The sequence below is a fragment of the Centroberyx affinis genome, unplaced genomic scaffold (genome assembly GCF_046629955.1).
Source record: "Centroberyx affinis isolate AG114_WGS23_722 - 3 ecotype Tasmania unplaced genomic scaffold, CSIRO-AGI_Caff_v1 ptg001127l_1, whole genome shotgun sequence".
NCBI lineage: Eukaryota > Metazoa > Chordata > Actinopteri > Beryciformes > Berycidae > Centroberyx > Centroberyx affinis.
The window spans coordinates 47,128-109,130 of record NW_027279666.1 but is presented as its reverse complement, the minus strand read 5'-3'; the positions used below and the strand labels follow the sequence as shown (position 1 = coordinate 109,130).

At 42.3% G+C, this 62,003-nt stretch overlaps 2 protein-coding genes across 2 annotated transcripts; one reads left to right on the top strand and one right to left on the bottom strand.

Annotated features, from left to right (window-relative positions):
- Positions 1-2,088: 2,088 nt before the first annotated feature.
- Positions 2,089-23,243, top strand: edar (ectodysplasin A receptor). The gene is made up of 10 exons (XM_071523848.1): positions 2,089-2,206; positions 5,495-5,676; positions 9,226-9,311; positions 14,783-14,863; positions 15,038-15,163; positions 15,314-15,388; positions 17,803-17,875; positions 21,193-21,523; positions 21,670-21,733; positions 22,241-23,243. Exons 1-10 carry the CDS (start codon positions 2,204-2,206, stop codon positions 22,633-22,635), a joined length of 1,416 nt encoding a protein of 471 aa, XP_071379949.1. The 5' UTR covers positions 2,089-2,203; the 3' UTR covers positions 22,636-23,243.
- Positions 23,244-30,821: 7,578 nt separating this feature from the next.
- LOC139647860 (coiled-coil domain-containing protein 138-like) lies at positions 30,822-50,943 on the bottom strand. The gene is made up of 15 exons (XM_071523852.1): positions 50,828-50,943; positions 49,259-49,307; positions 48,870-48,984; positions 48,675-48,775; positions 47,443-47,606; positions 46,674-46,811; positions 46,093-46,212; positions 45,185-45,262; positions 44,388-44,507; positions 43,182-43,334; positions 42,881-42,997; positions 39,529-39,745; positions 36,906-37,079; positions 32,704-32,842; positions 30,822-31,515 (listed from the first exon to the last, which is right to left on the bottom strand). Exons 1-15 carry the CDS (start codon positions 50,900-50,902, stop codon positions 31,389-31,391), a joined length of 1,887 nt encoding a protein of 628 aa, XP_071379953.1. The 5' UTR covers positions 50,903-50,943; the 3' UTR covers positions 30,822-31,388.
- Between the last annotated feature and the right edge of the window lie 11,060 nt (positions 50,944-62,003).

Genomic DNA, 62,003 nt, shown 5'->3' with positions numbered 1-62,003 from the left:
AAGCTATGATAAAGTCATCATACTATAAAGCAAGGAATCTCTGTCTGTATGTGTGTCCTTCGCGTATCTCGAGAACCGTTCGTCCGATCTACTTCACACTTGGCGGGTGTATTGCTGGGGACCCAAGGAGGTGAAGTGTTAATAAACAATATTAACAATATTAATAAACATCGCAAGAAACAAGCGAACAGCGCTCTGTGCAGCAGCGGGGCTCAAAGCGAACAAGCTCTGCACTAGTTTGATATAAATTGCCACTAAATCTAAAACCACTTATATCAGTAGACTAAATTTGTGGATGACTGACAAGATATTATCATATGGTCAATGTGATAAATTATTAGACATGGGTCACCACATGGAAAAAAACCCCCCATGTAAATATGGGTTAAAGGTTACATGAGGAATGTTGCTTTTTCCTCAACAATGCTAACCCATGTGATTTGTTTAGACATGGCTTCCCAATGGATTTCTGGCATTTTTCTTGATGTTTACTCTTTTATTATAATAATAAAACTACAAGATCAAATTTGGACCTGCTATGACAAGTGGATACAATCAAGGTTCAGTTGTAATGGGGGTCAGTACATTTTTGGATCTGGTGTAAGCAAACAAACAGATTATCTGGCCTAACATGATTTGGCTGCATACAAACACTTATTATTTAGAGAGATGGTGAAAGGGAGGGAGGGCGAATTCATAGAGTTCTTACTGCATTGACGTTGAAGTGTGTGTATATGAATGTGTGTGTGTGTGTGTGTAATTGGCTGTGTGGTAAGCCAGTGGTCACAACCATTGACTAAATACTTCCCCACACAGCCTGCGGTCATAACCCCAACACACACACACACACACACACACACACACACACACACACACACACACACACACACACACACAAACCCATGCTGTGACAGAGCATTTCTTTAAAACAGAGACAGTGTGTGTAGCTGCACTGTGCATGCTCACATTTTATGTATTAGCAAGGGAGGACAGAGCGAGGGAGAGAGACGGATAGAGAAAAGATGGAGAGAGGGAGAAATAAACGAGTGCATGACTAACACATAGTCATGCACTCGTTTATTTCCCCGTCCCTCCATCATTTTCTAGTCTGCAGATGATTCTTTTGAAGCCAGTTGGTGTGTTAAGAACAGCACTCTACTGTGGGGGTAAGGCTAAGCACCAGCTGCTGTTTATTACCATGAGCCACAATGATATAGTGCCACACACACACACACACACACACACACACACACACACACACACACACACACAGATGCATATATGTAGACACACACACATGCAAATGCAAGTATTGTGCAAACGCACTCATACACACTCAAATGCACAGACATACTGTCTCTCTCTCTCTCTCTCTCTCTCAAACACACACACACACACACACACACACACACACACACACACACACACATTCATCCCACTCATCCATTTACACACTATAAATCAATAGACGCGCTAACAGTGATCTCCACTAATCTGAGTGTCAGAGAGGCTGAAGTCGGGATATGATGCAGTTTGTTTTCTCCGCTATTTAGTGGTTTGGTTTCTGCTAATTAAAATGATGACATTCATTCTTAGGCAAATTGATATTATTGAATAAAGGTGCAGCGGCTATTGCAGTCATTTATCATTGCAGACGATGAGATATGTTTAAACGTTTTTAAAACAAAAACAAGTAAAAGGAAAATATTCTGCAGTGTATTTCAACACTTTTTATTGGACTAGTAGGATTAAAACAGATTTTGTAAAATAATGATGCAATCCGCACTTGGGACCAATATAACAGTTTAGCGATCTTGTTCTTTTATTAAAATTCATATGGGCTAGTCATGATGTCTACCTCTGATCTGATAGATATGATGCAGTTTGTTTGATTACATATTTATTGTAGAATTGATCGATTCAGACCCAGGAATTACTCATTTTCTGTTTTCACGCATACAGTATATGTTATGCTAAAGTCAAATTTGAAGCATTGCTCACACCTTCTTCCTGTCTGTCCCCCCCCCCCCCCCCTCTCTCTCCCTCCCCCTCTCTCTCTCCCTCCCTCTCTCCCTCCCTCCAGGTGTGCTGTGTGTTGTCTGCTGGCGCTGAGTATTCTAGCTGTGGAGAGTTTGAGTTCTTCAACCAGACCAGTAACACCTGCCAGGCCTGCCCTCAGTGCCAGCCAGGACAGGAACCGCATATGGTGAGACACACACACACACACATACACACACACACACACACACACACACACACACACACATACACACACACACACACACACACACACGCACACACACCATGCAAACCAGTGTCTTCCTGCAAGCACCTGCAACAACAACATCAGTAGCACTACGTAGATACTTCCACTAACTTGATAACTTCCAAGTTGTTGTCAAACTTTATGTTGCATAGCAACGAGAATGATGTAACGCTCCTCGCTCTCTTTGAGCTCCCGATTTCTCTGGTACTAGTGAGTCTCACAGCTGCACTTTGTTCTATGTGATCACGACTTTACTCATTACTTGTCATTCTTTTACTTATTACTGGAAGCAGTCATTTGTCACTCAACTTCATATAAAACAGTGATGATGTTCTTTGTGGGAATACTTCCACCAGAGAAAATCTACTTTTTTCCTCTCAGTTATGACCAAAATGAATCAGGGGATGGAGGTGGGATATCATTTTTGGATAATTTAACTTCAATCTAATATTTAGAGGGGATGAGAAGGTAAGAATGTATCTTTTTAATGGGTAACTGTGACATCATGAGAAACATGATAGCATGAGAAACATGTGAAACAACCTTATGAACTTCTCTGTACTGTACCTTTCTGCTCAGACCACCCACTGTCTCAGTCCACACACACACACACACACACACACACTGCTGCACATCGCAGGGTGTCCAAATTAGAATGAACAATTTCTGTCACTCCGATCGCCTGCCATGAGGAGGAATGAATCAGAGTGAATGACTTGCAGTAGTCACATAGTGATTTAGCCGCTGCCAGTCAGCCAAAGCAAACAGAGCAGAGGTGAGCGCTTCAATGGGCACCTCAGGGCGCCACTCCCTCCTCAGACAGACACACTCAAGGGTGAAAGCGGCAAATTACTATACAATTGCTCTCTCAATCACTGCAATGGAGTAGCTTGTTTGTGTACTTGTACTTTTTGAGTATTTTTTGGAATTCAGTAGTTTTACTTCTGTGTAAGTATGTTTTGACTGAAGTATGCTGCACTACACACTACATCCATCACTGAGTACAGATTTTGTTGGCTCTCCATAATGCATTACATCCAAAACAAGTCAATGATCAATTACATTGAACCTGCACAAACATGTGGAGGAAACATGAAGTTAACTAACAGAACATTCAAATGCTTTATTGAACTTATCCATGATAGTAGCTTAGTTAACATAAATCCAGCTACATTATTATTGGTTTGCATTAGCCTAGCAACAAACATGAATTGTACAATTTAATTTTAAGAAAGCTCAACATATCAGTATCTTTATCATAAATATCAATGTGCAATATCATATATTGTTTAGTTTGCATGGAAATGATATAGCCTTCCTTCCTTTATTCTTTCCTTCCTTCCTTCCCATAGCTCCATCAGCTACCATGTGTCTAAACCTTGTTACGTTCTTTCTTTCTTTCTTTCTTTCTTCCTTCCTTCTTTTCTCCCTTCCCTCCATCCTTCATTCCTTCCTTTCTTCCCTCCTCTTTCCCTTCCTTTCCCTTCCACAAGCCAGCATGTGTCTAAAGCTGCGGTGAGTATTCCCTATCGCGGCCGCGTGTTGTGTTCAAACTTGTAAAACCACCAAATGATCCGCTCCTCTCTTCCCCCTCAGACGGAGCAGACAGCGATCAGCTCGGCCTGATAAGTAGCGCGCTCCGTAAAGAGTAATTTGGCCATTTGTGAGCGATAGAGACATGACAGAGGAGAGAAGAAAGGAGTTCAATCAGAGCTCCCTTTGCACTTTCCCCTGGCTGTCTGATCTCTGGCGGCTACAGCCTGTAATTCACATTACTCTACTCCCCTGTGCTTTCCCTGGGAGTGTGTGTGTGTGTGTGTGTGTGTCTTGATGCCCTTTTAATCATAGGATAACCATAGGGTTCCTCCTCACAATAGAGACTTCAATGCAACTTCAACACACACACACACACACACACACACACAGCATGTTACTTTGACACATCAAACAGCAATCAAGACATCTAAGACCCCTTTAACATACGTCTTGAATCCATATTGCGTCTATATGATTTAGCTGGATTACATTTAAACTTGACATTAAAATGCATTTCTCGAATGCACTAAAACTGGATTTCTCTTTCCCTCCTCCTTTACTTTTTTTGAGTAAAGAGCTGAAGGTGGAAGACATTTTTAAATGAAGGTGAGGAGACATTTTTAAGCCTCGAGACAGCTGACATCAATGTGTGTTTATGCTTAGCGTCCATGCCAGGTTTCGTCCGTGTCCTAACCTATTAAACGGACTGTACCCTGGGTTACCGGCAAGATACGGAGACGCAAAAAAAAAAAAAAAAAAAAAAACACTTTGAAAAGGAAGGAGATTTCAGCCGGTCTGGAAAAGCTTTGTGTGAACGAACAGAAGTGGAGCCAGGGTAATCTCTACCCCGAAAGATCCAAAGCCAGCTCTAATCCAAAGGGACAGGATTCCGCCAATAGCTCAATGCTTTTTTATATCAAACAAATCACACCGGGATGTATGGAAGTAAAATAGGAGGGCAGGAATATTAGATTTCTCTAAGACTCAATCTACTGTAGCCCAAAGCGAAGGGGGGATAGGATTGTTTTAATAGACAGATGAAAGTGAGAGACAAATGAAAGATGAAAGAGAGAGAGAAAAAATGGGTGAGTGAGAGAGAGAGAGAGAGAGAGAGAGAGAAAGAGAGAGAGAGAGAGAGTGAGTATGCATTTATGTGTGTGTGTGTGTGTGTGTGTGTGTGTGTGTGTGTGTGTGTGTGTGTGTGTGTGTGTGGCCTGTTGTTCTGGCCTCCCCACTGTGCGGTATTAACATGAGGAGATGAGAGGAAATTGATGCTAGAAGACAGAATGATGAGTTGGTCATCTTAAACACTACCAGGCATGGAAAACTGCGCACACACACACACACACACACACACACACACACACACACACACACACAGGGACCTCTGTGACCAATCAAATTTCTCTTTTTGTCTAAGAACATGAATGTCAGATTTGCTAAGGATGTGGACAAAAACAGATGTGTATGCATGTTCGTGTGTGGTGTGTGTGTGTGTGTGTGTGTGTGTCCACAATGCAGTTGCCCCGAAAAGCATCTTATTAATCATTAAGAGTGTTTAGGCCTATTAAAAAACATGAGATCACATTTATGCACACGAATTGACCAGGAGAGAAAAGTTGGCACCCTTAACAAAATGTGTGTGTGTGTGTGTGTGTGTGTGTGTGTGTGTGTGTGTGTGTGTGTTTGCAGACCTGCGGCTACGGTGTGAAGGATGAGGACTTCGCCTGTGTGCCGTGCCCGCAGGGGAAATATTCCAAAGGGAAGTACGAGATCTGCAGACGCCATAAAGACTGCGACGCCCTCTACCGGGCCACCGTGCTCATGCCGGGGACCCCCGACAGTGACGCCGAGTGTGGGACCTGTTTACCGGGGTAAATCACACACACACACACACACACACACATCCAAGACCCAAAACCCACTCAACACAAAAACAACGTTAAAGGCACAAAAAGCAGCAGGCTTCTGCCACACGATACCGTACATCCTCAAAATGTTTTTTATTTTGAATCCAGGGAAAGTCCGCACTCATAGTTACACACATTCATACTGGGAGCTGTCCAGTACGACCACAGTCTTCTACTGGTGGCTCTATTGGAGCAGCTGGGGGTTCAGTGCCTTGCTCAAGGGCAGAGGAGAGTGTTACTTCCCCCACCCACATTTTCCCAGCCAGTCCAGGGATTCAAACCAACAACCTTCTGCTCACAAACCCACTTTACAGTCACATAAACGCATCTTTAAAAAAACACTCTGCTGTGATAGATTAGTATTGTCAGTTTTGCATTTGTTAACATGATGTCAGTTATGATTTCTTTTTCTTTTCTTTTTTTTTGGCTTTGATTTTATTTATTTTTATCTGTCACTGATATTTAAAGTAATTCTACTAAAGCAATGTATTTTGCATACCGGCATGAGATTCAAGAACCGTGAAAATAAACTGCGTCCATACACCCAGATGTATACACACACACACACACACACACACACACACACACACACACACACACACACATGCAGATGTATATGGCTGTACAATATACACATTCAGGCCCATGCATATGTACGCATACAGACTCATAGGCACACACTTTAAAGTAGCATGGCCCTGACATGACTGGACCACCCCGTTGCATTCTTTCACCACACCCCCTCACTCTACTGTGTATGCATACATACACACACACACACACCCACACACACACAAACACACACCACATCCTAACCCTCCATTCGCCATGGCACCCACAGCTGCCATGTGGAAATGCCATGTCTGTCATTGGAACATGGAGTCAATAAGGCACTTTTAAACGTTACCAGACCTTCTTCTCCTCCTCCTCCTCCTCCCCCCCCCCCCCCCCCCTTCCTATCCATCATCTCTCCCACATTCTCATCACCCCCCACCCCCTTCCACTCTCTCTATGTGGGGAGATTGACTCGCCATGTCAATATAGGAAACAGCCTCTTCCCCTAACCAGGATGTCAGATGGTTGTTGTCGATATACCCTCCTGCTGTGAGATGGATGTTTTACTCAAGAGTTGATTGCTAATGGAATTTAACAATCGTTTGGGCCGGATCGCATTTCACCCGCTGCCTCTTAAATGTGGGCAGTTCATAATTAAATATGTTTGGGTCTCGGTGGCTCTGGCACAAGTATGGGAGATGCATGATTTAGGGATATTGGACAAGTCAGCCACTGTGTTCTCTCAAACGGAGACGGAGGAGTGCAAAGCTAGCCCCCCACTTTATTGTTGAAAGTTCCTCTTCCTCTCTTTCATCTCTCATTCCTTTCCCTCCCTCCCTTCCTCCCTCCCTTCCTCTGGATGCTGTCCTCTTGCCTTGTAGCTGGCTTTCAGTCTCCATTTCGCAGGATGTTTTTACTTTTAATCAGTTTGATCTTTACGGGAATGAGGGTACGAATGTTGTGTTTTTGGTTACGTGTACGTGTGTGTGTGTGTGTGTGTGTGTGTGTGTGTGTGTGAGAGAGAGAGAGTTGAAGTTGGGAGCTTTGGGAGTCCATACATTCTCGACACAGAACAGAACACGCCTGAACCATTGCTATAATGCTCAGTTAAAGCCTGTGCGTGCTTCTCTGAGGTCCCAGTATAAGAAAATGCCTGGAAGAGAATGTGAATGAATTAATGAGAGCGGCGGTAGCTGCGCCTGCTGTGATAGACTGTGTTTATCTGCTGCTTGCCATGTACTTTCACACTCTATAAGCAGCTCCTGGAAAAATAGTCGCGTTCCGCTAACTCTGGAATTGCAATGGATTATTATGAGTGAAAAAAGTTGTGATTGGGCTCCGTGGGCCCTAAAAATCATGAATAAAAGAACAAAAAAGAGAAAGAAAATCAGAGGAAAGGATCTCCGGCAACGCTGAACAATTCCCTAACTTGCTGTCACACCCAAAAACATAATTCCTATCACATAAAGTTTAAGTTTAATTGATTTCCCAACATTGCAAACATATACTGATTATTGAATCAAGTCTCCATCTCCATTAGTTTCATAAGTATGGCAATAATCTTCTAATGGCAGAAATCCCAGATCCAGATCACCACCAAAATCGAATCCATTGTTTTTTGGACCAAGATCCATCTGTCTACCAAATTTCGCGGAAATCCATTCATACGTTTTTTGAGACATCCTGCTGACAGACAAACAAACTAGAAACGCATTGCTTTTACACACATCCGTCACATACAGTAGTGCAGTGCTTATTATCTGCACACTGCATGCGATTCGAGTACATAAGCGTAGAAATTCTGCTCACGCGTTCAAGCAGGAATTATTTACTGTCAGTTCAACGCATTCAGTCAGTCAGACTCGCCGCCTTCCCCTCGCAGACACGTCAAGGCTCAGGGCGATACCTGTACCGAACGCTGTTTAGTGTCTTTGGGGCATCAATTAAATGTATTCAGTGAGTCAAACTTTTCACCTCAGCTGCTTCCCATTGAGGTGAAATCCATATTTATGCTCCGTGGAGGTATGTCTAGAAGGTAGGGAGGGTACATGTGTCTGCAAAACACCCGGCAAGCTGGATGGCGGTGCTCGCTTTGAACTATTAACTCAGTTTTTAGTTTTTTTGAAAATGGCTTCTGTCCCTTTTATAGCTGGTTTCTCCCTTTTCTCCTTTCCTTCGTTGTCGTCTTCTCTTTGTGATGGGACTGTGAGGGTCAGACGTGGGTTAGAGGGGTTCAGGTGGGGTTTAATGGATCCCTGGTGGTGCAGGAAAACACCAGGGCCTCCATCAGGGAGGGTGGAGTTATATGAGATTCACTTAGTTGCTACGCTTCCCGTAGCAAGTAAGGACTCAAACATGTAAAAAATTATCATTTTTTTGTCTTTCTCTGTGAGTTTGTAATAATCACACACCACAGACATTTTCTAGGCTTTTGCGCAATTTCAACATACTCTCCACTTGGCTAGATAAAAAAACAACAACCCCTTGTTGGAAGTAATTGGCTCAGTGAAACAAGCAGAACCTCCACGCACGCATGCACACACACACACACACACACACACACACACTCACACACACACACACACACACACACACACACACACACACACAGTTGGTAATTAGTAGTCAATAATCAATAGTTAGTAGTCAGTAGTTGGTAGTCAACAGTTAGTGCTCAGTAAGTTAGTTAGTATAATAATATAAAATATATAATAATAAAGTTTTATTATATTATTAGTAGTAGTCAGTAGTTAGTACTTGTTAGTAGCTGTTACTAGTCAGTAGTTAATTGTTGGTAGTTAGCAGTCAGTAGTTAATAGTAATCAATTGGCAGTAGTTAGTAATCAGTAGTTGGTAGTTAGTAGTTCTGTGACTATAATCTATAGTGATTCCACACACAGCAAAGGAAATCCATATATTTCCCACCTCCATCTTCACCGTGTACTTTGTGTCTCCAAGGTATTACATTCTGGAGAACCGACCCAGGAACCTGTATGGGAAGGTCTGCCACTCCTGCCAGAACGCTCCGCGCAACACCAAAGAATGTAAGAGCAACTTTCAGAATATTTTCGAAATTTCCTTCCTTCCTTCTTTCTTTCCTTCCCATGCTCATCCCTGTTTCCAATCTTCCTCCCCATTTTTTTCAACATTCATCTTCACTGCTCTCTTTATCCTAAGAAGACCGGGTTTCTCCTGGGAAAAGATGCCAAAGTCTCAAGTGATTTTCTCTCTAAATGACAGGAAATTGAAGGGGATAAATTGTGCAAAAGCAGATGGATGGGGAAAACCTGGAGTTGGTTTCAGGGAACAGCTTAAGGTCAGAGGTAGCGCTGAGTTCTCCCAGGCCCTCTGGCCACCATCCTCCCCCTGTCAGCAGGCCTCGCTGATGGATACTGAGACCTCGTCCACACCCCTCCCCTCCCTGGATCTCTGGATCTCAGCTTTTCTGGCTCCAGAGGGTGTCTGGCAGCTCATCCATAACCAAACTGCCTTGCTGATTACCCTGCATACCTGTGTGTACAGTATATGCATGTGTGTGTGTGTGTGTGGATGGCGCCAACTGTTACTGCGACCACATCTCCCAACCATAACAATTATCAGAGTTTCCACTGCTCCCTCTCCTTTTTCCTTATCAGTCAGATGTCCATGTTCAGCACATTCCTTACAGACATTTGCTTTACAACGCATTGCTGTTGTCAGGTGAAAATGTTTTAATCTCAATTGAAGGAATACGTGGTTCTTCTGTGGGTGCATAGATTTACATGTATATGAACCCTGGGTTTAGTGGTCAAGCGAAAAACAAGATTGTTTTTCCTCGTTCCTGAAAAGTCAACAATTTGGGGATTTGAAGTCTGCAGTCCTACAACTTTCTCTGTTCAAAGTGTTTGAAAAGGGATGTTCAGTCATCTAAACTAGCACCTTCTTTCCCTTGTGACGTGTTGCTGATGTAAGGCAGCTGTTTTAACACATTGAGTTGCCAGGAATATTGTAACCTTACATTCAGACAGGAATACATGTGAAAAATTATTGAAAAATAAGCAGCAAAAACGGGTGTGACAGCATGATGACACCACTTGAACAGAAAGCAGCAGGGTGACAATCCAGTCATAATGATTAGTGGTTTTGATTGTCATCTTCCTATAGTCCAGTCATTCTTATTAGTGGTTTGGTTGACATCTTCCTATAGTCTCATTCTGATTAGTGGTTTTAGTTGACGTCTTTCTTGACTCTTTTTTTTAAAGGTGAAGAATAATAATGAGCCAATGTAGTTTCCTTGCAACTAAATTCGGCATTTTTGGTGATCTAGGAATTGAAGCTTAGTCTACTGTTACACTCTGGATAAGGGCATCAGCTAAATAGCTAAAATGTAAATGTAATGACTGCAATTGATTGGCATTTTATCTCCTTTTAAAGATAAGAGTTGGCAGTCCGACTCAGCTATTTTTTCTTGCCTCAGATACAGTAAAAATGCCATGATGGGTGAGTAGCGGGAGATTAGATTCAAATCAATTATGTGGTGGGTGGATTAGACAGACAGCGGCATTCACGGCAAAAATGCCCATGTTAACAAATCATTTAGTGTAGTAATGAGTCTTAAAATCTTATGTCCCTTAAAACAAGTGAAAAAAGATGTTAAGATGGATATTTGTTGTCAGAGTCATCCTGTCCCTCTGTGGGCTTGGCTCCATGTGATGGATCACACTGATCCAGCAGCGAGGGAATTACAGAATCTCCACAGTGTTTTGGGCCCTCGCTGATACATATCGCCATGGGAATGAGTTTTATGGGCCCATCATCTCTCAACCCTCCCACCGAGTGTTATTGGAGGGCCCGGAAATGAATGGTATTGTTATTGTGTCATATTTAATGAGCTGGTTTTGAAATATGACAAATCCCAAAAAGCAGCCCGGGCCTGCAGTGGAGGAGGGTGTGAAGGAGGAGGAGCAGGGAGGGAGAGAGAGAGGGAGGGAGAGAGAGAGAGAGAGAGAGAGAGTGTGTGTATACAAACAAAGCTTTTCAACAGCTGTCTAATTGTTTCTGCCAGGCATGGGAATGAGTGGTGGATGATAGTGGGAAAGGAGAGCGAGTGGGAGATAAAAAGACAGAAAAAAAAAAGAAAAGAACAGGTACAACACTGCAAAAAAAGACAAGCTTGGCAAACAATTTTGTCTTATATCCAGACTTAGCAAGTTTAGTTCAGGATATTTTTAGTCAAAGTGTGTTCCTGCTAATGTAACTTGTTTCAAGACATTTACTTGGCACAAGTGAGGTTGTCCTCTAACACGTTTCTTGTTTTAAGATTCTAATCATTGTTCTGTGATGATTTCTTGATAGAAGTCATATTGACTTATTGCATCAAGTGAACTTTTTTAAATTGGCAATCCTCAAAATCCTCGTCTTTTTCCTTGGATTTTCTGTTGATGTAGTTTTAGTTAATGTAGGTGGCACTCTTTTCTTTGTCTGTTCAGCCATGGTGGCTATTGTTGTTCATTACTTAAAAAAACTAGAAGGGCACTCGAGAGCGCAGACCTCCACCAAGGTTCGTGCTATTATTGCTTGTTTGTGAGTCGGATCCGGATCCGCTCCAAATTGAATGGGTTCTTCCTTGGCCCATGCTACACCCTTCCACCAAGTTTCATGAAAATCAGGCCAGTAGTTTTTCCGTAATCCTGCTAACAGACAAACAGACAGACAAACAAACAAACAAACAGCACCGAAAACATAACCTCCTTGGCGGAGGTAACAAAAACAAATAAACATAAAATGCATCACTTATACACCAGAGGGTTTTTCCCGGGAAAGACCTACTTAGAACAGCAAATGTAATAGCTTTCATGCACTGGCTATAGCTTGAATCACTACTGTGAACAGACATTTATGTATATGAAAATGTCACAGATTATTACTTTAAAACCAGAAAAGTTACTTTGACTGCACAAATCCTGAAATAAGCTTGACAAGTGTGGATACAAGCTGAAATCACTTGCCAAGCTTGTCATGTTTTGCAGCGAAAGAGTAAATGTGCACAAAAAGAAATACACACTTTCTCTCTGTGTGTTTCTTCCCAACTGTGCAGACAGGCAGTGGTACAGTCTAATTAAACTCCTTTAAATGAGAACTTGAAAACAGCATGCCCCCCCCGAAAAATAACAAAAGAAGTAGCTGAAAGCAGGGAGTTCTGCTCAGTCGGGGTGAAGGCAGGCTGACACTCGCCACGTAATCTGTAAATTACCCTGGCTCCTGCCTAGCTCTGTGTGTGTGTGTGTGTGTGTGTGTGTGTGTGTGTGTGTGTGTGTGTGTGATAATTAAAACTTCAGTGGGTATGAGAAAGAAAGATGATTAGCGTGTTAGTTCTTGTGCTGATGCTACTCTTTGGCAGGCAGACGTTTGGAGTCTGTAGGCATCGCTCAATTTCCTCTGTCCTCTTTTTAAAAATGTTTCTGACATCTGCTGCCAAAAGTGTCGATCCCTCTCCCCATCCGTTTCCCCCTTTTACCATCAGGCACCAATACTGGTAGATACACTCAAAGGGTTCTGTGTATTATAATGGTTTATTAGGCTTGTACCACAGCCGAACTCTTTTATTATATTGAATACAGAGTATTGCTGCTCTTGGGGCAGAAGCAGTGTTCTGTAGGCATTTGACATTCTACCTTTAGTAACGTTCTCTAGAGCACCATGATCAAATGGTTCTTCTACATAGAACCTGTATGATGCTGTAAAGAAACATTTAAGAGTAAAAGAAATGCCCCAAATGAGCATTAGCAGAACTTTTTTTGAAACGTTTTCGAACCAAGTAAAACACATTTAATCCAGGATTGCAAATGTCTCAGTTTAACTTGATATATATATATATATATGTATACTGAACAAAAATATAAACGCAACACTTTTGTTTTTGCTCCCATTTTTCATGAGTTGAAATAAAAGATCTAAGACTTTTTCTATGCACACAAAAGGCTTATTTCTCTCAAATTTTGTTCACAAATTTGTTTAAATCCGTGTTAGTGAGCACTTCTCCTGCCAAGATAATCCATCCACCTGACAGGTGTGGCATATCAAGATGCTGATTAAACAGCATGATTATTGCACAGGTGTGCTTTGGGCTGGTCACAAATGTGCAGTTTTATATTGAAAAAAGAAATTTATTAGGCACTGAACTATGGATCTCACATGACTAGGGCTACAGATATGCATATTTATTTATTTATTTTATCTTAATAGAGAATCGTCAAGGTGAATGTGTCTCTATGACCTGCAAACAAGGCAAAAATATGTCATGTTGTTTTATATAAACTGTACATATACTTACAACCAGTGATGTGGTGGACAAATAAATAGGAGGGTAAACTATAACCTCCATCTGATAATTCGGCCACCAATAGAACCACCAATATGAACAAAAAATCAATTATATTTGCATAAAAGCAATAACTTGTTTCCCTTAAAAGATCCTATCCTCATATAACTTACATCACTTTAATACAACATACCAACATTTATACTATGAATTTATGTCATGAGGATTTATGGCAGCCTAAAAAGGTGGTAAACTCATATAGAAAAGTGGGTTTACCCTCCATTACATCCCTGTTTACGGAGATATCATGATCCGGGAAATACTTTGGTGTTTTCAGCTACACTGCTTTGTAATTCACTTCCTCTCCGTCTGCTTGGGCCTGATGAAGCGGATCGGGTTGAGGAAGCATCGGCTGGATGCGTTCGGCAGTGTGAGTTTTCAGCCTGCGAGACGTGATTAAGACGCGCCGGAGCCGCAGTCGACTAAACAGAATTCCAGTTCAGGCTCATATCCTCGACCAGAGACCGTAAACACACACCCCGAGTAGTGATGTCTGCAACCACAGGGCGCTGGGATGTGTGTGTGTGTGTGTGTGTGTGTGTGATGACATGACGCACCGAGGCCAGGGGAAGCAGCAGCGCACATGCCAAAGAAGTCTACAGTGTATCAACTTGGTGAAATTAAAGACTGATTAAAGGAGCTGATTTATGAGCTGCCAGGGGTTTACAGCTCCATTAGGAAAGAGGAAAAACAGTTGATCAACAACCCCGCAAGAGAGAGAGAGAGAGAGAGAGAGACAGAGAGACAGAGAGAGGGAGGGATTGGAAGAGGTTGAAAGTGAAGAGAGAGGGAAAGAAGGAGATTTGGAGCGTTGCCTCTCCAAATCCACACTTCCCATAAACGCTGTTTGTTTACTGTGGTGGGAGGAAGGCTGAGAGAGACACAGTTCAGGGACCTCAGATAATTTACGCTTGGGAAACGTTACTCGTCGCAAACTATAGGAAATCTTGAATGTGCACTTGCCGTTTTGACCTGTAATTGTAATTTTGAAAATGTTGGAAGACAGCGGTGAGATGCATCATTCCCCCAAATTTCATCAAAATCTGATCAGTGGTGTTTGAGATATTGGACAGACAAACAATAGATTAAGACATTAACTGTTAATAAACTTGCATTGAATATGTATGTGTGTGTGTGTGTGTGTGTCTGTTGCAGGCATGCGGACCGCCGTAGTGGCACCAGGGAAAGCCCCAAGTGACACTTCCAGCACCACTGTATTCCCTCATCCACATAAAGGTACACACACACACACACACACACACACACACACACACACAGACCTCATCTGTCTCCCATCACCATCTACTCTCTCTCTATCTTTCTTCATCTTTATTCTTTCATGAAACCAGTCATTTACTTACACACACACACACATATCATTCATCCTTCATCACTGCCTCCATGCTTCAGATGCCACGGGGCAGGGTCACCTAGCAACAGCTCTCATCATCGCCATGTCAACCATCTTCATCATGGCCATCGCCATCGTCCTCATCATCATGTTCTACATCCTGAAGGCCAAGCCGAGCGGTCAGGGTGAGACACACTTATATACTGTATACACACACACACACACACACACACAAAAAGTAATGTTTTTAAGGTTTGTTGTTCATCTTGTCTTATGACGGTTTCCATGTGTGTGTGTGTGTGTGTGTGTGTGTGTGTGTGTGTGTGCGTCTACAGCATGTTGCTCTGGACAAGTGGTGAAGGCAGTGGAGGCTCAGACCAACAAACAGGAAGACAAGAAAGATGTCCCTGGTAAGATAGGACACACACACACACACACACACACACACACACACACACACACACACACACACACTCAGAAACCTTTTTAGTCCAATCACAATCTGTATTCTAGCTGCATATTTGGGAATCCATGGCAGTAAAAACATTGTTTTAGCTCTAGAACAAGTTTAGCATTGGACCTAGCAGCATAAACTTTTCATCAGCGTTTCATCAGCAAAGAAAACTGAAAATTGTTGGATGCAAACTATTTTTCTAACCTTAAAACCAGGGCTGGAAAGAGTACCAAAGTATCCCACTAAAATAGTACAAGTACAAAGTACAAGTACACAACAAAGCTACTCATTTGTTACCTTTTTCTTACCTTTAATGCCAGTGCCTTAACATGCAGTTGAGACATGAATAAATACCACCCAGTAGTAATTGCAGTACCACTCATGGAGTCTGACTAAATCCTGCAGCGATATGTTTTGCAACCTTGATTCAGGGCACGTTGAATGTACTATGATTGACTTGAGCTTAGACATATCATTTAGGATTATTTCTTGACAGTTCTAGTGAAGCTCACATCCTCCTGTGGAAGAGCCTACTGTATATCCATATGAGCAGCTCTGTCTGCATAGGGAACATACAGTACATGCACTCATGTGTATGTATTAGGGCTTGACATGATATGGGTTTTTGAAGGCTACATGTTCCCTCCAGTTATTTTGTGTAGGTATTCAATAGCCTTAAATTTGACCATTTTCATGCCAAAAACGTGTTTCCCCAGAATTGCATTCTTGAGCTTCTGAGACAGCATTTAGACCATGATGGGACACTAAAACTCTCCATTGATATCCAGGATAATACCACTGCTGCTACATACAAACATATTCATGCATACTTGTTTGGAATCTGATTAATGTTTCATTAGACTCAGTTCAGGTTAAGGGCTTCCGACAAACAACCAGTGTAGTATTGGTCAATTCTACAATAAATATGTAATCAGTCAAACTGCATCATATCCATCATATTAGAGGTGGATGACACTGACTGGCTGATACCTGATTTTTGACGAAAAAGACAATATTGGCCCCATGCATCAATCTAGTATGTATGTATGTGCACGTGTATTTATGCTTTGTAGCCAACTGTATGTAATGCATCTGTGTGCACACGTACTGTATGTGTGTGTGTGTGTGTGTGTGTGTGTGTGTGATGAGTACACCATGGTGGAATGTGAAGCTTCCAATGCTGCGGCCATGCGTTGCTTTAGGCACCATTTCTCCTGACAATGATGTTCTGTTCAATTTAACGCCTAGACTTACTGACTTACCGCCTATATGTGGTGTGGATGAGCGCGCGCACACACACACACACACACACACACACACACACACAGAGTTATCTGTAGCCACAGACACGCTATGTGGTAGAGCTAGGATTATAATTATATTTAATTCATTATTATATAGTTATAATATTATGATAAAGTAATTAGAATATATTTTTTAGATATTAATGATGTGATTTATTGGTGCCGCTTTTGCTGCTTTGTTATTCGATTGGGTTACCACGAATGTGTGTGTGTGTGTGTGAAATCAAGCATCTGTATCTTTCATCTCAGAGGCTTATTAACTCAGTGTCTAGGTGAATGACAGCTAGCTCCGGTAGAGCTTGGAGCAATGGGCTTCTCTCCCACAATTACACACCAGTCATCCAAAATGCCAGCACACACACACACACACACACACACAGACTTTGTTCCACTTAGGTGCTCACTCATTACTCTGTCTATCCCTATCAGTATCCATGATGTAAGTGCAATTGAACCTAATAGTCATTGTAATTATTTCACACCTCCTTCCAACTGCATTTCCTCCGCTCACAGCTCCTTCACTAAGATCCCTTCAGCCCCGATACTCAATGTTCTCTTTTGTACGGGTGGAAACTCACACCAAACTCCATTCAAAAATCGAGGTCTTTTGAACTCCATTCAAATTTTAACTTGGCCTTGCTCATCGGCAAAAGCACCAACCTCATAAAACACGATTCAAGACATTTAACAAAGCACTTTTTTCAGTCAAATGTGGACATTTAGAGTTGCTTCACACTGCGCGTTACCACCTCGTTGAAAATAAACTGCTGCTTGGTGGATTATAAGTATGATGGACTGAAGAGCGGCTGCTAGCCATTCATAAAAGTCTTAAATCATATTCTACAAGTGTACGTTTACTGTTTATTACAACTTTAATTTTTTAAATGGAGTCTGGCGAGTCGTTCTCATTACAAGAGAGAACGGCATGTATCGGGGCTGACCTCCTTTGAGATCGTTTTATAATTCATTTTTATGATCATTGTCTTATTTCCTCTCTCTGCGCTTTCTGTATTGTGGCTTCATGAGAAAAAAAAATTGTTGGAAACCTCTGTCTTCTCTCCCTCAGATAATGTGGTGATCTTCTCAGAGAAAGATGAGTTTGACAAGCTCAAAGCTCCTCCTCAGAAGACGGTGAAAAGGTGAGAGAAGATGTTTGATTCACTATGTGTGATTTACTCTGTTTCATGACAGTGATGTAGTGATAAAATGAAAAGGTGGGTAAACTGTGAGCTCCGGTAGGTGATCATCAAAAGGCAAACAACCACCAATAGAAACAAAAATCAACTATACTTTCAGAAAAGCATTCATTTATAAGGACGCATACCTTAAAAGATCCTCGTATAACACATCAGTTTGATACTACTTTCTGCAATAGATTCTGTGAATTCCGCCTTTAAAGGTGGGTAAACTGAGTTGAGGTGGGTTTACCCATGATTAAAACCATGTTCATAACCCAAGGAGCAAGCAAAACCATTGACATGGCACTTCAAAATGACCAAAAACTATATAGGTGTCTGTGGGAAAATGGGAAAAAATGAACTTTTTGGGGAAATGACAACTGACATCAAATATGTAATTATATGCACTGAGTGTACAAAACATCAGGGGAGATGTAGATAAAGGTGATGAGCGAGATTAAAGAAGAATTTCATATCTGCGCTGTCTGGTGAAAAGCTTGTATCTCCAAAATGTCAACATCTCAGGAGAAAAGCAGCCTTGTTTTGAGCTTCACCACCAGGCATTTTTCACTTTAGCCAACTGCGTTTGAAAGGCTTTCATAAACCCAAGGATGGTAGAATTTACTCAACCCTGAGAAGACCATGAAATCCTTCAAAAACAAAGTTTCCCACGTGACACCGGTTATGTGCTTAGTGCAGCGAGTTGAATTTCAAAAGCGGTTGCGAAGCTTCGTTCTGAAAAGGTTAAGTTATGTTCCCTCACAGAACTCCAGATTGCAGCATTAACCCTCTTTGTAGTTCAAACCAAAATGGAGGTAATTTGTCGCAGACAAGTACAGCGTCTCTTTTGTTTACCAGTCTGCCTCTGACAAGACAACAGGCTGTTAGGGTGAGTGCTGCGTATTACATGTGGGTTGTGCATGTGTGTGTGTGTGTGTGTGCGTCGACTACGGGCAACATGTGTGTACTGATCCTGTAGTGTGTGTGTATTATATGCAGGTTAAGTGTGTGTATGTATGCATTATGTATGCACCATTGTATGCTAATTCTTGAGTGTGTGCATGTGCATGTGCATGTGCGTGTGCATGTGCGTGTGCGTGGCGTCACAGAGGCCCCAGACGACAGAAAGAGGCTTTTATAATTTGTCTTTTTTTTTTTTTTTCTTTCGGCATCTGCCCGTAATTAAGCCACCACAGAACAAGTCACTGCAGTAGTAGGATCATTGCTGCTGGCCTTTTTATTGGTGTGTCTATGTATATGTATATGTATGTGTGTGTGTGTGTGTGTGTGTGTGTGTGTTTGTGTGTGTGTGTGTGTGTGTGTGTGTGTGTGTGTGCCCTCCTCTGCGTGGGCATGGGCTTCATGTAAAAAGCAAGTTCACTCGAGGGTTTTTTCTTTTTTTTTTTTTTTATGAAGCAGAGAGTCATTATGTGGCTTCGGGAAGAGGGAGGGAGGCGGAGTGATGAGGTAGCACAGATGAGCCCTGCAGCTTAGAAAACAGTGAGAGACAGACAGGGGGGGGCGGAGGGGGTGGGGGTGGGGGGTATTTATTCCCCCGGCTCCGCCAAAAACCGCCACCAGGTGAAAACACGTCCTGGCGGATAACAAAAGGACGACAGTTTCATCCACCTTCGTCTCTCTGCATACATCTCACCCCCGTGCGCACAGACAATGCTGCTTTATTGAGGCAAGTGGATAATGTACAGGGGAAGCATAAGAAATACATGATAGCCTACAGTATTGCACACACACACACACACACACACACACACACACAAACAAACACACACACACACACACACACACACAGAGCCATTGTGCTCAAATTTTACAGTGCCAGTAGCGTACATTGATACGCTGCTCCAATATATCGAGGGGGTGTAAATTAGAAAATACATGAGATACACACTTCCACACACACACACACACACACTGAGAGAAGCTCTTCAGCATCAATGGCAGTAAACAGTGCGGTACAGCAGCATGCCAAAGGATGTGCTAACTCACTGCATTAGCTGCCAGAGTGGGTGTTAGATGTCTGGGAAACAATGCTATTTTGTGTGTGTGTGTTTGAGAGTGTGTGTGTGTGTGTTAAGAGATAGAGCGTGGGACTGTGAAACAATGGCATTGTGTGAGCATCTCCGAGCGCCGCTGTCAACAAGGTGCTTTTGGGAGAAAATCCAGCGCAGGGAGAAAGTGAGGGAGAGAGCGGGTCATAAATGATATAACATGGTATCATGTTGTAAAACGCAGAGCCATTTCAGTCAATCACAGCAACAGGTTAGAAACGACACCGGCTGCAGCAACAACACAAGCTTTCTTTCCAATGCATCCTCATTGTAAAAGTCCCTGTATTTATGCTTTAAGTCATTCTATATGCATAAGATGTCATTCCCACTAATTATATAGTAGAGCTTGTACAGAGTGATTCTGCTGCATACTAGAATCAATATTGCTGCATATGATTTGATTTTAGTTTCAACTGGTATACTGGGATGTTGTTATTGCCTTATGATGATCAACAACTGGAGGTCACAGTTTCATGTAAAAGCCTTATTCACTGACACACTTTTGTCTTGTTTTGTTTTATTCGGTGCTCACACTAGCATATTCGCCTTGAAGATTCTCTTTTCTGCATTACAGTAGCGATAAAAACTAGGTAAAATCTATTAGTATCAAGTTTAACTGGGAAATTTGAAAGTGTGAAACTTACAGTAACATCCTTCTTAGGATCAAATGAGTTTTACTTGGCAAATGGTGACTACACCCAGAAAAAGGAGGGTTCTTCGAGGGTTCCTGGGATAGGATAGTGGCTTGACTCAAGGAAGCCTCTGATTTGTTACAAATAAAAAACTAGAAATCAGAAAAAAATAACCCAATGTGGCTGCTGATTTGAATCATTTATGTTCTTAAGTGGTTCTTTACAGCACCATAAAGTGTCTATGTAGAACCATTTGAGCCTGGTGCTATAGAAAACCTTACTAAAAGGCTTCTTTGTGGCACCATGAAGGGTTCTGCTATGGTACAAGCCTAGAGAACCGTTTTCTGGTACTATATAGAACCCTTTTTGTTCAGAGTGTGTGATGGCAGGTCTGGCTAGGAGTGAAGCCAAACTTTTGACAAGCTGCTGTTCAGTGTCAGCTCTTATTGGCAGCAGATCAGGAGGAGGCTTATAAAACATAAAACCATATACATCCTCTGTGTTTTTTTGTGATTTCTATGAATATGTGGACAAACGGAAATCATTAAAATGTCTGCGTGTGTGTGTGTGTGTGCAGTGAGAACGACGCGTCATCGGAGAACGAGCAGCTGTTGAGCCGCAGCATCGACAGCGACGAGGAGGCGGCGTCGGAGAAGCAGGGATCGGCCGACACCAACAACGCCAACCCCAACCTGTGCCTCCTCAACCTGGGCAACAAGCCCGACCTCTGCCTGCTCTCCCTGGGGCTCCTGGCCCGCGACCGCACCCCCAACGGGACCCCCACCATCGCAGCCGGCTCGGCCAATAACATCCATAATCCGAACCACATCGGCAATGGCAACCAGATCACCAGCGCCAACCACATCAGCAACGCGAATGCCATCAACAACAACAACAAAACCACAGGGGTGAGAAGAAAGAGCTTTTAAAGATTTTACTGCATGGTATAGAGGCCGACAGAGGGGGGATCTCGAGTGAAAAAGATGATTATGAACAGATTTTCAGTTGAATGTCATCTGGAAATCACATATTGCTGTTATGTTTGACCACACAGATTCTACAGAGTCGAAGGAAAAAGATCCTGGATCTGTACGCCAGAGCCTGCAGTGTGGCAGAGGGTAAGTCTCCCTCGCACTGAAAAAATATATCTTATGTCATTTAATCAACTACTGATTCTTAAATATATCTGCCAATAGGGTCGGATCGCTTCACTTGTTTCCAGTGCAAAAAAAATCTCTGTCATTTTCTTGATACTAGTGGAATGATCTGCTGTATTCTGCCTTGTTTCAAGATATTGACACTTGGGTTCAAGAACATTCCTGAAATAAGTGAAACTGCATTAGAAATAAGTGGAATCATCTCACCGCAATGGCAGAATTTTTCACAAGCTAAAAAAAGGACTCAATACATGACTGAATGACTTGTTAGGACAGTATGCACGCAGATTATGCATACCATATGTGCATACACTTTGCAAAATCATGTGTGTGCATGTATATGTGCTTCATACAAAAATTCCCTCCCAACAAGTCCAATGTTTCAAGAAGATTAGGATATACCGAGGTAGGAAAAAAAAATGAATGAAGAACATGTCTGATATCTCCCGTTCTGCTCCTCCTCTGCAGGCCTGAGCCCCACAGAGCTTCCCTTCGACTGCCTGGAGAAGGCCAGCCGCATGCTGAGCTCGTCCTACAGCAGCGAGGCGGCGGTGGTGAAGACGTGGAGGCACCTGGCCGAGAGCTTCGGCCTGAAGCGCGACGAGATCGGCGGCATGAGCGACGGCCTGCAGCTCTTCGAGCGCGTGAGCACGGCCGGCTACAGCATCCCCGACCTGCTGACGCGCCTGGTGCAGATCGAGAGGCTGGACGCCGTGGAGTCGCTGTGCTCGGACGTGCTGGGCGGCAGCGAGATGGCGGCGGCGGCGGTCGGCGTGGGCCGGCAGGGCATCGGCAGCATCCACAGCCAGCTGGCCTGCTCCTCCCCGCCCCCGACCCCGTCCCCACGCTGCGCCAGCGTCTGACTAGCGGGTGCAAGCAGAGACTTGGATGCAATATACGTAGGGACAGATGCTGCGCCGGAATAGGCGGACAGCACATATATACATACGCGTTACCCCCCATCACATGAAGAATGTCAGAGGACCTCCCCAGGCGTAGCCCCTTCTTTCCCTTTATGGGCTTCTTTCTCTGTCAAGAAGAAAATAATCAGAACTAGTTTCCAGGGTTTTCGTTTGCAGTCTTTTTCGATTGCAAAGGAGTTCGAGAAAGATTGAAATCTAAGATTATTCTCTCGCTCAGATTATTTTCTTACCTGTCAATTCGAAAATAATCTGAACTAGTTTCTACGATATTAGATTTCTGTCTTTCTCAATTGCTAAGGAGTTTGAGAGACAAATAGGTGGATAAACTATGCGCTGGACGCCACAATAGCAGCTCTTACAGTCTATACTTTCAGTAGCTTTGATACAAAATTTAGTATGCAGCGCTTAATTAAAAAAAACCTTTAAGAAAAAAAGGATGCGGTGGGCATGTAGGCAAATTGTCAGGGATCTTTCAACATAGTGTGGCCATGGAGACGACCACTGAGCAGCTCCACTGCAGCAGTGGCAGGTTCAGTGCCTTGCTTAAGGGCACAGGCATTATAGTGGGAGGGATGAGGGACGCTTTCTCACTTTTTCTCTCACCGAACTCTCTGCTTCACCACCACTGCTTAAGTAACTAGATGGCTGTGTCTGTAAAAACAAAGGGTCTTGCTTTGATGACAGCCTCAGTTAAATTTCAAGATTGTGCCTAATGCTCTATTCATGTCATATGGGAAAGACGGTAGATACAAACTTCCATAGACCGTTTACCTCAGCCTTCCACTGGTAAATTCTTAGAGAAAATACCATTCACCTCAGCTTTCAGTGGAAAATACTAGTTGGGAACTCGGGGTTTGGCAATGGACCCTAATTTCTCCAACATCCCAAATTCAGACGTCACCAACAAGTAAATGGCGGTAGTCAAGTCAGGGAATGATTCATTTCAAATAAAACAAACAAAATGAGCAATTTTCATCACATAAGTTTAAAACGGTAACTACTTGCTGGATTTTTAGTTTGTGGTTGGCTTTGCAATGTTTGGAGCAACCAAAGCCTACAGAAAACTTCATAGTGTCTTGACAGCTTCTAATTGGAACACGCGAACACGTCCAAGTCGTTGCTTGGAACTGCCAAGTCACTCTGTACGGCTGTTATTCCCATATGACATGAATGCAGCGTTACTCTCCTGCTAGTACTCCACCTAAACACGCATGTAAATCCACTTTCCACACGGGCCAACCTCCTCCCTTGCTGTGACTACTTTCCCAGCAGTGACCCAGTCTGCGACCCCGTCATAATTCTTCCCAACTCCCCCCCCCCCCTTTACTCCCCTTTTACCCCAATGCTGCGGTCTAGCGCTGCCGCCAGCCCTAATTATTTGGCGTGTGGCGGTCCAGGCCCCTAATAGGCTGAAGTGTTGTGGTTTACAGAGCGGGTGCAAAGTGCCTGTGATTTCCAGCACCCAATTAAGCATTTAGGGCCACTTAACCACTGAAAGCCCAGTGGAAAAGCTGTAAAACCCTGCATTAAAAAAGAGAGGAATGACTACAGCTGCCCTCGGGGGTTGCTACAGTGCAAACAGTGCAAGAATGCGGCCGGCCGTGGTGGAAGCAGCGCTACGGTCTTCATGTAACGTCTGATCTTACTCAGGCCCTGGATTTGTGGTCGTCTAAGTCACGCTCAGTCAGGATTTAAGCTCCCCTATGGGACCAATACTGCAAACGAGAACAATATACATTTTTTGTGGGTTGTCCACTTTTGAAAAGCAGCTGAAGCCAGTTTAGTATTCTATGTGCGGCGATGGAGAGCGGCTCTGATAAGCGCCGGGTAAAGATTCAAGGTCACGTTCCATTGTAAGCCAATGGATAAGGATGATTTTAAGAGATAAGAAGCTTTAGGTAACAGGGTCCTGGTTAGTGCTATAGCTGTTAAGCTTCAACACACCGCTTTAAGCTCCAAAGTTCACATTTGCGAAGCGATGCCAAGACTCGCTTTGATCTAATTTCTTGGGAAAGGGACTTGATTTATTTTTATCTGATGTCTGATGCTGTCAGCGTAACGTCCCATGACTGTTCTGCACAGAATCAAAACACATCTCCCTCTGCCAGGTTCTCCTCTCTAATGTTATTTTGTTCATATTTTGCATTGCTTGCATTGGGGCTGGACTCCGGTAGTGTAAATGAATTAATGTGCATGTTATTAAGCATGTATTCACCAAATTCTTTGTTTTAGATCTCTTTTCTGTGCAAATAAGAAGCTCCTGGTTTTTCCTTAGAGCAGGGTTGTCTTCGTCAAATCCAATTCAATTCAGGTGGCAATTCACTCCTTAAGAGAGTTTTAACTCAGTTATTTTCATGGTGTTTAATTTTAAATTGGTGAATTGACTGAATTGAAATTAAGTGGACTCCAACCTGTTTTCAAACAGGCAAAATCTTGCCTGACATATTATGCTGATAATAGGATGATATACAGTAGCCAGTCATGGATTACTTACCTCAGTAGCACATACAGTAGTACATGTAGAAACACAGAGTGGAAGCAAACTATTCATGGAACCAAAGTGTAAGTGTATATATAACTTATTATTGTACATAATGTATGCATTAATAAAGAAGTATGGAAAAAAAATGGTTTGGTATTCAACTTTGTTATTATATCAGAGTGATTAAAGGAAGTTTGTGAGAGATCCTCTGTCCAACTAAAACTGATTAGACTTGATCAATATGTATGTATGTATTTTACTTTTGTTTTCTTGGTCTTTCAGTAAAGCACTTGGTAAACACTGCCTTTAGGGTTTGACCCAAGTGGGATGTTGAAGGCCGATATAATATTTATTGATTGAAGCTGCCAATAGCTGATATTTTGTGCTGATAATCAGCATCTTTAACTTTGACTATTTTCATGCCAAAAAAATCACATATTCAGTATTTGCCCCAGAATATTATTCTTATCAGGGTGGAAACAGGAACATTAAAACTCTGCACACCAAATATTACTACTGCTGCATACAAACATATTCATGCATACTTATGTAGAATCTGATCAAAATGTCACATTAGAATAAATTCACGCTTTAGTAGAACATAACTTCATTCTGTCATGTGTGAGTGATCCCTTTCTATCCTGATGGAAGGGATCACTGAATGATTTAAGCATGAAAACAACAGGAACAGTATTCCATGGTTGTCAGTCACCAAATCTGTCATGACTTGAGTTTATAAAAGGCAAATGTAGTTTGGTAGTTTTCACCCTCATATCCACTTTCATGCAAGTCAAAGAGTTTGGAAAGCCAAATCTAATCAGTCTCTCAGTCAAATCAGTTCACTCATTACTATTCTTAAAGCAACCCAGACACACTGCGCTAACAGAGTATAAACTCTCATAGTGTCCCACATAGTGTGGAAGGGACTGGTATGAGACTTCTGGCAAGAAAGTAAAATCAGCACAATTTTGAAAATATATTCACAGAATCTCACTGTTTCCTAAAGATGAAGAATGAATAATACATGTTGTGAAATGTCTGCACCAGTGAGACAATGTGGCTCAAGTGAGTGCAGGGGGTGAACACCTTTGCAAACTTGATGTTTCTGTTACTGGAGAGATTAATGCATCCATTTTAAACCAATAATCCCAAACTGTGGGAAATGTGTGCAAAATGTGCAAAACTTAGTCAACACTTCTACGACTTTATAACCGCTGTAACTAAACAAAACAACAGAGCAGGATTTGGAGCAAAACACACAGTGCTGAAAAAATCCCTCTTCAAAGCCCAGGCTGCCGACACAGAAACAGTACACAGCAGATCTGACAAGATGCCACATAGCAATATTATGCAAACACCATTAGTCACTGTCTATTCGCCTTCCAAGGCAATGATGCAACTTGACCTGTGCTATCAGGAACCCATTCTCTCAACCTGGAGGAATCCTATTTTGGGCGACACTGAAAACCTCTCTGTGTTGCACCCAGTAGGTGTTTACAGACACCTTAACACTGCCGCTCTTTCTTCTCCGCTTTTTCACACTCATCTCTTTTTTCAACACCAAAGACTTTCTTTTACCCGCACCAGCATGACATCAGCCATCGCAGCGGTGGCTGTCACCTTCCGTATGCCGTACTGTCATCGGGCTTTCACTGTGTGTCTGTGTGTGTGTGTGTGTGTGTGTGCATGCCAAGATTCCCAAGGCTTGAGCTAAATGATTAGGTGTGAATGGGTGTGTGTGTATGTGCTGGCTGGGGATCTTAGGGCTGTTTAAGAAAAGGTCTGTCAGTCAGTGGAGATGCTGGGATGCTGCTGTGGGGCAGGGCAGCGCTGAGGTCTTTCTCTCATCAGGTTTCAAACAGTCAACCTTTAGCAAAGATAATCCTTCCTGCTTGGAGGGGACTCTGACGAATAGTCTGCTCTCTCTCACACACACACACACACACACACACACACACAGGTACACACATGTGCATGCAGAAATAGTGTGTGCATGCGTGTCTTTGTGACCTGAGGGTCCATTTTTGCGTCTTGAGCGCCTGGCTTGGCTTGCTGTTAAATGAGGAAGATGAAGAGATAGAGACAGACACCTCAGGGCAAGGAGTGCCAACCATGAGACTAATTAAACCTCTGCCAGTCACACACACACACACAACCACCACCCACCCACACACACACAACTTTCCAACTACTTGCACATACTCATCCCAGTCAATCACCGGCTAATACACCCATTAAGCAGCAGGAGTACATGCAGCACCCAGATCTGGGTCAGGTACTTTCTATGACTTGAGTCAATACTTAAGTCTGTCTGGAGTGCAGGTTTCAAACTGCACCGGTCACTGCCAGAAAATCAAGGGAAGTCCACACACTTCTGCAACTACTGTAAAAGGGAAAATCCACCCTAAAACACTTTAACACCATTTAGAAAACATCTATTGGTGATGTACCTTGCGTTTCTGCCTTTGATAGTAACGGCAGAGCAAGACAGGCAAGACTGTGAGGAAGAGTGGGGGATGACGTGACAAAAAGTGCCAGGCTGGATTCAGACCCTGCATGTCACTGTGACATGGAATGTGCTTTAACCAACTGAGCCATCAGTCTCCACAAAATGATTGCTACCATGAATGTAGAACATATAATGGAAAATTGCTCAAGTTATTAGCCATCTTAAGCCCTTTGCTTAGTAAAACAGTCACATTTGAAGATGCCATCATAAAGTCAATGCCAGAAAATCAACTCAGTCTGAATCCGGAACATCTGCTAAGTAAACATGAAACATATAATGGAATATTGCTAAGGTCATTAGCTATCTCAAGCCCTTTGCTTACAAAACAGTAACGTTTTTGAGGATGCAGTTATGTTGCGTAATATAATCAGTGGGAAATTGGCCCGTTGGTCAACAGTTAGCATGTGCACATGACAGAGATATCTACCAGAGACACAATAGGTGATTTTCAGTGTCACTCCTGTCATAACATGTAAAAGGTAAGTTGACCAGTGAGACAATTTCTCAAAAAGTCGGTGTAGTCCTTTTGAGTTTGTCTCTCAAAAGAGAATGCTTTCCAGAACTGAAAGGAAAGTGCTTTGGAGTGAAACCTTTTACATCTAAGTGCACACATCACCATCTGTATGTTTTGACAGATATTTTTCTGCTTTATTGGACAAAACCTATATACTACAAGAGGACAACAAATAGAAAGTTGGAGACACAGGCACACACACCAAGCTGTGAATCATATTTGCAGAGATGGACGCGCTACACAAAAGAAAGTCCTCTAGTCTAAGCCAGGAATGACACCACACTAAATCACTGTAACACATACAATCACCATCAAATGTGCACTTGTAGTCCACTTGGCTGATAGCAAAGCAGAATAGAAGGATTGAATACCAACAGACAGGTGGAAACCAGTTTGATCTCAGTCTGCCTCCCATGAATCTTCTCTCCCCGAGTCAAACCCCTGACAGCTGCTTCCACTCAGGACTCCTTCACTCACTACCAGATTTACAGTCAGGTATATTACCGCAACCGCCATGCGCTTATTGCATTACACAAACGCCATATTTCTACATATTGCGGCTGGTGGAAATAATATACATTTGGTGGTCCGCCACGTCAAAACGCTGATTGACTTGACTTTATGGTTCTGGCGAAGCGGAACCGCTAATGCCGCCCCTCTCCCACCTTCCAAATAACATTTTAATGAGGTTTACCAGCCAGACTCTTTAGTGTAATTTCCAGAAATTTTGGTCCGCTGAAAAAACCCAAACATAAATCAAGAGGACTGTTTAAACTCGTGTGTGACACTGTGCAGGGTAGACGGGCCGAGTTAAGTGTGTTAGGGAACATAGAGCAGAGACCGCTGCGGCGACTGCAGCGCAGACCAGACTTAATTGAAGTCATGAAAGTAAATAAATCAGGCGGCGACAGTTCCTGCAGTAGGCGCAGGTATTAAGGCCCTTTATAGAGTCCCATTAAAGTTCTCTCCAAGCAGCGCTGGGCTGGGATCAGTTTGGAGAGGAGCTTTTGGAGTTTTGCTCATAAGGAATACTGGGTTAGGGTTAGACTTTTTATTTTTAAACACGGGACAGTCAGTGTAGTCCACCTCTGATATGATGGATATAATGTAGGTTGTTTGATTATATATTTATTGTATAATTGATCAATACTACACTGGTTGTCTATGACAAGCTGAATTGATTCTAATGTTGTTTCAGAGGCTTTTACACCCTGCTAAGAATGATATTCAGAGGGAAAAACTGAACACTGGTATTTTTTTTTTTAGCATAAAAACCATCAGGATTGGCACAAAATATAAGCTTTAATAAAAAGCTTTGATCCAAAAATGTTGGTATCAGTTGAATGCAGTTGAATAGTCAACTTGTATTGGTTTCGCTGGAGAGTTTCAGTATGAGAGTCCAAATTCTATGTTGTTGTGTGTTTGCACCACAATTCTGGGGAAAACCCAGAACATACTGTTTAGTCCTGAACTACCAAGTGCCAAGAGGGCCTGGTCGGTGATCCCATCCCATTAGCACACCCATTACTCCTGCCAATAAGCGGTCCAAACCTGATCAGCTCTCATGTGAAAAGGCACGTTATCGCTGCGCTCCACAGCTCCAAATTACAGCCTCGCCAAAGCAAATGATGAGTTGACTGAAGCAGAAAGTGATGGGGCGGCTTCACGTTAAGCTCCATTTATCAATCAATCAATTTGTCGTCTATTGAGAGATGAGTGCCGATGTGCTGCGAGGCAGAAGAGATGGATGACGGGATGGATGATGATTATGTTTCTTGACTGGTGTGATGCCATTAATCACATCTCCTCTGGCTTGAAGTGACAGAGCCAGAAGACATTGTGAAACATCTGAATTAGAGTTCGACCTATACAGGTTTTTGAAGGCCGATGCTAATATTTTTGGGCAGCAGCTGTCGATATTTTATCATTAAAATCTTTAAAATTAATAATGTTCATGCAAAAAATTACAAAACGATTAAATTAAATTAAATTTGTTGTAATTAGTTAGTGTTTCCCCCAGAATTATATTCTTGGCAGGGTGGAAAATCCCCGTAAACAGCATTTAGACACTAGAATGTATGGGCGAATAAAACTCAGACCCAAGATAATAATAAGAAGAATATAAAACTTATTGATGCATCTGGAATATGATCAAAATGTTGTATTAGAATCAATTCAGGTTAAGGGCTTCCCATAGACAACCAGTGTAATACTGATCAATTCTACAACGAATATGAAATCAAACAAGCTGCATTATATTCATCATACTGAGTGGGCGACATCCGATGTTTAATAAAAGCCCGTATCAATAAACCTTAATCTGAATGCAGCTTCATGAACTAATTGAAATGCGGTGGATTTATGTTTCCAGATGCTCGATAGACCTCAAAAAGCGGATGCGTCCCTCGCAAGTTCAAATCAGTCAAAGCGCTTCCCAGTGGTTTTGTATTCAAGTATTCAAAATCAGCTATGACGGTTCCAGTCCTGTTAATCTCCTCCATCAACCGGCACCACCAGCGTGCCCCATGCTGAGACCATTACTCCCATCCACCCACTCAATGCTTTTGGAACAAACAAATACGACAAGTTTATACAAAACATATGGATTTCAACAACTCGTACGCGGTCCAATCTGAATGTCCTTCAGTTCTTTTTTGTTTATTGCCGTTAAAAAGCTTCACAGTGAAATTCTCTCTTCCTCTTTGCACATGAGACACCCATTAAGGCCATTGGCAAACATGAGACTCATTTCATAACAGGTTTTTCATCACAGGGAGAGACAAGACATCAGATTAGCGCTGAGGAACATAAAAACAGACGGGTAACAAAGTGCAAAACATACGTGACGTTAAAAAAGTACTTTTGACAGATGAAAGAACTAAAAAAAAACAAAAAATACATATGATTGTATAAATAAAGCGTGTGCCTGCATGTGTTAGTTGAGGTTGAGCAGGATGGAGCTGCTGACTTAAAGTGCTGTCGGAAATATGGTAATTAACGAGTCGAGCACACATGAACCCAACAATGTGGAAAAAAGGGCTGGGAAAGTGGGAATTTTCCATTAAACGTCACACCAGAAGCATTCAAGTACGTGACAAGCTGTATTTTTAAAACTTCCAACGTCAAAATTCAGAGCTTTCGAGGGGATCTTGAAGCCATCATGAGGCTGAGGCAGAGAAAAGTGTGTGTCATTTGAGGTTGAGCAGGATGGACCTGAGGTTGAGGCAGAGGAAGGTGTGTGTGTGGTTGGTTTTGTGTTGAAGCTCCTGTATCTGCAGGTGGAGGGAGGAGGTATCAAACAGACGACGGTTCTTCCTGAACAAAATGACAGAATACAACAAAACGACCTGTTAGTCCAAGGACATTAGATTAGAAATATACTCCCATGTGTCATTCACACTTAAATGCTTTTCTAATACTAGACCAGTGCACTACATTATACTGCACCAGTAGAACCAGTTGCCTTAGGCTTGACCAAACAGACCAAAAGTGAAGGTGAAAAGATTAGACATCACACACTTAACGACTGGAATTCACAAATTATTTTCTTTTTCATCTTGGTCGTAGTGGAACAAACACTTGATGACCAGGTGAATTTTGAGAACACACACAAACTTGACAAGTTGGATTTGGGGGACACACATAGTTGATGACCAGTCAGATTTGGGGAACACACACTTGAGAACCAGTTGGATGTGGGAAACACACACTTGATGGCCAGTGGGATTTGGGAAACAATTGTTCCCTAAATTGTTAGCAATCCATTTTTCTCCAAACTTCCCGCTTCTATAGTCTACTTAATGTTGTTGAAATTGTCAGCAGCATAATGCTCGCATAACTGCACAATTATTCAAAGTCTAGTTTATTTGTTTATTTATATAGGATTTGTGAAGCCAGCTGTCACCAGGATACCCTGACTATGTTGAACTTGCTTTGTGAGATTTGAGTGTTTGACCAGCTCACACTACAGGAGAGTGTCGAGACTTGTCCTGATTCAAGCTGTACAACACAAATTTTTTTAAAATGGCGATGTCCTGACTGGACCTGAACAACCCCCCCCCCCCCCACACACACACACACACACCCACACGCACACACACTATATCATCTATACGACCGCCACAAACTAGCGCAGACTCAGTCTGATCTTGCAAGTCAGTCGCGATGCAAAATTGTGGCTATAATTGGCCCAAAAGTCGTGTTGTGTGCCCCCAGCCACAGGAAGAGGAGTCAAACATCATTAACAGATTGATTGTGACTATTTTTTCTCCTCTCTCCAACACTCTATGCCGAGTTTATATTTGGATTCAGGTTTCTCAGAATATGATCAGCCTCCATGGACACATGACAGAAATGAAGTATGTGAGTGCACAAGCATATGCATACATGTACATAGTATATGCGGGCAAGCAGTCAATTAGCAAATGTCACATTTGTCAAGAGATATTATCTTGATCCTTGCATATTATTTGTGTGTGTGTGTGTGTGTGTGTGTGTGTCTACCTGATGCTGGAGAGTTTCTGGAGGAGGATGGAGAGCTTCTCCAGCGATGGGAGCTCCAGCCGAGGGTTTTTCAGGAGCTGGGAGGCTGTGCGGAAAAACTCCTCACAGCTACATGCTTCCAGGAAGGGAGTTAGGAAGCCTACATGCCAACACACACACACACACACGCACGCACACACACACACCAATAGGATAGTATCAAAAATTCTTCTAATGAACAGGGTGCCATTTCATTACATTTTCTATTTAAAAATGCCATACTTATTCCATACTATTTCTTAACTGGATTTTCAACTGGAAATTCAATATGTTGTCTGCTGATAGTGCCATTGCAATATGGCCGTCAACTAGACCATATCACTCTATAGCTGAACACTATCCTTCACTGTAACAAATGGCATAAAATGTGAAAGAACAGGGGGTCTCCAACATAAAATTTGAGATAACGTGTATCGGACGCCCCACCAAAGAAACATACTCTTCCATTTTTTTTTTTTAAAATTAAATTTCAAGAGCTGGAAATTGCTTCATTGCTTCATGTTCCATTCTTCAGATTTGCATAGGAATGAAAACTAAATGAACACACACACACACACACACACACACACACACACACACACACACAGAAGGATCCCAGTGGAACAGGGACACAGATGCTGGTCAAAGTGATTCTGTGATGATTCCATTTGAATGAGCTTCCATACTGTCACTGTTAACTCTGGCCTTCTCTACATCAAACTATGATATCACACACAAACAAACGCACAACACACAGGGAGATGAAACGGAGAAAAGAGTAAAGCATCGATCCACACAGATGGGAGCCGCATACTTTTTTAGTCAATAAAAGAAAATGTGGACCTTCTGAAGTCCCAAAATGAGTCGGTTCCTAGTTAAGACAAACATTTGTTTCTGCTAAAGTCACATTCCTGCTAAAATGACTCCTTCAAAATTAACTCTTAAACCATGGTTAGCATTAGGGTGAGGGAATACAATCTGAGCAACACAGGCTTTCTGACTGGCACAGTGGTTCTGCTGGCATTAATCATCGGATAAGACAGGGCAGGAAAGAACAGGATAGTATAGGTTAGGTTAGGATAAGATGAGACTAAATAGGAAAGGTAGCTCAGGATAATATGAGATAGGTTAAGATAGGATACAATAGTGTGGTCACTCATTTTCACGTTTCACACATTTTCACACTATTTAAGTTATTGCCATGATCTTGAACACGTCCTCATATTTCTGTGAATACGGACAAGAGTCTCCCAAACTCAGAAACTAGAGATGCAAGACTTCTTGGTGATGCCACTAAATGAAAAATCCTAGAGCTGCTCCATTGACAATGAATGGATGGCATGCTTTGTTTCCACCCAACTGTCAAATGAATGTTACACAAACTTTTGACGTCGCAAAAAAAACAGAAAAATGACTGAAGAATGACAGATTTAGCTGTTTTCATTCAGCTCTGCTTATTTGCTAGATCATACTTGAATGCAAACCCAGCTACAGTGGCATAGCAACACAATGAAATGCAAAGGACACCTTTTGGTGATTTGTTTTATGTCCACATATATTGATTAAACTGTCAGAAAAACTAAAAGGCATAGAATGTGAAAGATTACAACAGTGGCAAGAGTAGGTTTTGACCTGTTTTTTGTTTGTACCTGACATATACTCAGATTTGCTTTCCAATCTATGTAATGTATGCTTGCGATATTTCAAATCTCAGTTTTGTGGGATTGAACTGGCTACAAATCATCATTAGGGAGACACACTAAAAGAAGAGGGATTTATCAAACCTTTTTTAGCTTGTTTCTTAAAACATAGTTCCTACATATTTTCTATATTTTTCATTTCAAAATTCCAGCATCAACTCCTTGACTGGATTTGACATTTTGGTCGGCATTCAATATGCCTACTGTGACTGTCGACTAGGCCATGTCACTCTACAGCTGAACATTATCCTTCACTAGAACTAATAGTGTAGTGACGCAAAAACTCTGCAGTCATATGTGTACCAGACCATAACAATGCTTTTCCTTACTTTTGCAGATTTTCACCAATTTTTCAAATTAATTTCCCCTACTTTGACAGACCTGCATGGGAATCCTTTCAAAACACCATGGCCATGGGAGGCTATGGCACCAGTGGGCTATGTCCTGTCATTTTTGACGTAACTCCATGAACATTACTGGCATAACTTTGCTTGCGACTGGTCCCCATTTACACCTTACCTGCCTCACAGAAATCTTCCCTCAGGCTGTTAAAGGAAAAATTTAACCTGGAGCCAAAAAGAGGTTTCAGCACCACTGGCCTGTGATCTGATGGGTACTTATCATCCTTTTTATGTGTGCTAGATTTTACACATATGTGGCTAGACAAACACAGATGGACACACATCTGTTTCCTGGAGGTTCTGTAGGTACAGGAGTATGTAGGTCCGGGACACTTCAAACGGTCGGGAGCAGGGGTGAGCGGTCCTCGTCCGCAGTGATTTACGGGGGTTCTTTACAGTGACCCCCCCCCAAAAAATGCACACACCTCAGTCTGGGCCACATGGGGCTTAGTCCCTTGAATGGGACTTACACAGGGTGGGGATGGAAAGAGGCACACACACCGGCACACAAATATACATTCAGACAGCAAGTAGGTCCATATGTGACCTTGGAAGTTGAATATATATGAGGGAGTTTGGTAGTTAACAGACCCACTGTACACCAGACAGTGGTCAGGGCCAGTAAAACATACTGCTGCTGAGGGAGAACGTGTATGTGTGTGTGTGTGTGTGTGTGTGTGTGAGTGTGTGTGTGTGAGTGTGTGTATAGGCAGCCAACTGCATATGTGTGACTAAACATTACCCATGAATGTGGCGTGCGCAATGTGTGTTATAACTGGTATGACATGTGACTGTACATTATCCATGCAGCCTAGTTATTACAGTATGAGTGTGGACAGTATGAGCGTGTGAGCGTTGTGTACAACCAGTTTTTTTTTTTATTGGTGACCTTCAGGTGTGAACCTCCCTCCTCCTCCTCCTCCTCCTCTTCCCCCTCCTCACCCCTTTTCCCGTCTCCCCTCATTACTGCCCTGTAAAACACAGTAATCAGCCAGCCTAACTAGACAAATAGTCCCCTAGAAACACATACAAACCCCCGCCGCCTCTGGCATATGGCTCTGCTGTGTATCGGCGCACGGTAAGCCTTAAATGATACGGCTCATAACCTTGCCCATCGCCTCGGCCTTCCGTGGGAACAGGCTGCAGCTATTCTCTCCCCCTCGTCCATCTCCAGCGCGTCTTTTGGCTTCCTATTAAAGATCAAGAGGGGGCGATGGAGGTGCGAGTTTTTTTTTGTTTTTTTTTACCGCAACTTCCAAGTCCGCCGTTCTGACCGCAGCTAACGTTCACCCTCAGCCGCCCGCCCGGCCCCCGATGATTGATACTAGCTTTGACAAGCCGTTACTACTCACATGTGGATTTCATAGGAGTCATGTGGCGGGAGGCGCTGGTATAAATCACGGTAAATAGTGATAGTAAAGACAGCCTATAAATCGAGGCTAGGAGAGTCGTCGCAGCAGCTTTCAGGGCTACGTCAAGCAGCAAAGACTTTCCAGGCAAAGTGAATTGTAGTTTTAAAATAAAGTCTAGCAGTTTGCCAGTGAGCTGGCTCAGCAGGCTGGCGATTTATCGCAACATGTGCATTCGTTTCACAGCAGTTCGATTTTCTGGACAAGATTGTACTTTTATCCACGCACGTTTATTTTCAAAAAGTTCACTAGCCTCTCAGGCAGTGCTGGGCTCAGTAACCAAAAAAAAGGTAAATAGTATTTGAGTCGTGACTAATTTCAAAAGAAATAACATGACTTAAGTTATTAATCCATGGGAGCAGCAATTCATTACACTACTTTTTATACTATACTACTTTTCCGTTACACCTCTAAAATTGGCGACTGCATCTCCTCTTCCCTTCCCCTTCAGAAGTGCAACATGGACCCTCTATGTGAAGACTGGTTGGTGGCATTCAGCATGGAAATGGGGAGAGATTTACCAATAAGTCAACTGGACAATAAAAAAACAAAAACAAACATAGATTCATACTTTCTTTGATGTGTGTATTCACACTTTCAAGGTGTGTGACACAGCACAGGTTCATAATTACACAAGCTTGATGAGCTTTATAGTGTGTCTGATTCCTACTTACGGGATTGTTCGGTGAGCTGCATCAGAATGTCTATGGGTGTGTGTAGCCCTCCACGGCCGGCCCGAAGCGTCGACAGCAACACACACACTCCTCCGTAGTGGATGAACAGGCCTCGGCTCTCCTCACACATCAGCTCGCTGCGGAGGCTGTCCATCGCCTGGGCCAGCACATCAGCTACAGACAGGAGAGATCGAACAAACACACACACACACACACACATTTGAACAGATTTCGGTTGCTTCAAGTTGAGCATTCTCAGATTCTCAAGCATTCTCACATTGGAATAGTCCTTTAAAGTCAGAAACAGAGTTCGCTAGATTGTTACATTGTATAGGTCTGGTTCGTTTCACATTGCCGAATATCAAGCGGACTTATTGGATAGATATTTTGGTGGGAGAACAAAAAAGCAAAAAAGAACGGCACTCAGAGGTCTGTTTCACATTGTAATTCTCTGTGATGCGTCAGACGTACTTCTGCTCTGGAGCGGCCGGTAGGTTTCTCTCTAGCTAGTGAGATTTGAAGGCTTAAAATCTATATAAGGAAGGGTCAAATGATTTAAAAAAAGAAAAGAAATGACAAGACAACAGAACTCCCCTGACAACTGTATGTCTGCATTAGGTGAGTTTCTACATTTGTTTTAGTAAAAGGCAGTGGGTCCTTACTGACTAGAGAAAAAAAGAGAAAAAAAGAGAAAAGAATATCGTTATTGATTCCACAGTCACTACTGGCTAAGCGATTACAATATTGACTGAGCTGTTTTAGTTAGTTCAATTTCATTTTCAACTCTCATCTTTCCACCTCACCCTGATCTATTCAGTTACCCCTCTACCTCCTCTCAAACCACTATACCCTTCTCCTCTGTTCCCCTCCTTCTCACAGTGACTCTTCCACTCTACTTTGGCCATAAAACCTGCCATTCTTCTCCAGTCCACTCTCAACCATGCAATCTGCTCCAAAACCCATTTTGCCTGTCGGATTCAAAACTTTTGTCTGTGATCATCTCCGCTACAACTTCTGAGAAACTGCTTATCAAATGCCCAGATGGACTGTTTTTATTTAACCTGACGTGGGATAAAAGCTTTCTTTTCTTGCGTTGGAGTCAGTCTGGTTAGTTCTGTCTCAAAATGGTACATTATGTATAGAATCCCCGCGAATGTAAGGGGGAAGAAACATCTCTCCATTATGCTCAATCCAGTTTCACGTCAATCCATAGAAGGTGAGTGAGCCAACCTGGCAAGGGACTGACAGAAGAGAGTTTATATAGAGACATACTGAGAGAGCCCTCGAGGGTAGATGGGCAGATTTAAGGCCGTTTATCAGTGGAAAGCCTCATAGGATATGTCAGGATATGTAGGCTACACCCACCGACTGCATTAGGATTTACAGTGTATAGGGCTAGTGAACGAAACTTGGATCCAGCTAAAAGCTCTGTGCCCTTTTCACATATTTGTTTCAAAAAACCTGTGCTGGCTCTGATAAGCTGACTAAACCCTGTTCAGGTCTTCCCTGTCCAGCACTACTCCATCAACTATGACGGACAGGGTACACAGGCCAGGTCAGTGCAATACAAGTACATTTCAGCTTTGTTTGAACCTGTTTTGCAGTTTGAAAACCCCTATTTATCAGACTAGATTAGTAGTGACATGGAAGTATGAATATATGCAGTTTCCATTGCATGCATACAGTGCAAACTGGGTTTTCGATTTCGACCGATTGCGATTGCCAATTTTTTAACAGTGTGATTGTCCCAGTACTGATTGAAATGATGCATTTTACCCAGACTTTCTACTACCAACGGAGCATCATGTAAAAGTGCACAGCAAGCATAAATAGTAAAATTCTAGCTGTGTTTAACAGATTGTTCTTATGGCTGCATGGTATACTGTAGCTGGCCTATCCATGTGTAAATAAATCCTAGGTTTTATCCAAACATAGATGACTGAGGTGCTTCCTCACCTACTGCCACTGGTAGCGCATGGAAGGTTTTTCACTGCAGCAGCATCGGCTCTACCTTCTGTCCAATACATTAAACTGGTTCTAATCTCTGATCATAGGTTGTGAAATTCAAACCACAACGTCAGAAATCAACTGTCAATGCCAGATGGACGACATGCCTACGCTAAGAACGCTCTGCTGACTGCCACAAATTTGCTCATACTTTTTATGGCATACATTTGACTGCTTTGAAACTTTTTTTTTTTGGTTTGATCAGGCAGTTGAAACAGTGATCGGCCAATCATGATGACCTATTTAGAATGTTTAGCAGCCGATCATAAACGGTGGCCAACTAAACGGTGCATACCTGCTCAAAATTCACCTTTGGTTTGCCACTAACAGCTGGTTAGTTGCTTTCTGATAACAGTATTGCTTTCAATTTTGTCAAAATTCCTTTCTGGTTAACTAGTCAAAATACCAGTAAGTGGCTCATTAACCAGAAAGCTATTTCACTTCAGTTCCACAAGTTGTGCTGGTGGTTTGGTTGCTGCTTCATGAAAAATTTGATTTATCATTCTAACCTTAGTATCCTATATCACCAATTTAGAAATGCATCTGTTTGCACTTCCCTACTAGAATACCTAAGATCAAGTATGCATGTGTGTGTGTATGCTTGCACTATTAATACCTTGTGTGACGGTGCGGAGGATGATGAGGGTGGAGAGGATGCGGGTATGAGGACAGGGGCTCCGGTAAAGAGGCCAGCTCCTAGGGGGTCCACCCCCACATTCAGCCCAAGACTTGGGTAGAGGGTCTGGATCTTCACACTCAGAGACCGTTGACTGGGCTGGGGACTTGGATACCTCCTCTCCTATACGCCTAAGGGTGGAGGACAACGCTACATGCTGTACACAAGCACAACACACACACACACACACACACACAAACACACACACAAAATGGTCATGGCATAAAATACATAACTGTGCCTGCACTGAGTTACTATTGTTATATAACTGTCAAAAATAAGAGTGATATGCCTACAATGATCTTCATCAAATACCAGTGTACAAAATACCACAAGTTGATGTTTTAGTCTTCTAGAAGGCTTTTATCTGCTGGGTCCTTCTCCAACCTCTCCAAATAAATAAAGGAGCCTATAAATCAGCGCAGTGAACTGCAGCTACTATGGGAGATTTATCTGTTTCCAAAGCCATGCAGAGATTGTGGCTTTTCTAACTCACTATCTCCCTCTCTCTGTCTGCCATTCCCTCTCTCCAAAGTCTCCACCGGCTCCATAGGGACCCCAGACTTTGGATTTATCTCACTCCGTTTATGCGTTCTGGCCTTGTGCTGGTGGTTTTTCGTCTTTTAAAAGTGAACACATGTTGCAGCAATAAGGGAGCATGTGATTCCAGTTGAACATCAAGCGTGTCAGCGAGCCGATATGACATGGCCTGACAAACAAACATGGAGGGGCCAAGCTCCCTGCAGCAGGACTGCAGGAGAGGACTGGAGCAACAGGGATGGGGGATGAGGGATGGGGGCTAGGAGCGCTGGGCTGGAGACTAGGGGCTGGGGTCTAAGGATCTAGGGGCTAGAGCCTGGAGCTCGAGGCTAGGGACTAGGTGCTAGGAGCGCTGGGCTGGAGACCAGGGGCTGGGGCCTCATGGAACTAGAGGCACTAGGCACTAGGAGCTGAAGCTAGAGGCTGGAGCCTGGAGGTTCCTGGGCTGGAGACTAGGGCTGGGCACTAGGAGGTGAAGCTAGAGGCTGGGGACTAGGGGCTAGGAGATGTGGGCTGGAGATTAGAGGCTGGGGACTAGGGACTAGAAGATGTGAGCTAGGAGATGTGGACTAGGTGTTAGTGGCTGAATCTATGGGCTAAGGGCTGGAGATGGGGGGCTGGGAGCTGGCATTTAGGCTTCACCATAAGTTGTGGCTAGTAGGTAACTATTTAGGCTATAGTAGGTAACTATTTAGGCTACATAGCCAGTTATGATGAACTGCCAATAGTAGTAGATGCAATATTCTCAAACACACACTCATGCACTCACACTCACAACCATGTGACCAAAAGTTTTGTTATGCCTGAACTTGATTCTTTAGTAGTCTCTGGGTACTTACTCACACACACACACACACACACACACACACACATCATGAGAGCAAGACAGTATCAACTGGGACTTGAACCTGTGTCAGTCAGTTACAAAGGCAACACACACCCTCCTTATCAAAGCCATAAAAGCAGAGACAGCCTGCTCTGATGTCTAGACTCTGTCCAACAGATAGGCAGACAGGCAGGGAACTACAGATAACAATACTTTCCGTCTGAACACAAAATGAAACATGGCAGGACTTCCACACATGAAAGGCCATCTTGCTGTGAGGGGAGATGTAGCAATAGAGTGGATATGTCCTGCTTAAAGTGGATGTGTACGTTTCTGATGTGTAGCTGTGTGTTGAGGAGAGTGTGTGTGCTGTGTGTGTTTCGTGCTGCTGCAGTGATAGTGACCCGGCAGCTGTCTACCTGCACAGTCATCCATCTCTTGCAGGGTAAAAGAGATAAAGCAACAACAGAAGCAGGTGCAGGCCACTGCATGAATATTTAATGTTGCAGCATTTTTTTGTAGAGTGTCGTCCCGTACCTCCGTGTTGTCATTTGTTGCACGGCCCAGATAAATCACAAAAGAGGCAGGATGCTGCTGTCAGATGAAAACCATGTATATGCAAAAAGTTAATTGTTCAGGGATGCAGGAAAAACTGGCTGATTATCCAACAGATGCATATGCACCCTCTGGCAACCATGCTGGAGGTCGACAGCTATTGGGCAATAACAGCTGTGAACAACTGATTGCATGTCTAAACTTACTACTCAGCCATCTCAACAGTGTGGAGTAGACATGGATAATTTCTGTGCTGTTTTTGACTGGGAACTGAACATTTCGCCACGGAAACATCGGAGTGATTTTGTGTTTAAATAATGTCAGCTTGTTAGCTATAGACAACTATAGTACCTGGTCAGCTAACCATCACTGTCTTGTTAACATATCTTATTTGCACAGCAACTAACAGTATGTGGCTAGTAGCTAGTAGTGGCTAGAAGTTAACATTAACATCAGTTGCTACGCTAAATTATTTTGCTGGCTAGTTCATGAGCTAACACAGCCAAAAACACAGGTTAACCAAGTTGACTTTTCTCAAGTTACAGCTTGTAATGTTTTGCAGCACTAGGGCTAAAGACAAGACAGTTTAATGTGTCACTGTAACCTACATTTGGAAAAACAATCTACCTTATCAGACCATTCACTCCTACTTAGAACATTACTGAACTGACCTAAACTCACATCACAACTATTTTTTTCTGATATCTCTCTTTTTCTAGCCTGGTTGTTATATATTTAGCTATCACTTGTGCATGGCCAATTCTCCAATGGACTTCCAAGATGGCACCAGCTGTGGTTGCTAGATTTTTTGTCTCCCACTGTTAGATGCAACTGCCTCTATTAACAGCTCAGCAGTAAAATTTTAAGTTGTAATTCCAATAACAAGAGAAAAGACAAATAAAGGGATATGAGATTTTCACACAGTGGCAGTGAAGATTACAACAGTTTGTGTTGGGGTGTGTTTGTTTTGTGCTGTATGACTGTAGCAGTTTATATTGCCCCACTTTTTAAAGCTGTAATCTTTCACATATTGCCTTTTATCATGCTCTCACAATCATATCATTGTTATATACTGCACATTTATTGTTTTTCTTTACTTTTTTATAATGCACAAACTTCACATTGTCTGTATGTCTTACTAAGTTCTGCTGCTACTGCTGCTTAATACTGGAATCCATACTTTTTTGGCACCTTTTCATTAATACATTTCCACTTAATATGTCAGAGTGTTGGAATTGCCAGTTGAGTGTATTTATATAACCCCATTTGCTGTATTCTTATTGATATCATATTTTCTTTGATGTATCCTGTAACTACTTGCTGAGGCAATGGCCCAATTTCCCCACGGGTATCATCTAATCTAATCTTTACCTGTGTGCTGCTGTCCATGTGTCTCAAAGCCCAGTGGATGAGGCGTAGGAGGTTGAGGAGGAGGTCGGGTTCTGACGAAGGAGTCTGATGAAGCTGATCTGCTAATAATGGCAATGCCTGAGGAAGCAAGTACAATAACAGTTCATTTTTTGTGACTTTGATCTTAATCTAACTTCATTAATGCATTTTAATCTGTCTATCCATCCATCCATCCATCCATCCATCATGTTGTTGTGGTCAGGACACCAAACAGGAGTTAAAACAGAATCAAAGTAAAAATCCAAACCCCAGAACAAGCCACCTTGAGGCATCTCTCGTTGAGCAAGACCTCCGGAGGCAGACACTGGCCTACATCGTTCCCTTTGTTCCCTGCTGCTGGTGAGAACCTCTGTCCATCAAGCACCCAGTCCAACAGCAGGGCCAGGAGCTTTAGGGGGGCGGGACTTGAGCTGCCCTGAGTGGAGAGGGGTGACATATTGTATTGAAAGATCTAGACGCATTCAAAAACGGATTTTCCTCACACTGCTATCCCATCTGTAAAACCAGATATGGAAATGGGCAGGCTCGCATTGTGATAGGATTTCTACTTGTTATGGACACAATCCAGTCACAATGAGCATCCAAGCAATGTGAAGACATGTAGATGTAAAGAGATGTGGCTGGATTTATAAACATGTAAATTTGACCTTTAAATAAATTCAGCCACAGGAGACACTTACCAGCTATTTTAAGGCCAAATGTGGACCTACAGCGATGTGATCTCACAAAATCCAATCTTTACATTCACATATACAAACTCTGCTTCAAGCTACTGTTGATGTGCCCTTGAGCAAGGCACTAAGCCCCTAACTGTTCAGTAGCCAGAAGACAGAAGCCAGAAGACTGTAGGTGTACTGGGCAGCTCCCAGTAGCCGACAGCAAAAGACTGTGGTTGTACTGGGCAGCTAACGGGTATCGATGTGTATATAACTGTGTGAATGTGAAGCAGGGAAAAGAGCATGCAGCTCACTCAACTTTCTCTGAATAAATAAAGGTTCGAAAAATCTCAAAAATCACACAGAAATGACTACTGTAGCCACCGAGCTTCGCATAATCACAATTCATCATCATCAACAACACCAACGACAGCAATAATGATAACAACAACAGAATCACAAACTAGGATTTATCATGTCAGCTGGCAGAGAGTGTGTGGTTTGTGGAGAGTGAGTGTTGTACTAATGTTTCCAGCCTGGGTATGTGTGAATATGTGTTTGTGTATGTGTGTGTGTGTGTGTATGAGTGTTTGGGGCCAGGCTAAATGATGTGTGCAGCGTTTTCTCAACAAACACATTAAGAATAAATGAGGCCATGTAGCCCTAATTAGAGCAAATCCCGCTGATTAGAATAATAGTCAACCACAAACACACAACACATACACACACACACACACACACACACACACACACACACACACACACAAACAGTATATGTGCGTTTCCCTCTCCAGCAGGGCTTTTGGGAGTACCTTGTTGCTGGGTTTTCCAGCGGCAGCAGTTTTCTCAGGTTTGGACGGCCTCATGCACTCTGTGTTCTTAACACACACATTCTGACGGCCTCTCAATGCCGTGCTGAGCTCATATTTTCTCTGCAAAAATAAAGTACAATCACCTGTCAAATAAACACAAGGCTTTCATCTGGGTTTATGAAGGCAGATACAGATACTTTTGGATTGAGGCTGCCGATAGCATAACATCTAAAATCTATGAACCATTTTCATGCAAAGAATTTTCCCAAAATTACAAGGATTCAGTGTTTCCGCTAGAACATTTTTTCTTGTCAGGGTAGAATACAGCATCATGGGACACTAAAATTCTCCACTGAAACTAAGGACAATAATAATAGAAGAACATATTCATGCAAACTTGTCACACTTGTCACATTAGAATCCACTCAGGTTAAGGTCTTCGCATAGACAAAGAGTATAGTATTGATCAGTTCTACAATTAATAGGTAATTAAACAAACTGCATCATATCCATCATATCATAGGTGGATGACAGTGACTGGCTGATATCCAATTTTTAGTAAAAGGCCAATATTAGCAAACTGATATATCAGTTTATCGCTACTAAATAGTATATAAGCAGGGAACCTCTGCTAAAATACATTATGAAATGCAAGTTGTTAAGTGGTGATTTTAGGGAAAATACAATGGAAAACAGCAAACACCTGTCCAACATCCCTCTAAACCGTTAAATGTAAACTGTCTGTAGGTATTAAAACAAACCAGTGACTGTTTATGCATAGGCTTATGTGTTGTTACCTGCAGGTTGTCAAGTCGAGCCTGCACCCTCTTGGACTGGCTCTCCAACTTCTTATTCTGCTCACTGATCTCATTCATCTGTAGATTTAAAAACATGGACAGTCAGCTCACCATGTGAGAAAAGAGTCTAGAAAAGCATTCCTCATATTGTTTAACTTCATAAATAAAAACCTGAAAATAAGTTTGCGTTTGCACAGTTGAACATTTTTTGTGTGTGTTTCTGTAGTGCTGAGGGCTTCACTCAACGAAGTTCCCAGCAGACAGTTATACTCAGAATACAAAGTGCAGACCCTTATTGTACCTCAACATTGTATTATTTGACATCTGAACAGGCTTATGTCAGAGCGCCCTCCTGTGGTCAAAGTACTAAATGCTGTGTCTAAGCCTTTTACTCATTTAGCCATGAAGTATTCAAGATTGGATGGGTCATTTTTTATTTTTAAAAACAATATACTGATCAAACATTGGCTGGTTGGTGGCAAAGTGTCTGAATGACAGGCTTACTAGTCACAGTCTCCATTTTGGATGAGACTTTCAAACTTGATGAATTAAAAAAAACAAAAAAAACACTGAATGTTCAGACCCATCTGAACTTTTTAACGAATGTGTAGACTTGAAAAATCTGAATATGGGTGTGCCTCACTGGGCTGATTTCTCAAAGAAAATAAATCAGATGCCACAACATTTTTTATATCTCTTAAACTGAATTTAAGACTTAAAATGCTATATTTAACTGCCTTGTGTTTAGATAATATGATTTAATACATTTTAAGACTTGCTCAAGACCTGCAGACACCCTGGAGGTATGAAGGTAATGTAGTAGCCATTAGTTAACCATTTAACAACCTTAACTAATTGGAAACAGAGACAATTATGGTGTGTGTGTGTGTGTGTGTGTGTTTGCGAACCTGTTTCTTCATGCTGTCGTTCAGCTCCTTGATAGTGTCAAAGCTGGACTTGAGCCTCCTGTTCTCCTTGCTCCGCTCTTTGAGCAGGTCCTGCAACTGGATCACCTCCTGTTTGTGTTTCTGGTGACACAGACACACACAATTAGTATTGCAACCACACAATCAATACTTGAACATCAACAGGTGTCAGAGTTAAGGTTCCATGGATTTGAGTTTGCTGATCTTGGCCTTTTATTAAAAATCTAATATCGGCGAGTCAGTGTCGTCCAACTCTGATATGATGGAGGTTCCTCTCTGATCACTGCTAGTCAATATGTTTCTATTATTATTTGTATATCAGATGTCTGACCAATGAAATCATTCCAGTGTGGTGAGGGAGGATTTGACTCCACAGCTTCAGTCTGTAAAACCTTCAGTGAAACCTGCCTCACTCTGCATGGCATTCCCCTTGTTAGAGATTAACCTCCTCTCCTTTGTGCTAACTACAGTTTCAAGGGAACTGCAAGGGAACAAGCAGCAAATGAGTTTCCCACCATTCCCAGTGTTGAATGTGACCAGATGAACCAGTATGTGTGTCTGACCTCCTCTGCAGCCACTATGCGAGTGTGCAGCAGCTCCTCCAGCCCAGTCAGCCTGCCCAGAGCCGCCTCCTGCTGCTCCAGCCTGCTCTCTCGCTCCTGCAGCTCCTTCTCCCACTGCTGCTGGCCTAAACGCTCTGCCTGCGTACGCATACACACACACACACACACACACACACACACACACACACACACACACACACACACACACCCTTGTGTTGTAACATTCTCTGCATATGAATTGCTGCATAATAGACACATTTCTATACATACGCCCCCTCTATCCATAAATATTCTCCAATGATGACAACAGGCAACCTTGCACATTGTCACTTTTTCTGTTCATGTGGTTTCTCCATTTGGAGTTTTTGATAAACACACACATACAAATCTGCACCTCCTGTATAAGTTATCTACAGCTGTAAACTCAATATATTCTATACAGTGAACAGGTTTTGCAAAACAAGTCTTCACACTTTCTGTAAATATGTATGGGCTTCTGTATATCTGCTAATCCAAACCTACGCACATTCCTGTATGCATGCTGTAAATTTCCAGATTTTCTCTTCATATTTTTCCATCTGTTTGTGTTTTTGTTTTTCTCAGTTCCTGATAACATAACATTTTCTGAGATGCAAGGTTTTAACCCAACAACAGCAATATTTTTCATGTTTTTCCATACATTTTTCCTTTGTCTCAGTATGTTCAACTGCTGTTATTTCACACACATTACATACATGGTGTAAATACATACATGGTCCTGCTGCCTCACCTTTAGTTGTTCGTAGATAGTCATCATCTCCTGGTAAACTTTTTCTATCACTGAGGGCGAGGAGTGGCACGAGTTGGAGAGCTGGTGACCCCTCCACAACTCCCTGTGGGCCTCAGTGTCCCGGGACCCCAGGGTGCCATCCAGACAGGAGGGCAAGGTCACATCTGGACAAATATGACAGAGGTAAAGCCCGAGGATAGCTCATTAGCCACTTCTAGCACAGGGGGTCTGAGAAGTCAGGAATCATCGGGATAACAGTAGCGCTATATCTTTTTTTCTTGTTACACACAGTTGGTAGTGGTCTAAGTCGCCAGGGATTCTAATCTCTGAATGGAGGTGTGAATCTGACAATGTATAAAAAATGGAAAACTAAAACACCTTGGTTGTGTGTGCACACCCTTCAATCAATACTTAGGAAAAGCATATTTTGCTTTGACAACAGCAGTAAGTCTGGATGTGTGGTCTTTTATGTTTTTGCCTTGATTTCCTGGTTACTATTGTGAAAGTGAAAACCTCAGATTTAATGGACTGTCATTTCAGACCCCATTTATTTGCAATAAATACAAATAAAGTTTGAAAAGATGTGTAGGCTTCTAATTTAGCACAGATCCCCACAGATGGGGCTTGGTGTAAACTACAACCACAGGGATCTATTGCTTTATGAAATCCATGTAAGTTGTTTGTTGTTTTTCTTTCAAGCTTTGGTATCATAATTTAGAAGTGGCGGTATGAGAATAATAATGGACACAATGTTGACTTCAGCTGCCTCTATACAATTCAATATTGACACATGGGCTACATGATAAAGGCAATCTGGAAAATAGGAATATGATTAGTTTATTATTGTCGTCATGCATGGGTAACATTAGCTTTGGTAAATGTTAAGAATTCCTGATCCATCAATGGACAAAATTACAGGGCTACAATCCTCAAGAGACATACAATAATCACATTTTACAAGGTTAATCATAGGCACATTGTACATTTTCAGTATTTACATGTAAACCTAATACAATTACATTTGAAAGACAGTAATGTACCCAAAAAATATAGTGCTGTCCACTTAAGATCAGGCCTTGGGACATTCATAAATTGGACTTTCCTATAGTCAATAGGAAGTTTGGATTGTAATCTTTAACTGAAACTATTACAAAAAGACCATCACAGTGCACTCCGCATTCATGCCATTAGGATAGAGCATTTTATGGGTTAACTGGATCAAACACACATACCTGTTTCTGTAAAGAGCACCTGAGAGTCCTGCAGGGGAGCGGCTGCGCAGTCCCCACTCAGGTCCTCATCGCTGCCACGCAGACTACAATCGCTGCCTAACCTGAAAAAGACAACATCATGTTTGGCTCACTGCATAATGCTCGTCACACACACATGAAATTATTTTTTTATAGAAGCTACGTCATGAGACTTACCGGTCAGGAGGGTTGGTGATAGCTTTGAACAGCTCATGTAAAGCTTTGTTGTAGCCTTTCATCTCATTGCTCGGCCATTCGGACCTGGCAGCCAGCAAGGGCCTTCGTACTGCTTCTGAAACAGTACGCATACAGTAAACTACGGACAGCACGCCTCAATTTTCTTCATGTCAACGACTGCCAAATAGATCAGTATTAGACCCCAGACCCTGAGAAGATTTTGTTGTTATATATAAAACTTGGTAACAGTGGAGAGAGTCAAAGCTATGATCAAAATAGGCATCTTAAGACATTCTCCCACTGTGCTGATTTCTAGGGAGTGAAATAATAGTGAATTTAAATGACTGTGCATTTTGTCGGGGACTCCCTAAAACTGTAAAGCAACTCACCACCAGTATGTGTATGACCGGTACCCAAGGTATCCTCTGAAGGTGGCAACTAGAAAACAGACATTCTTTTAGCGAAGGAGTGACAGCTAGCCCTGGTACTGTATGTGCCATTCTCTCTTATACAGATTATGTTCTTGTCTGGAGAGAACATCACAAAAAACTGTAGTCAAAAATCTTTAAGGACAAATTACAGTTTTTTCTGAATGCTTAAACACCAACAGTGATTCTTGAAGCACTATCTCTGAAACCATTAACACTTGTAGCCAATGCATTTACCAAGTGAGCCAAACTGAATGCACGGTCTCTGCTTTACACTCAGTTTGTAATTTTATAACAGTTTTTGCACAACCGCAAACACAACTCACTGCCTTAGACTCAGTTTTCAATTTAATAGCACACTTCTAGCAAAACCGTAAACATTGGTCTCTACATTGCTACACTATTTTGCCAATTGCCTTTCCATATTGACACATGTGAAAACACTTTTAGATAATGAGTTCACTTACAAATCAGAGCTTGAGCACTATAATACACATCCATACTTTACACATTTAAATACCTGTGTGTATGTGTGTTTATTACATGTATGACAAAACTTTAGTGCAAACTGCTATGCCCTGCACACAGAAAAAGCAAAAGCCACAAGTGTTTTTCATTTATACTATCAGTGCGTAGTTGGTGCTTTGTGTGCTTATTCAAATGATGGTTTGTGTGTACTGTATTGATGCAAAAACACAATTTGTTAAAAGAGTTTTGCATGAATTATTTGCTTTTGCAAGATATGTATAATGTTTTGCTGGTTTGGTGTAAGGTTTTGTGGTTAGTGTGTAGAGTTTTGCAAAAAATAGCCTATAGTTTCAAAGATAGTGCCTAAGCAATCAGAAAAAACTGTAATGTTGCCCTGCCTGTTGGCGAACAATTAACACCTACGATAGTAGAACACATTAACCCTTTTACTAATTGTTAGGGTCCACTCTTCAATTCAGCATTCCTCCATACAACAAACATAATTTATTTAAATGACATGCCACATAACTTTTATCACCGTTTTGATGTTGGAGGTCTTCTACTAAAATACACTGGAGGGCGGTAGTGAGCAGTGAGTGAACCAATTCAAAATCTTGGCATTGTACATGGAGTGCTGCTTGCTGTATTGAATGCATGCCGAATGAAGAGTACCTGATGAACCTAACGATTTGTAAAATGTCTTCAGTCATATTATAAGTAGTGTGAACCTTTTTAACAAGCAAGGCTAAATGAAACTGCAGGAGTTTTGAAGGAAGTTCGGCGTGAAGCTCTCTCCGTTCGTTAGTGCCAGCCAGAAAGCATAGCAACGTAACAGAAGCGTCAGTTGAAGTTAATTTCAATAACTCGCTTGTTAAAGTTGGCTAACTCAATGATAGTTAAGTTAACAATCACATGGCTGGACCACATAGGGATGGACAGACATGTTAATTTCGCTAACCTAGTTAGCAAACTCGTTGCTCCAACATAGGTTAGCATTGCAGTTTTACCAGGCGAGCTGAATAGAAACGTTTAACACTATTTAAGGTAACGTTAAAATCGAACCTGTTTCCTCCTCTCCAAATATTTTCGCTTAAGCTTCTCGACTGTATCGTCCACGTCGGTATCTGAAGACATCATACTGAAGCTTGATGCAGCTCCAGCTAACCGCTGTCTGTTTGTTGACGCTAGAAACTCAAACTTGGCGGATGTATGATGAACGGTCACGTGACCGACTCGCACACTACAGATTACAGGTTGCCAAGGTTGAGTTCTATGTCACTTCACTTTGTTTCCATGGCTACAGCCACTCCATCACAATCTATAGTTTTCCCTGAAGATGCCTATCTATTACAAGTTTTAATAATCACCTATAAGTAACCTGTGTATCCCTGTGTATTTCGTTTAGCTCTGATTGGAATTGCTATAATAATTTTGAATTCACATAGAAATTGAATATACTGAAGATATACAACTATAACTAATATTCCCACAGGGAATTATAGTGTGGGTGTAGTACTCAATAGTGAGTTTATTGTGACCTTATTATAGGCTACTTGCTGGTATTATGGTATCACTGTAATATTCTTATTCCTCTGGAGATATAATATCCTTCTAAAATGTATTATAGCACCTACCACAGTTCCTTTTCATACATATACTATCACATCTGTACTGCCCCATTGCATTGTGTATAAGATCATATTGGTGTACATTTACTGTACTTGGTGAATAAAGTGATTCTAATTCTAATGACCCCAAAGGAGCTGGTTGCTGCATTTTTTGGAGATGCGAGAGGTAATGAGGCTTTAGATTTAAATTTGCTTTGGGCAGAGTTTTATAAATGAGAGCCAACCTCAGCTAATTTCAGTTTTTGACGCCATCCAGAGGGAAATTACTCTTTGTCTTTCTGATAGATGGAGCCAGTGCTTTTCCTCATTCAGCCACAGTGTAGTTACACCGATCAGCCAGTAAGTGTCAGTGCCTCATCAGAGACTACAGCATCACCAGTCAGGCTTTCAGTTTGTCTCCATCATTGGCTTGTCTTTGTGTACTGCACCACCAGTCTACCCAGTACTAGTGGGCATGATGAACTTACCTAACATGGAGTCAATGGAAAGTATGTCACTTTTAGATATGGAGAGGGACCCACAGTAGTTTGACTTCACTGTATTTCCATAAGAAGTCTTGGAATGTTTTGGGGACTTTTTGGGGTCAGCCATAACCTTTAAGGAACTACAGTAATCCTATACAGATCACAGCAAAACTATAAATCCACCTTTGGAATATGATAGGAATATTATTGCGTTGGGATAAAATATGCCATATGTATACTATAAAGTACAACAAGGTCACTAACACACACATTGTGAGTACCACAGACACACTGAACATCCCCATAGGAATATTATAGGAATGTTATAGTGATTTTTCACAAGAGAAGTAACCAAGGTATTCTTTGTATTGGTGTGTAATCAACTTTCCTAAGGATTCATCACCATAACCGGCCAGGATGAAGTGAGATCTAATCCTGAGAGTTTCATAGTGATGACAACCCGTTTAAAAATGAACTACAGTAGTCCTATAATATATTTTACAAGGATACTAAACAAATATCACAGCAAAACAAGAGGAAATCCCTATAGGAAAATGATATAGTGATAACACAGTGGATAAAAATACCATAAAGTACTATAAGGTCACTATAAACTCTATATTGAGTAACAGAGACACGCTATAAGTCCCTATAGGCTTATTATAGGAATGTTAAAATGGGTTTTTGTTAGGGATATCCAGAAATTAACCCTATTGCAGCCTATGAGTCCCACTCTAGCACAGCACTTCATTTAGCCATTAGGTTTGGCAGGCAGTGGCAAAGTCGCTCTAGACTTGAATAGTCTAGAGAGCTTGGCTTCAAGATTAATGCCCTTTCTTTCTCTCTCTCTCTCTGGGTAATTAGCAGCCACTGGTACACATTCTCATGATTCAATCACTTTGTCCCTGCAGGGTTAGATTGGTGTTGAGAGAAATTAGCTGGCAAGCATACTAACACTGATCTTCATTAGAGAGCTATTTGCTTTGTCCACTTTGCATGGAAATTACTGTTATGTTTTGTTAATTGAGCACACACTGTAGATGGAGCAGTCCCATTCAGAGCCACACTGTCACTTCTGGCCAAAGGGAGACAGTGTTGGACCGTGTCATCAGCAGTGACTGTGTGTGTGTGCGTGTGTACGTGTGTGTGCTTGCTTTTATTTGGTCCTCATAAGGATAGAAAGATTACGAAAATATTCCAAAGTGAGGACATTTTGCCTGTCCTTACTTTTTCAAGGGGCTAATTTAGGGTTAGGGCTTCGGTTTAGGGTTAGTGTTAAGGTTTGTCACATATGAGGGATAAGGAGGCTGGACCCAAATGCAAGAGCCGGCAGAGAGGGTCTGCTGGCTACTTGGCTGAAAAAGGCTTTAATGAAAAATCTAAGGCAGAGTCCAGAACTAAAACAGGCAATCCAAAAAAAGGTGGATAACAGAAAACAGGTCGAAAGGCAACGAGAACAGAATGTCCAAATCTGGCTGGATGGCGTCTAGCAGACTAGGACAGGACTACACAGGTAACAAGGCAGGTAACTCCACACGTAACAAAACACAACGAACTGGCAACCAAGACAAGATATACACACAGACTGATTACACATGAGGGACAGCTGGCTGGCAGGGGAGAGTCCGGGAGGTGATAGGCTGAAGCAGGCAGGAAAAGAGGGAACAAGGCAACAGGGCTAATGGGTGATGGAATACAGGTGTGTGGGAGCAGGAGGGGGGAACAGGTGATGAGGGGAAGTCCGGACAGATGCCAGACTGTGACAAGGTTAGGATTAGGATTAAATTTAGATTAGGGTAAAGGTGCAGGTTAAGGTTAGTTTAGGGTTAGGATTTGGGTTTAGGGTTAGGATTATGCATGTAGTTGAGAGGATTAAGGTTAGGGTTCAGGGTTTGTGGGAATGAATGTAGTCAATGGAAAGTCTTCACAACTATAGTAATACAGGTGTGTGTGTGTGTGTGTGTGTGTGTGTGTGTGTGTGTGAACCCTAACCTGTTCCTCTACACCTAACTAGCTAAAACACTCTGGGACAGACGAAAGAGAGAGAGAGGATCGGCCATCTAAGTTTTCTGGGCCAAAAAAAGACACAGGTATCATCAGAGAAAATCTGCCTTCTCTAAAGCCCAATGTCCACCAGATGCGGCATGGCTCCGGCACGGAAGCTGCGCGTGTGCCGGAACAGACTGGCACCCATGTGAATCAGCGCTGCAAGGTCCACCGGGTGCCGATGCGTTGCGGTAGCGGCACGGAAGCCTTCAGTTTCTGCCACTCCGTTTTTTTTCCGCATCTGGTCTATTTTTGCCGGATCCGCTTGCGTCTGACAAGCGTGAAAATGCATTTATTGACTTGCGGGTGATGCATACGACTCAATCAAACGCCTGCGGTGTACATTGCCTTCCGTTCCGGAGCCGGTCCGATCCCGTGCCCCGGCCGTTCCGCTTCTGTGCTGCATTTCAATCAGGAGAGACTAGGATGAATGCTCGAATGAAAAAAGTTTATTCATGACATGAAACATGATGTAAACTTTGGCGTAAGTTCCATGTAGGAACTCCTCCCATTCGTGAAGTTAGGAGTATATCCGGGATAGACGTAGGAGTTAGGACGTCCCCCTGGGGAGTTCCTCTGGAGCCTGGACATTGGTGGTGATGGGGTGGTGGAAGGACAAGGGTAAGCACAGCGACTGGAATGACAGCAGCATACGGCATAGATCTGAGAGAAGGACAATAGCATAGAAGGTGACGTGTATATACTCCCGTCACTTGGACGATTGGCTCTTTGAAAATGAGAGGGAAGTGACGGCTAACTCTGATTGGTTCTCTGGAAAAAGAGGGAAAGTGTTCACCAACTCTGATTGGGTAAAGAGAAAGCATGAATGAATGATAAGTAGTCTTCCTGCTTGAAATTACGTAATACTTCACCTGGTGGACATTGGGCTTAAATGCATTTTCATGCTTGTCAGACGCAAGCGGATCCGGCAAAAATAGACCAGACGCGGAAAAAGAACGGAGTGGCAGAAACTGCCGTGCGGGATCCGGACGGCTTCTGTGCCGGAGCCGTACCGCATCTGGTGGACATTGGGCCTAAGTCAACCAATATGTCTCTGTTTTTCCACATAGCAATTTGATAAAAGCCGCCCACAGAAGCAGTAACGATAAGATAAGATAATTGGATTTGATTATCACTGAGCGGTGGGACATTCATATGAAGTGCAATTCTTCCCTTTATTGTAGCAGAGAGTTTATGGACCCCCGAGGCCCCCTGTTTTTAGCATGCAGTTCAATTGATTCTGGTGTGTGTGTGTGTGTGTAGAAGGAGATACAGATTCAGATGCAGACAGTCTAAAGGGATGTGGCCGGCAGTTATCGTCTGTACCTTCTGTTTTCTGACAAACACGACAAACACATATGAGCCCGTTGCGCCGGCCTGAGGGATCCAACTAGACAAAAGCAATCAAGTCCCACCGTTGAATTAGCGTCATCTTGCTATGTTCTTCCGCAAAAGCAATTATCTCACGTCTCTTGATACAAAGCCTGCGCGCACACACGCATGCAAACACCCTCACACACTCAATTAAAGTGGCGATGGCGGGGCTCCGCTGTGAAAATGATTGCTTTTCAATTGGCATGACTCTGTGAATCCACAGAGCGGTATTATGTATGCTAATGGAAGCTGTAAAGACGGATCCAGGGGTCAGTGGGGGCCCCCGAGCAATTACACCGCCTCAGAGCCAGGACAAGACACCCCGTCCCCGGGCGCCACAAGCCCCCACACTGACGCCTTTTACAGGCTTTTTCATATTGAAAATATATTTTTATCACAGTGATAAGCCTGTAAAAATGTTACGCCTGATGGCTGCCTTAGGGTTAGACTGACCTCGGTTTGTCAATATATAGGGCTGATATTGACCTCTTATTAAAAATGTGTTGGGAGTTTGTTTCTTATGCATCTTTCTCTGAGAGACACATATTTAGCAGAGGGGTCAGAGGTCAGGAGCAGCTAGGAGCAGCAGCCAGGAGGCAGGAAGGAAGGTTCCAGTGTTTTGCTCAAGGGAACTCTGGCAGAACCACACTGGCTGTTAAAGGAACCAAACCTGACCTCACTATGCAACCCTGCTGCCACATTCATCATGTGAGGTTACACTGATATATCAGTATTGATATTGTCCCTTTATTAAAAACGGTCTCGTCCACCTCTGATATGATGGATATGATGCATTTTGATTGATCACCTATTTAAAATTAATCAATTATACACTTGTTGTCTGTGGGAAGCCCTTAACCTCCAACATTTTTATCAGATTTTAGTGTCCCATGATGGTCTAAATGCTGTTTCAGAGGCTTTTCCATCCTGCAAAGAAAAGATTTGATAGCTGGAAACACTAGATATATATCAACTGAACTGGGAGTGAACCACACTCCTTGACCCATGTTTCCAAATTCCCAAAAATTGGTCAGCAGAGGCCATGATTATTATCTGCACGTACAAATACATTTTTTGGACCAATTTTTGTATATTTTCAAACATATCTCTTGTACTTTTGCCTCACGCTGAGGCTTATACAGGCTTTCTCATATAGAGAATCTTTTATAATTGCTCAGTGGTAGGCCTGTAAAAATGTTAGGCAAATGGCTGTAGCCGTACTGTTAAGCCAGTAGTATTAAGCCTATATATTACATGAAGTGGTGCTCATAAGGCATTATAAGGTATCATAAAGCTCATATAAGCACATTGTGAGTGCATAATGATTATTATAATCAGAGAAAGATGTGATAAAAAAAATGAATACTTCATGGGGCAACTGTGTCGTTAATGACATGATGTTAAATCTAATGTAAATGTAATTTTCTGATGTTTGTCTGATAATTATATTGTAGGAAAAGTTTCTCTATGCTTCTACTGGATTATGATCTACTAGTAAAATCACAATACACTTCAATTGAAACAGTTCACAGTGGTTAAAACATCTCAAATGATCTAAAATCGAAACCTTAAAATGTTTGTCTGATGATGTTTTTTCAGATGATTATAATGTCAGAAAAGCTTATCTATATGTTTCTAATGGGCCTCTAATCTGCTTGTAACGCATGAGGATGCACTTCAAGAAAAGAGTTACCAAATTTCCCAGTCCAGTTCTACAGATCATTAGTCATACTACCTGTACTGAAAACTACTCATGCAATCAGCATCGCCACCGGAGCCCTGTACGATTTATCCTCATAATAACCCTCAGTGTTTAAGAGGCCATAATAGCTTTGTCAGGTTATATTTATTAGATTCATTTTTATAGATTTAATTGATACATGAATATTTTAATGTTTACCCCTTACCTACTGTACAAGGCCTTTGGGGACCCGGGGAGAGCGGGCAAAGTAAATCCCCTTCATGGAAAGCCCTCGGAAATTCCCTTTTTTTTGCAATGAATATGTCTGAAAATGTTTTAATTATTCAATGGCTTTTAGATTAGAGTCTAATTATGCCAGTGCTGAAATATAAATGAGATTTACTGATTGTGTTAAACTGGGTAAGAATAATAGTGGATAAAGTGTGGCAGAGTTTTTAGAGCTTTTGGAAAACGTTGTATTGCAGAGTGATTGCTTTGTATTATTATTATTATTGTATTATTTGTAATGGTAATGTGCTGGGTTGCAATAAAAGTGAAGTATATACAGTATACAGTATATTTCTGCTGTTATAAATTAGCCTGACAAGTGCTTTCACTCTCTCTCAGTGTTTCTCTATCTCACTCTCTTGTCTGTCTCTCTTTCTTCAACTCTTTTCATCTCTCTTTTCTTCATTCTTTTTCTCTCTCTGTCTCTCTTTCTCTCTTTCATCCTCTTGGTCTTTCTCTTTTTTCTCAGTGCTTCTCTCTCTCTCTGTCTCTCTGTCTGTCTGTCTGTCTCTCTCTCTCTCTGTCTTTCTCTCTCTCTCTTTCAGCCTCTTGGTCTTTCTCTTTTTTTCTCAGTGTCTCTCTCTCTCTCTGTCTCTCTCTCGCAGCAGTTGCTGTAGAGGAAATTAGGTGTTCGATCCAAATCCACACCATGATGTGAAATGATCTGATGTTTGCTCTCTGTGTGTGTGTGTGTGTGTGTGTGTGTGTGTGTGTGTGTGTGTGTGTTCCTGGTAATTAGACATGATTGAATTTCATTGTTTTTAACAAAGTCAGGGAGAATTAATGAGGAGTGGTTGTTCCTATAGATGAGCTTCCCATTTACAAACAGTTGAGGATGTGCACGCAGCTTAGGGCAGAAAAGCCACTTGGCTGTCATTTTTGCACTGATAACAACAAACAAACAGACAACAATGGCATACCTGGCTAATTTGTCAGACTCTGATTGTGCAGATTATTTAGAAAAATGACTACCGGACCCTTATTCAGTCCCAGTTGATGAATGGCTTGTAGACATGGCCACTGATCCAATGGCCAGACATATACAGTATGTATCTGATTGAAAAGCCTAGTGTATACAAAAGACAGCCTCTGAGCATACAAATCTCTCTGCTGTAAATTACGTAGTATGTGGGCATGTGCAACAAATTAGACATTACATCGCTGGTGAGTTTTGTGCGTTAAGAGCAGAGGTCTTACCCAGCCAGCAACAAAGTGTGAAGGCAATTATGCATGGGTGTACAGGTGTACATGCATACTGAAAAAGGCGACATCCTGATAACAAATTGTACATGTATGGCCGGGTAAGTGTCAACCAGGGACGATAAAGCTAGCTAACTGAGTTAGCTGGATTGCTACTTCAGTAGCACCCAGCTGCATACCTGGAGAAGCCCCTGGCTAGGCTAGGTGAGGTTAGGGATAGGGATAGGGTTAGGATGAGTGTGCTATACCAAGCCAGGGGCTTCTCCAGGGCTCCAGGGGTGGACCCTACCCTACTGCTGATTTCGGGGGTTGCTTTTATTCTTTCCAGTCTAGGGCGCAACTGCGACTAGCAACTAGCAACTGCGAGGCATGATGTTAAAATATATGGCCACTTACTAAACTAAAATCTTTGCTATCGCTTCTGGGAACTCAGATTACTAACTAACTAACGTGAGCTGAGTGGCTACCGGTAGCCTTTTGCCCCTGAGACACTTTATATGACGTTGCTCGGAGACTCATCTACAGGCTCTTTATGCTGAACTGTACTTTTGAAATAGAGACTTCCATTTGAAATTGCCACAGGAACAGTTTGAGGAAGAGCTTTCACGGTATATTTTCTGTGACACTTTAAATGAACCTTGCTCTGAGACGATGTATGTGCAACCTCTTGGGGAAACAGTGGAAATGACGTGGAAATGAGTAGGTTAGGTTGATGGACCCCTTTGAAACTTTGACATAGTCACTTGAGTTGCGTCAAAGCCCCCCTTTTTGAAGCCCATGGCCTTCTCTGCCGGCAGGCTGAATCGGCCCCCTGTTAAACAGATAGCAGCCTGAGTCAGCCTCTATAGGAGCTGAATACATTAACGCACTCTCTGACAGTGGGCTCCGACCCCAACTCCCACTCACAACACACGCAGCATTCCTCTGTGTGCGTGTGTGTATGCGTGCACCAGGGTTTGACTGATGTGGGGATTTGAAGACCAATACTGATACCGATATTTTGGATTGAAGCTGCCGATAGATGATATTTTATCTTTATTCTATATTTAATATCTTTAAATGTAACCATTTTCATACCCCCAAATTCCACAAAAAAAATGTTTCAATGTCAATGTCAAAAATTTCCATTGTCTTTTGCTGTGAAGCATCTTTGAGTACCTTGAAAAGCGCGACACACGTGAAATATACCATTATTATTATGATTTTTATTGTTATTATCAAGGTGGAAAAGCCCCTAAAACAGTATTTTTACCACAGGACACAAAGATCCTCCATTGAAACCCAGGATCATAATAATAATAATAATAATAATTCTGATAATAATATTAATAATAAATCAAATTCATGCATATTTGTGTGGATCAAAATGTTCAATTAACAATCCAATCAAAATGTTGCATTAGAATCAATTCTACAATAAATATGTAATCAAACAAACTGCATGATATCAGAGGTAGACGACACAGACTGACAGTGAAGCTGACTTTTTAATAAAACGACAATATCGGCTCCATATATCGGTCTAAAACTCATGTGTGTGGTCATGTATTAGCATCTGTGTGTGTGTATGTACGGTTAATAACCACTTGGACGGAAAAAAGTAACAGGAATCTGTGTGAAGTGAGGAAGCATCACCCTTGCCCTCATAACAAACGCAATAGAAAAACACCACAGACAGACACTCCAGCGCAGGATTATCTAATAAGTGAGAAAGAATGATGACGGAGAGGCAGAAAGACTGAAATAGAGACAGAGAGAGAGAGAGAGAGAGAGAGAGAGAGAGAGAGAGTGATTGAGAGAGAGAGAGAGAGAGTGATAGAGAGACTATGTGTATGAGGGGACTTTTGTCATTGACCCTGGCGGTGCTGTAATTCCAGCAGGGTTGAGTCATGTAGGATGTTTCTGGGTAGTCTCAGAGCCCAGAAGCCCTTTTTTGGGAATGTCATGTTTTAAACGACTCCAATACCGTTTAATTCCCCCTCTGAAAGTCTGTCTGGAAGTACAGGAATGTGTGTCAGGCTGCAGGCCAGACGCTGGTGTTTGGGAATAAACTGTCTGTCTGATCTGATCGGCCTCATTCTCAGGGACATGGGAGCAGCAGGCCTAAGAATACACCCCCCCCCACACACACACACACACACACTTGCACGCACACACTACGATGGACACACTGGAATCACACCTTACAAAATGACTCATGTTTTTACTGTTTTGCCTTTCGCTTTTACACTCTAAAACACATGCACACACACACACTCACGCACACACACTGTACATATATACACACACACACACACATACTGTACATGCACATACATGCAGAAACACACACATATGCACACAAACATAGATAGACACATACCGTATTAAAAAAATGCTGTATAGAAAATTCTGTATATGTATTCCTTATCTCTTTTACACTCTAAAACACATACACACTCAAAACATTACACACAACACACGTACAGTACACACACAAACACATACACGCCACATGTTAAGCAGTGTGTGCATTTTTGTGTGGGTGAGAGAGAGAGAGAGAGAGAGAGACAGAGATAGAGAGAGAGCAGGGGAAAGGCTAATTCCTTTTTGTTAATATTATTCCCACAGTGATGCTGATGAGTCTGATGGAATGGCTGGCATTCTACTGCAGGAGGCTCTTGGGAGACCGGGAGAGTTAATGGACCGAGTGTGTTCGCGTTATCATTTGTGTGTGCACGAGTGTGTGTGCATCTTCCAGTCTAAGGGAGGACGAGCGGAGGAGTGCGATGAAATAAGGCACAACGAGATATAAAACCTAATTGGTCCCTAAAGGGGCAGTGTCAGGAAAGTGACTACAACAACCCAACCTCCCACATCCAAACAGAAACACTGGTAACCATTTAGAACACCTCCAGACTGAAGATCACTTGTCTTTTATGGTTAAAAGGAAAATTGCTTGCCGAAGGGCAGGTTGCGGTTGAAAACTTCAACTGGACCATTATCACAACATTTCATCCTATGCCGAACAGGAGGAGAGGCCAAGGGAGATGCTAAAGCTTAGGTCAGACACCAAACCAACATGGAGGAGAAAGCATCTTACCAAGTCACCTGCCAGCAACTGCTTAACACCGTTGCTTGTGCAGTAGTCTTCCCACAAAAACAAAGAAAAGAAGTTAAGTTGTTAAAAGTGACATCTCTTCCAGTTCTTTCTCTTTGTCTTCCCTCTTGAGCAAAACTCCCATTGGATGTTGCCAGGATCAGTCTCAGGTTTCAGTCTTGACAACTCTTGGTCCAGTTCACACTACATGAGCCGCCCAGACTGGACCAACCAAATCAAAGACGTTGGGTCCAACTGGTCTGGCTTTGGTTAAATGGTTATATAAGAAAAACTTAAAGGATAAGTTCGGCGATTTTGGACCCACAGTACATATAATTTCTCTCTAACATACCTGTAGTACTTGGACCCACAGAGAATATTGGCTCCCAAATGAGCTGTCAGATGAAACGGCAAGCTCATGTTGCCTCTTGCTAACAATGAGTCCAAATGGGGTTTGTCAAAATATCTAAAAAAAAAG

What these genes read in the sequence shown, in the direction of transcription:
- edar (XM_071523848.1), top strand. An exon ending in GGCCAAGCCGAGCGGTCAGG is followed by an intron (nt 15,164 to 15,313) that starts GTGAGACACACT and finishes GTGCGTCTACAG; the next exon opens with CATGTTGCTCTGGACAAGTG. An exon ending in AGACAAGAAAGATGTCCCTG is followed by an intron (nt 15,389 to 17,802) that starts GTAAGATAGGAC and finishes TCTCTCCCTCAG; the next exon opens with ATAATGTGGTGATCTTCTCA.
- LOC139647860 (XM_071523852.1), bottom strand. Translation starts at nt 50,902, where the DNA reads ATGATGTCTTCAGATACCGACGTGGACGATACAGTCGAGAAGCTTAAG. An exon ending in GCATAGTGGCTGCAGAGGAG is followed by an intron (nt 46,213 to 46,673) that starts GTCAGACACACA and finishes CTGTGTCACCAG; the next exon opens with AAACACAAACAGGAGGTGAT. An exon ending in ACATGGACAGCAGCACACAG is followed by an intron (nt 39,746 to 42,880) that starts GTAAAGATTAGA and finishes GCTTGTGTACAG; the next exon opens with CATGTAGCGTTGTCCTCCAC.